This window comes from Arachis hypogaea, chromosome 12, assembly GCF_003086295.3.
Source record: "Arachis hypogaea cultivar Tifrunner chromosome 12, arahy.Tifrunner.gnm2.J5K5, whole genome shotgun sequence".
Lineage (NCBI taxonomy): Eukaryota > Viridiplantae > Streptophyta > Magnoliopsida > Fabales > Fabaceae > Arachis > Arachis hypogaea.
The window spans coordinates 41,896,862-41,968,950 of record NC_092047.1 but is presented as its reverse complement, the minus strand read 5'-3'; the positions used below and the strand labels follow the sequence as shown (position 1 = coordinate 41,968,950).

Genomic DNA, 72,089 nt, shown 5'->3' with positions numbered 1-72,089 from the left:
GTATCTTCTCGCATAGAGACTGCTGCTCTAAATCGAAGCATCTGTGAGATGACCAACCTGCTGAAGCAAATGCAGTTGAGTCAACAAGCTCAGCAAACTCAACCGTAGCAAAACCAACAACTAGTTCCACCAAGAATTTGTGGAATTTGTGCTGATTACAGTCATTACACTGATGAATGCCCTTAGCTCCAACAAGAAGACAACATGGTGGCAGCCACTCACAACTTCTATGACCGCCCCAACTAAGGGTACAATCAAAGTGGAAATAATAACCATGGATGGCAGGACAATTCAAACCAGAATTGGAGAGACAACAATAATAGGGGAGGCAGAGATAACCAGGGAAATCAGAGGTGGAATAATAACAACAACAGGCAACAAAATCAACCTTACCAAGTACCTCACCTGAGGCAAAACCAAGGACCACCGAACAATCAGTAGCAAACCTCTCAATTTACTCATTCTTCTGTATCTTCTAATGAAGATTTATTACAAGCTTTTGAGAAAAGACAACTGGCCATGGAAAATACCATCGTGAACAGTATTAACGCCAGTCTGAATGGTTTCACCTCTACTCTGCAAGCTCTTATGACACAACTTAGTTCAGCATAAAATTTCAGTAACCAACCTTCAAGCACCACTGGAATCCCCTCTCAACCATTACCCAATCCAAAGGGAGGCATTAATGCCATCACCCTGAGGTCCGGAACTACACTGCAGGAGAGGAATCAGGAGGAACCAAGCTCACCAGAATACGCCTCAGCTGAAGAGGTGGTAGAAATCGAAGATGTTGAAGAGGAAGAGGACATACAGGACATAGCTGAAGAAGAGATAGCTCAACCACAGGAAGAAGCACAAAAAGGCACAGGCACCACAGAAAACACTACTCCCATTCCATTTCCACAACTTGCAAGGAAGCCCAGGAAGCAGCTGGAACCTGATCCTAAAATGGTAGAAATATTCAAAAAGGTTGAGGTAACTGTTCCCCTTTTTGATGTTATTCAGCAGGTACCTAAATATGCAAAGTTTCTAAAAGACTTATGTATCCATAAAGACAAAATTAATGAATTAGAAACTATTCCTTTAGGTAGTTCTATATCTGCTTTAATGGGAGGATTACCTGAAAAATGTAGTGATCCAGGTCCTTGCATAGTTAGTTGTACTATTGGTGGTGTAGTAATTTATGATTGCATGTGTGATTTAGGAGCATGTGTCAGTATAATGCCTTTGTCTATATATGATGTTTTAAGGCTCCCTCCCTTAAAAAGGTCGGCAACTCATTTTGTGTTAGCAGATAAAAGCATTATTACAGTGGCTGGAGTTGCTGAAGATGTTTTGGTGAACATTAAAGGGCTCACATTTCCCACTGATTTTTATATCTTGGAGATGCCCCATAATGATTCAGATAAGCCATCATCAATCCTACTTGGAAGACCATTCCTGAAGACATCAAAATTCAAATTGGATGCTTTTTCAGGAACATACTCCTTTGAAATAGATGGCCGCATAGTGATCTTCAATCTGAATGGAGTCATTGACAACCCCCCAGAAGATCGTTCTATCTTCCAGTGTGATGTCATAGACGAGAGTGTGGCTGAAGTTCAAAAAGAAGAGTTTGAAGAGAGGCACACTGGACAAGATCCAAGTGTGGGGACCCTCTTAACTGACAATGAGGACACTTCGCCATTTTCGTAAGCCCTAGATAATCCAGAGCCTGCCCATGATCAAAAGTTAGAATTGAAACCTCTCCCTCCACATCTCAAATATGCTTATCTTGAGGATGAGCAGAAGCTTCCGGTTATTATTGCAAGGGAACTGACTTCTCAACAAGAAGAGCAGTTACTTGATGTACTGAGGAAGCATAAGAAGGCAATTGGGTAAAGTTTGGCAGACATAGTGGGAATTAACCCTCAAGTATGCGAGCACATAATATTTTTAGAAGAAGGAGCAAGACCAGTCCGTCAACCCCAGAGAAGATTGAATCCCACCATCTTAGAAGTTATCAAAAAAGAAGTGACCAGACTATTGGAAGCAGGTATCATATATCCCATTTCAGACAGTGAATGGGTAAGCCCAGTACAAGTGGTGCCCAAGAAGTCCGGAGTCACTACCGTGAAGAATGAGCACGGAGAGCTCATAGCAACTAGAGTTCAGAATGCTTGGAGAGTCTGCATTGATTACAGGCGTCTCAACCAAGCTACCCGTAAGGATCACTACCCACTTCCATTCATTGATCAAATGCTGGATCGCCTGTCAGGTAAATCACATTATTGCTTTCTAGATGGTTACACAGGTTATTTCTAGATTCATATAGCTCCTGAGGATCAGGAAAAGACTACTTTTACTTGTCCTTTTGGGACTTATGCTTATAAGAGAATGCCCTTTGGCTTGTGCAATGCACCAGCCACCTTCCAAAGGTGCATGATGAGTCTTTTCTCTGATCTTATTGAGGACTGTATGGAAGTTTTTATGGACGATTTTAGTGTTTATGGTGATTCTTTCAACCTTTGCTTAGATGGATTATCTAGAGTATTAGATAGATGTGTTAATACAAACCTTGTACTGAATTTCGAAAAATGCCACTTTATGGTAAAGCAAGGAATTGTATTAGGACATGTGGTATCTAATAATGGCATTTCTGTAGACCCAGCAAAGGTGAATGTTATTTCTAGTTTACCTTACCCCTCTTCTGTGAGGGAAGTCCGTTCGTTCCTTGGCCATGCAGGTTTCTACAGGAGATTTATTAAAGACTTTAGTAAGGTGGCACTTCCCTTATCCAGATTACTGCAGAAGGACATTGAGTTCGAGTTCAGTGAAGATTGCAAACAAGCATTTGATAAGCTGAAGACTGCTCTAACTCAAGCCCCAATTGTGAGAGGACCCGACTGGAGCCAGCCGTTTGAGATCTTGTGCGATGCTTCCAACCATGCAGTAGGAGCAGCGCTGGCTCAGCGTGAAGGTAAGGACCCTTTTGTTATTGCCTATGCGTCTAAGACCTTAGACACTGCCCAGTCCAATTATACTACTACTGAGAAAGAGCTACTTGGTATTGTTTTCGCTCTGGATAAATTCCGAGCTTATTTACTTGGTACTAGAGTAGTAGTGTATTCGGACCACGCAGCTCTAAAGTACTTATTAGCTAAAAAGGAATCCAAACCAAGACTTATACGTTGGATACTGCTGTTGCAAGAATTTGATTTAGAAATAAAGGATAGGAGTGGTAATCAAAATTTAGTAGCAAACCACTTGAGTCGCCTTGAACATATTAAGGATGATTCTACTCCTATAGATGATAATTTTCCTTTTGACAACCTGCAAGCAGTATCTGAGGTAGTCCCTTGGTATGCACCTGTTGCTAATTATTTAGTTAGCCGCACATTTCCTCCACATTTTTCTAAACATCAAAGAGACAAGCTGAAAAGCGAGTCTAAATATTATATATGGGATGACCCATATTTATGGAGATGTGGCGCTGACTAGATAATTAGACGTTGTGTACCTCAATCAGAATTCCAGTCTATTTTAGAGGCCTGTCACTCATCTGAGAGTGGAGGATACTTTGGCCCTCAAAGAACAGCTAAAAAGATCTTAGACTGCGGATTCTGGTGGCCTACTCTTTTTAGAGATGCCGCTGAGTTTTGTAAATCTTGTCACCCATGCCAGAAATTTGGTAACATATCCAGGAGGGATGAGATGCCTCAACAATATATGCTTTTCTGTGAAATTTTTTATATATGGGGCATTGACTTCATGGGTCCATTTCCAAATTCTAGTGGATATTTTTATATATTGTTAGCTGTGGATTATGTTTCCAAATGGGTGGAAGCAATTCCTACCCGCACTGATTATGCTAACACTGTCGTTTCCTTTGTGAGAAACCATATTATATGCCGCTTTGGATCACCACGAGCGATCGTGAGCGATCAAGGCACCCATTTTTGTAACAGGAGACTAACAGGCTTGATGAAGAAGCATGGGATAATCCATAAAGTTGCAACAGCTTACCATCCCCAAACTAATGGGCAAGCCGAGGTGTCAAACAGAGAAATTAAGCGTATCTTGCAAAAGATAGTAAAGCCTCATAGAAAAGACTGGAGCACCAGACTACAAGATGCACTGTGGGCATACAGAACAGCATACAAGACACCCATTGGGATGAGTCCCTTCCGCTTGGTTTATGGAAAAGCTTGCCATCTCCCAGTTGAAATAGAACACAAAGCCTTCTGGGTAGTTAAGGAGTGCAACATGGGAATTGAGAATGCTGGAGCTGAAAGAAAGTTGCAACTGCAGGAACTGGAGAACCTTCGCCTGAAAGCTTATGAGAACTCCAGAATATACAAGGAAAAGATGAAAGCTGTGCATGATCAAAACATCAAGAAGAGAGAGTTCCAACCTGGAGATTTTGTTCTCCTTTACAAATCTCGACTGAGGCTCATGCCCGGTAAGTTGAGATCAAAATGGGAAGGTCCATACAGAGTAGAGAAGGCTGAACCGTACGGAGTCTATCACCTAAGCCATCCTTCAAGCTCTGAACTTATTAAGGTTAATGGACAGCGCCTGAAGCTATACCATGGCAAGAAAGTGCAGAAAAATAAGGAGCTTGAGATCTTCCGCCTGGAAGATCCCCACATCGCAGCAAATTGAGCTATTGGAGCATCCAACTTACGGACGTAAAAGCAAAGTGCTTGGTGGGAGACAACCCACCGCGGTATGATCGTTCTTTTCTTCACTTTTAGTTTTTTCTTCTTTAATAACTCTTCTCTTTATTAGTGCATTCGTGCTCTTTCAATTACATATCAATTCCGAAAAAAAAAATATTTTCGCCGCGCGACACATCGCATCAGCGACGCGTCCGCGTGGCAGGGGGAGTAAAGAAAAATAAAAATGAACAAAAAGTTACGTAGGAGGAGCGCTGGAGTCGTGCCAATGGCACAAATTGACCCACGCGACCACGTCCCTGACACGTTCGCGTCGCATGGGAATCATAGCCTCCCATGCGACCGCGTGCCCCACGCGGCCGCGTGCCCTGCATTTTTGACGTAAAAGGGTGCACAATGCTATATTGTGCGAGAGTGGTGCTGGATTGGTGCTGGAAGCACAATCCTTGTCACGCGACCGCGTCGCCGACGCAGCCGCGTCAATTACTTTCTGACGCACACTCATGCGATCGCGTGACCCACGCGATTGCGTCACCCAATTTTGGCAATTAAAATGAATCGAACAGAGAGTTGTGCTGGAGCGAGGCTGCACTCGCGCCAGCAGCGCAACACAGGTCACGCGACTGCGTGACCGACGCGATCGCATCCCCTTCCCTGACGCATCCCCACGCGACCGCGTGCCCCAGGCGGCCGCGTCGCATGCGCCGCACAGCTAAACCCCAATTGCCAAATTATCTTATCTTTCTTTCCTCCAAATCCTAATTTTTCTTTTCCCTCCTTCTTTCTTCTTTTCCCCCTTCCCATTTCTATCTCACTCTCTCTCTCTCTCCTCCATTAACAAGGTTTTACCTACTTCTTACTTCTTCTCTTTTCTATCATTCTTATTCTATTATGTATATATATTATTATTTTCTTTTTCTTTTCTCTTTTCTTTTCAAACTTTTATTTTTCTTCTTCTTCTTTTCCTTTTACATGGTGTTAGAAACCTTTTGAGTCATCATCCCTCATTATATGCTTGTGGATTATTGCAAATTGTTTGACAATTAATTTTTTCTCCTATTTAAGGGATTGCTTGCATGTTTATCTTTATATTTTCTATACCCTATTCACCATGCATGCTATATGTTTGTGAAAAAGCTCATGTGGCATTATGCACTTCTCTATGTTGCTATACTATTCAATGCTTGCTTTTCACAACTTTCCCCTATTATTTTATTAATTAGATTTAATTGTCAATACAAACGTGATAGTTTGTTACAAATGGTAATCTAAACTGGACATTGAATGTTTGATATATGCTACTCATGCCTTTGCCTGCATGCCAATAAACCTCTTGCATTCCATTGTCCTACATGCACTTGCTATATTTCCATTGATGAGCTTTTCACATGTAATCCGGACCATGTGTTAATGCCATTTATCTTTATTGTGCATTGACTATCACTTACAATACCCTCTTCCTTGCTTTATCTCTTTGAATTTAATTTCCTTTCTCTTCCCTTCTTTCAGGATGGCCACCAAGAAAGGAAAAGAGAAAGCTACTTCCAAACCACCAGCAAGAAGAGGAACTAAAAGAGCATTAGTGGCAGAGCCTTCTTCAACCGCAGTCAAGCCCTCAACAAAAAGAGTTAAGAGGATAATAAAGGTGGACGACAAGGAGAAAGCCTTTCCAGCAAAGGACACTGCGCGATTTCCCAATCACTACTGTGAGCAGATGTTCCCTATCCTAGCAGAAAGGAACTATAACAATGAATACCTTCTTATCCTCCCGTCCAATATTGCCGCCTTTGTTGAGCCGCAAATTGAGCGAAGACAATGGGGTTTCTTACGGAGACAGCCGAGGCAGGTCAATCTCTCTTGGGTAGTTGAGTTCTACTCCAACTTCTACATACCGACCCTGCAGTTTGTTTATGTCAGGCAGAAGCAAGTCCCCATCACAGAAGAGGCCATTCAGCAAGCTCTGAGTCTTCCCCCTATTCCAGCAGGAATGGACGCTTTTCAAGAAGCCACCCTTCAGCGCCAGAGATACCAATTTGACTGGGACTCCGTTCTCGGAGTCATCGCTTTACCTGGCAGCCGTTGGATCTACGGATACCACCGTACCCGCCCTAAGGGAATCTTGGCTTCTGCACTTACCTTGGAGGCCCGCGTATGGGCACAGATCATGTCCCACTACGTCTTTCCAAGCACTCATGAGTCCTCCTTCACTGCAGACATGGCTATTCTACTATGGTGCATCCTTACAGACCAACCTCTGAATCTCTCAAGACACATCCGGAATGCTATGGAACACGTACAAATCGCGGGCAACCTACTTTTTCCCGCCCAGGTCTCAGATCTTGTCTCAGTAGCCGGAGTCTCCTACAGAGCTGGGGACACCAAAGCCATGCTTCCACGGGATGATCAATATGTCCCTAACGGGAAATGCCTCAGACTTTTAGCAGCCACTATATGCCAGCCTACTGAGCCAGTTGAAGATATTCCTTCTTCAACACCACAAGCATCCACCACTGAGAAATTTCTCCAGCAGATACTTGAACAGTTGGATCGGCATGAACAGAAAGCTAAGATGAGAGAGCGTCGTAACAAGCGCCGATTCACATACCTCAAGGAGCTGATCATGGGCAAATTCAAGGACTCCGACACTCTGGACTCCACTTCTTTTACCAGCATCGGGAGCCATGATGGTCCCGACTGTGGAGATACTGCTACCAGCCCACCCCTGTTTCTGACAGATGGCACCGAGGACGGTGCAAAGCCTTAAGTGTGGGGAGGTCGGTCAGTACCTGACTTTCGGAGGTAAATTCTCTTCTCTGGCACCAATAATTAGGATATTTTAGTTAGATTTTCTTTTTTTTATAGAATAGAATAAATTGCATAGGTTAGAATAGTTGCATGCATGTTCTACTTGATTGAAAAGACAATAAGTTTCTTTTAAAAATCTATCTTTGGAGTAAAATTTCACTAATTTTTTCAAAATTTTTATGATAAATCTGCTTGAGTTGTATTTGGAACATGATGTTTGAGCTAAAGAACACACAACCTGTGAAAGATTTGAGCCTTTATGTATGGTTACATTATTTAACCATAATTATTTTATTCTTGTGTGTTTACTTCTCTATGATTGTAATCTATATTTTGTTTTATCTTATATGTCCGATATTTATTATATTTACATGCTTGCACATGATTGAGGCCATTATTTGTTTAAACTCACTTATCCAAATCAAGCCTACCCTTTTCAATTACCTTTGTTAACCACTTTGAGCCTTTAAAACCCCATTTGTTCTATATTTTACCACATTACTAACCTTAAGCTGAAAAACAATTGCATATCCCAAATTGAATCTTTGGTTAGCTTAAGATAGAATTGTGTGTGCTAATTAAGCATGGGAAATTGTGGGAACAAAAGTTATTGAGGAAATGTGTCATGAAAATTTAAAGGAAATTTGGATACCTATTCATGTGAAACTATAAGAATCAAAAATCTATGTGCATTGATAAGCTTTGTTTATTTTAAATTCAAAAATAAATAAATAAATAAATAAGGGGACAAAATTACCCCAATGTTAAATTCAGAATTCAAAGATCAATGCACATATGATAGAATTAAAATACAAAGTTGAAACATGAGTATGGGTTGAAAAAGGGAATTATGGGTAGCTAAGCATGAATTTAAAAGTATATAGAATATATGTATATTAAGTGAGAGCTTAGGTCAATTAAAGATTCAATTTATAAAGCTCACTTAGCCATATGTATATCCTTACCTGCACCTTGGCCCCATTACAACCCTGAAAAGACCTCATGATGTTTGCATTGGTATATTAACTGTTGTTGATTGGTTAGGAGAAAAACAAAAGTTAGAAAACATGACTAGAGAAGAATAGAGTGATTACCCTATACACTAGAGATTAGAGCGTACATACATTATCAGTGAGGGTTCAATGCTTGAATTTTCATGTTTCCTGCTTTCATAAGCTATCTTCTTGCACTTTTATCGGTTTTATTGTATAACGATAGAATTAGTGGAATTTGATTTGTAACTGTTTTGAAGAGCTTATTTACTTTTGATCAAGGGGACAATAATCATATAGTTGCATTTATTTATATATGTAGGGTTGCATTGCATTTCATGAGTTTCTGCATGTTCATACTTATTTCCTTGTCTCCTTCAATTTAGCATGAGGACATGCTAATGTTTAAGTGTGGGGAGGTTGATAAACCACTATTTTATAGTTTATATTGTGTTTAATTGTGTGGTTTTGTCATGATCCTTACCCACTTATTCATCAATTTAGCATGCATTTAAATTCCCTTCCTAAATTCAGTACATGTTTGAAAATTGCTTCCTAGAGACTTTAATTATTTATTTTTAATTCTCCTTTATTCCATTCGATGCCGTGATCTGTGTGTTAAGTGTTTCAGACCTTATAGGGCATGAATGAGATGGAGATTGGAAAGGAAGCTAGCAAAAAATGGAAGGAACACAAGAATTTGAGGAGATAACCAGCAAGAAGTGACGCGGTCGCCTGGCTCACGCGACCGCGCGAAGGAGCGCAATTCGCAGTGATGTGGCCGCATGGCTTGCGCGGCCGCGCGGATTGGAAAGCGCAAGCGACGCGGTAGCATGGACGACGCGAACGCGTGGAGAGGAAAAAGCGCAAGCGACGTGTCCGCATGGACGACGCGATCGCATGACATGCGCGATCTGCATAATCTGCAGAATTCGATGAGGGCGATTTTGGACCTTATTTCGGCCCAGTTTTCGGCCCGGAACAGCAGACTAGAGTCAGAGAATATGCAGAAACAAGGGACACATTCATTCAGTAGTTTTTAGATCTAGTTTTTCACTCTCTTAGGTTTCTCTCTCTAGTTTTTAGAATTTTAATTTTCAATTGGTCTTAGCATTGGAACAGTGAGAAGAGTTATTTCCTCATCAAGACTTCATCATTCTAGTTTGTTCTCTTAACTTGGTTCTATTCTTCCATGTTCTTTGTTATGTTCAATTTTGTCATTCAGATACTTTTATGATTATTTAATGCAAGGATTATTTTTTTCTTAATTCAATTTCAATTCCAATAATCATGTCTTCTTTTAATTTCCTTTCATGCGCTATGGATTCTTTATTTACAATGCGTGAGTAGTTCCCTTATTTGATGGGGAGTTGATTAAAAGGAACTCTTGAGTTGGAAGGATTGAAAGAAAATTTGTAATTGGGTTGAATGTTGGATTGCTATCCTGTCACCGACACCAATCCCTTTGAACTAAGTGGGTTGCAACTTGTGAACAGATCTGGCATTCCCACTTGTTTGACTTTTCCTTACCTAGTAAAGGATAACCAAACTAAACAACCATTAATTATAAATTAATCTTACAATCACACCATCAATGATAGAGATTCTAACCAATCAATTCCCAGTCAAGGCTTTTATTTATATTATTTAAAAATCCTCAATTTAAATTCCAATTTACTTAGCTCAACTTCTTGGAACATCTGATTAATAAAACAGCACACTTTTTTGCAACTCGTTGGGAGACGACCTGGGACTTAAAACTCCCAGTAATTTTAATTTAAACTCTCTGTGACATATTTCTAAATTGATAAGCAGATTCTCGGTGAGTTAAGAACTATACTTGCAACGTAACCATTTTAATAAATTTTTAATTCACCAGCTTCTGCTTCCAATAATTGGATCCTAAGTACTAGCTTGAATTCTCTCGTGAGTTTGATGCAACCTAATTGGGGCCCCCGAGATCAAATCAATAGCAAACTTGGTTGGAGATTCAAGAAGGAGTGGAAGCATAAGCCTCCCTAGCAAGGATCTCCTCACCAAGTCCAACTTAGGACTATAAACCAAAGTGCTAGGTGGGAGACATCCCACCACGGTAATATCCTTCCAACCTTCTCTCTCTTAGCTTTTGTTTCATGAATAATTGGTTAGTTTGCTTGGTTGGTTGTTTTATATTTTATGTTTGTTAGGTAGTTTTAGTAGAATAACGTGTTTTTGGGAGTTCTGTGATGTTTTGGAACTCGAAAACCTGCTTGGGATGTCAATTTTGGTGCCTTAGAGCCAAAATTTTTGTTGCAGGAACAGAGACCTGTGCGTCCGCACAGACTTGTGCGTGCACACAAATCCCCTGTTTTTCCATCCCTGTGCATCCGCACAGCAATGTGCGCACGCACACCCCAAAAGCCCCCTCTGTTCGCAGCACGCGCACGGCTTGTGCACATGCACACCTCCTTCTTTTCCCTCCTATGCGTCCGCACACCATGCGTGCGGCTGCACACGTCCCTTCTTTCAAAAAAAAATTCTTGTGCGAGCGCACACCCTCTGTGCGCCCGCACAGCCTGACCAACACCCCCTGGTCGCAGCGCACGCACAAGCTGTGCGTATGCACCCAACCCTTTTCCTTCTTCTGTGCGTCTGCACACCAGGTGTGTGCCCGCACAGGTTGCGTTTCACCTCCTGTTCGCAGTGCACGCATGACTTTGTGCGCGTACACACCCCTTCTTTCTCCCTGTGTGCGTCCGCACAGGTCCCTTTTTGAACGTTAATTCGAAAAGTTCAGGGGCTCGCGCTTCATTTCTTTACTTTTCTCCAACCCCTTCTTCTCCTCCTCTGAGCACACACACCCCACTCCCTTTCTCCCTCCACGACCAACCACCACCGGCGACAACCACATTGCCGCCGCCGACCCACTCTTTCTCTCTCTTTCCTTCTCTCCTTCTTCTTCTCTCTCTCCTCTACATTTCCCTCTCTCTTTTTCTTCCCTGTCTCTGCCACCGTGTCGTGACTCAGCCCTAGACCGTGCCTCTTCGGTTCCAACGAGTAGCCACCAGCAGCGGCGGACCCCTGTGCCGCTGCGCCTGTCTTTCTCGCCCAACCTTCCTTCATCCTCCCTTCTCCATTTGCTTCCAGGTTTCATTTCGGTTCTGTTCCATTTCTTTGCTGCTTTATCTTACTGCTTCTTTTTACTTCTGTCTTTAATTTTGCCTTAGTGGATTAGGAGGCATTAGGATAGATGACTTGTGATTTCTGGATTGAATCTGTGACGTTGGCTGACTGTTTGGATTGATTGCTGAGACTAAATGCTGCTGCTTTTGCCTGCACTGTAATTGCTACAATGTATATTGAAATGTAACTGCTACTCATTATTATTGCACATGTCATGCTTGTCAGAATGCCTGAATGGAGTTTTTGATTCAATTTTTATGTCTGATCATCATAACTTTTGAATTTCCTTCCATTCTGCATTACTACTTCATAAATGTGCACTTTTCTGCTGATTTGAAATGCTGCCTGCGATGACTTCTGCACTTTGTTTTCATGCTGGAATATCAAACTAAACTTCTTTTCTTTTTGCTTGGTGATTCTCTGGTTTGATACCAATCTTGCTGTGCTTATCATCCCATTTAGTTAACCTGTACCTATGCACTTGTTTTGGTTTTTGACACCAAATTGGATCGAAGGTTGTTGCTATCATTCTTGTGTTTGGTGCTTGTAAGTGCATACCATGTTAAATCACCGCACTATGTGCTGACTGCTGTACTTTTCTGTTTTGACACCAAACATGCATTAAACTTGAATTTTTGAAACATGTTTGGTACCCTTTACAGCAGTACGCATAATGTGGTTTTGCGAATTGATTAAGTGCATGTTCATGTATTTTTAACATCAATGACAATCTATATAGCAACTTGTGCTTTTATCTTTTTGAGCAATGCACCTTGTTTTCCAAGCAAGCACTGCTTTGGCCAAAAGGCTATGTACATGCGGTCATTTTCTGTGTCTCAATATGAATGTGCAATTCTTTCACTATGAATTTCATTTTTTGCCTTTTGTGCTAATTTTTTTTTTTTGCAAACTCTTCTCATTTTACAAGCACAATTGCAATAATCAAATTCTTTAAAACTCAATTCACAGACACAATACACCTAAGTCCTATAGATACTTTCATTGTTTGTTCGTTCATTCTTTATTACTTAGGTTGCTTGATCATGGGAAATCATTTTCTTTTGGACCTTTGAGCTGCTTATTACATGTTTCCCATTGCTTGATGTTTGTTTATCTGACTGGCCCTTAATTGAATTGTTTGATATATCCTTTTTCTTCCTGTGATTTTATCTATTCCTGAGTTGTATTCTATTTTTGTCTTTTTCAGGATGGGCCGCCTCAGAAGAAGAGGAAGACTATTGAGCCTCCATCAGCCATAGAGAGCCATCAGCACCTACCATAGCTCCTGCACCCATACCCCGACCTCAGACACCATATGAGTTATGTCGAGATATCCTCTAGGCCGTGCACCGTTACGAGCACTGCAACGCTCGCCGCTTCCAGTGGATAGTAGTGAAGTTTGAAGGCAGAGACCCTGGTCCACCTCCTCCTGATACACCAGAGCCAGAGGCCGAGGAGCATGCATCGGAGGAGCCAGCAGCTGAAGCTGGCCAGGTTGTAGAGAACCCAGACCGGAGACCGGCAGAGACTATAGTTGAGGGGGTAGTAGTTGAGGAGGTAGTAGCTGAGGAGCATGGAGTTAAGGAGCAGACAGTTGAGGAGCTTACAGAGTATATGGTTGAGGAGCCCACAGTCGAGCAGTCCAGAGTCGTCGAGCAGGCAGCTAGACCTGAGCAGAGAGTAGAGATGGTAGTTGAGACACCTGACCCAACACTTGAGCAGCCGAGAGCCGAGGCCGCGCCAGTGACATCCTGAGAGCTGATTGTGTATCACCATCATCATCATCACCCATCACCTTCTCATAGTTGACCTCTCCCGATTGGCTCCTTTAGCACTGAGGACAGTGCATGACTTAAGTATAGGGGAGGATCTTCTATTTTTTTGTGTAAATATTCTCTCCTAAACACTTTTATTTAGTTTATTTTGAGTTTTTATTATGCTTTTTGTTGATATTTATAGTACTTTGACTTATGCACTGTTGTTTAGTACTTTTAGTATATATATCAGTCGCCTTTAGTTATCTTTAGTATTGCATTTCTAGTTTTGGTATATATATTGCATTTTTATATTGCTTGGTATATAGTATAGATATGGATTGTGATTGGATGATGTGAATAGCTTATGCCTGGTTATCTTGATCCTAATTGTTCATGTTACTTTTTGCTTGTTGAAAATTAGGAGAGAACTAGGAAATTTTGAAAAATTTTGCATCAATCACATCATACATACATATAGGAAATAATTTCGGTGAAAAATAACAAATTTTTCAAGAATTTTGTCAAGGGCATTCTATTGAGTTGATTGAGAAAACCGTTTTTCAAACTTGCTTGAATGATTTCTTTGTAGAACATAGAAGAGTAAAGAACAAATACCTTGTGAGTTTTTGGGCTATATTGAGTGGTTACTGGTGCACGAAATCATGATTGTTCATTCCTTAGTAACAGCACCAAAAAAACTTAATACGCACGTTCATAATCTTAGTTCTTCTTCACGACTTTGCACAACTAACCAGCAAGTGCACTAGGTCATCCAAGCAATAAACCTTACGTAAGTAAAGGTCGATCCCACGGAGATTGTTGGCTTGAAGCAAGCTATGGTCATCTTGCAAATCTCAGTCAGGAGGATTCAAATGGTTATGGTGAGTTGATAATTAAAATATAATTAAAGTATAAAATAGGATAGAGATACTTATGTAATGGTAAGAATTTCAGATAAGCATATGGAGATGCTTTTGTTCCTTCTGAACTTCTGCTTTCCTACTGTCTTCATCCAATCATTCATACTCCTTTCCATGGCAAGCTGTATGTTGGGCATCACCGTTGTCAATGGCTATATCCCGTCCTCTCAGTGAAAATGGTCCAAATGTGCTGTCACTGCATGGCTAATCATCTGTCGGTTCTCGATCATGTTGGAATAGGATTCAGTTATCCTTTTGCGTCTGTCACTACGCCCAACACTCGCGAGTTTGAAGCTCGTCACAGCCATCCCTTCCCAGATCCTACTCGGAATACTACAGATAAGGTTTAGACTTTCCGGATCTCAAGAATGGCCACCAATAATTCTAGCCTATACCACGAAGACTCTGATCGTAAATCAGGAGGCTAAGAGATATGCATTCAAGCTTGTTTTCATGTAGAACGGAAGTGTTTGTCAGGCACGCGTTCATAATTGAGAATGGTGATGAGCGTCACATAATCATCACATTCATCATGTTCTTGTGTGCGAATGAATATCTTAGAGAAGAAATAGGCTTGAGTTGAATAGAAAAACAATAGTACTTTGCATTAATTCATGAGAAACAGCAGAGCTCCACACCTTAATCTATGGTGTATAGAAACTCCACCGTTGAAAATACATAAGTGATGAAGGTCTCGGCATGGCCAAATGGCTAGCCTTCTAAACGTGATCAATGATCCTAAAAGATTATTTGGTTCAAAAACCTTTTTGAATACAATAGTAAAAATTTCTATTTATACTAAACTAATTACTAGGGTTTACAAAGATAAGTAAATGATGCAGAAATCCACTTCCGGGGCCCACTTGGTGTGTGCTTGGGCTGAGCATTGAAGCTTTCATGTGTAAAGACTTCTTTTGGAGTTAAACGCCAGGTTGTAACCAGTTTCTGGCGTTTAACTCTGATTTGCAACTTGTTTCTGGCCTTTAATGCCAGAATAAGGCAGAAATATGGCGTTGAACGCCAGTTTGCATCGTCTAAACTCGGGCAAAGTATGGACTATTATATATTACTGGAAAGCCCAGGATGTCTACTTTCTAACACAATTGAGAGCGCGCCATTTGGGTTTCTGTAGCTCCTGAAAATTCACTTCGAGTGCAGAGAGATCAGAATCCAACAGCATCTGCAGTCCTTCTTCAGCCTCTGAATCAGATTTTTGCTCAAGTCCTTCAATTTCAGCCAGAAAATACCTGAAATCACAGAAAAACACACAAAATCATAGTAAAGTATAGAAATGTGATTTTTATTTAAAAACTAATAAAGATATACTAAAAATTAATTAAAATAGACTAAAAACATACTAAAAATAATGCCAAAAAGCGTATAAAATATCCGCTCATCACAACACCAAACTTAAATTGTTGCTTGTCCCCAAGCAACTGAAAATCAATTAGGATAAAAAGAAGAGAATATACTATAAACTCCCAACTATCAATGAAGCTTAGCTCCAATCAGATGAGCGGGACTAGTAGCTTTTTGCCTCTGAATAGTTTTGGCATCTCACTTTATCCCTTGAAGTTCAGAATGATTGGCATCTATAGGAACTTAGAATTTAGATAGTGTTATTGATTCTCCTAGTTCAGTATGTTGATTCTTGAACACAGCTACTTTATGAGTCTTGGTCGTGGCCCTAAGCACTTTGTTTTCCAATATTACCACCGGATACATAAATGCCACAGACACATAACTGGGTGAACCTTTTCAGATTGTGACTCAGCTTTGCTAAAGTCCCCAATTAGAGGTGTCCAGGGTTCTTAAGCACACTCTTTTTTTTTTTCTTTGGATCTCGACTTTAACCGCTCATTCTCAAGCTTTTGGCTTGACACCTTCACGCCATAAGCACATGGTTAGGGACAGCTTGGTTTAGCCGCTTAGGCCAGGATTTTATTCCTTTGGGCCCTCCTATCCACTGATGCTCAAAGCCTTGGATCCTTTTTACCCTTGCCTTTTGGTTTAAAGGGTTACTGGCTTTTTCTGCTTGCTTTTTCTTTCTCTTTCTCTTTTTTTTCGCATTTTTCTTTCCTTTTATATATTTTTTTTCTGCAAGCTTTTGTATTCACTGCTTTTTCTTGCTTCAAGAATCAATTTTATGATTTTTTAGATTATCAATGACATTTCTCCTTTTTCATTATTCTTTTAAGAGCCAACGAATTTGACATTTATGAACAACAAATTCAAAAGACATATGCACTGTTCAAGCATTCATTCAGAAAACAAAAAGTATTGCCACCACATCAAAATAATTAAGCTAATTTCAAAGATGAATTCGAAATCCATGTACTTCTTATTCTTTTGTTTTTAGAACATTTTTCATTTAAGAAAGGTGTTGGATTCATAGGACATTCATAGCTTTAAAGCATAGACGCTAGACACTAATGATCATGTAATAAGACACAAACATAAACATAAAGCATAGAGAATGAAAACAGAAAAATAAATAGACAATGAGATTAAGGAACGGGTCCACCTTAGTGGGGGTGGTGCCTTCTTCCTCTTGAAGAACCAATGGTGTTCTTGAGCTCCTCTATGTCTCTTCCTTGCCTTTGTTGCTCCTTCCTCATAGCTCTTTGATCTTCTCTGATCTCATGGAGAATGATGAAGTGCTCTTGGTGCTCTACCCTTAGTTGTCCCATGTTGGAACTTAATTCTCCTAGGGAGGTGTTAATTTGCTCCCAATAGTTTTGTGGAGAAAGTGCATCCCCTGAGGCATCTCAGGGATTTCTTGTTCTTGGCCACAACTTCATAGAAGTGGTCTCGATGGACCTTTGAGATGAATCTCTCCATCTCCCATGACTCAGAAGTGGCAGAAATTGCCTCCCCTTTCCTCTTTATAGATGTTTCTCCGGCCTTAGGTGCCATTAATGGTTATGGAAAAAAAAAAGCAATGCTTTTTCCACACCAAACTTAAAATGTTTGCTCGTCCTCGAGCAAAAGAAGAAAGAAGAGAGGAGAAGAAGAAGATAATGGAGGAGATGGAGGGAGGTGAGTGGTTTGGCCATGTGTGGGTGGGTTCGGGAGGGAAGTAGTGGTGGAAGTGTTTGGTGAAGTGGTGATGGGGAAGAGAAGTGGAGGTGATTGGTGAGGGGTATTTAGGGAAGAGTGTTGTGAAAAGGTGAGAGAGAGAGAGAGAGGTGGGGTAGGTGGGGATCCTGTGGGGTCCACAGATCCTGAAGGGTCAAGGATTTATCATCCCTTCTCTATTTAGGCGTGTAAACACCCTTAGAGTGCAATCCTGGCGTTAAACGCCAGATTGCTGCTTGTTTCTGGCGTTTAACGCCAGCTTTTCTCCTTGTTTTGGCGTTAAACGCCAATTCCATGCTCTGTTCTGGCGTTAAACGCCAATCTGGTGCTTGTTTCTGGCGTTTAACGCCAGCTTGATGCTTCTTTCTGGCGTTAAACGCCAGTTTGATGCTTCTTACTGGCGTTTAAATGTCAGTAAGCTCTTCCTCCAGGGTGAGCTGTTTTTAATGCTATTTTTCATTCTGTTTTTGATTTTTTAGTTGTTTTTGTGACTTCACATGATCATCAACCTAAAGAAAACATAAAATAGCAATGGAAAATAAATAGATATAATTAAATAGCATTGGGTTACCTCCTAATAAGCGCTTCTTTAATGTCAATAGCTTGACAATGAGCTCTCATGGAGCCTTACAGATAATTAGAGCAATGTTGGGGCCTCTTAACACCAAACTTAGAGTTTGAATGTGGGGGATTTTGTTTGACTCTGTCTTGAGAGAAGCTTCTCATGCTTCCTCTCCATGGTTACAGAAGGAGAACCTTGAGTCTTAAATACAAGGTAGTCTTCATTCCACTGAAGGACCAACTCTCCTCTGTCAACATCAATCACAGCTTTTGCTGTGGCTAGGAAGGGTCTGCCAAGGATGATGGATTCATCCTCATCCTTCCCAGTATCTAGGATTATGAAATCAGCAGGGATGTAAAGGTATTTGACCTTTACTAGTACGTCCTCTACTAGTCCATAAGCCTGTTTCATTGATTTGTCTACCATCTCCAGTGAGATTCTTGCAGCTTGTACCTCAAAGATTCTCAGTTTCTCTATTACAGAGAGTGGCATGAGGTTTATCCCTGACCCAATGTCACACAGAGCCTTCTCAAAGGTCATGGTGCCTATCGTACAAGGTATGAAGAACTTTTCGGGATCCGGTTTCTTCTAAGGTAATGTTTGCCTCATTAATGTACTCAGTTCATTGGTGAACAAGGGGGGTTCATCCTCCCAAGTCTCATAACCAAATAAACTGGCATTCAAATTCATGATTGCTCCTAGATACTTAGCAACTTGCTCTTCAATGATGTCTTCATCCTCTTCAGAGGAAGAATATTCATCAGAGCTCATGAATGGCAGAAGGAAGTTTAATAGAATCTCTATGGTCTCTGTATGAGCCTCAGATTTCTTTGGTTCCTCAAATGAGAACTCCCTTCTGTTCAGAGGACGTCCCAAGAGGTCTTCCTTACTGGGATTCACGTCCTCCTCCTCCTCTGGGCATTCGGCCACACCAAGTAAGGTTATGGCCTTGGACTCTTTCTTGGGATTTTCTTCTGTATTGCTTGGGAGAGTACTGGGAGGAGTTTCAATAATCTTCTTACTCAGCTGACCCACCTGTGCCTCCAAATTTCTAATGGAGGACCTTGTTTCATTCATGAAACTTAGTATGGTCTTGGATAGATCAGAGACTATGGTTGCCAGGCCAGAATGGCTCTGTTCAGAATTCTCTGTCTGTTGCTGAGAAGATGATGGAAAAGGCTTGCTATAGCTAAACCTATTTCTTCCACCATTATTATTATTATTGAAGCCTTGATTAGGCTTCTGTTGATCCTTCCATAAGAAATTTGGATGATTTCTCCATGAAGGATTATAGGTGTTTCCATAGGGTTCTCCCATGTAATTCACCTCTGCCATTGCAGGGTTCTCAGGATCATAAGCTTCTTCTTCAGAAGATGCCTCTTTAGTACTGTTGGATGTAGCTTGCAATCCATTCAAACTCTAAGAAATCATATTGACTTGCTGAGTCAATATTTTGTTCTGAGCCAATATGGCATTCAGAGTATCAATTTCAAGAACTCCCTTCTTCTGAGGCGTCCCATTGTTCACAGGATTCCTCTCAGAGGTGTACATGAACTAGTTATTTGCAATAATTTCAATGAGTTCTTGAGCTTCTGCAGGGGTTTTCAAGTGAAGGGATTCTCCTGCAAAATGGTCCAATGATATTTTTGACAACTCAGACAGACCATCATAGAATATACTTATGATGCTCCATTCTGGAAGCATGTCAGTAGGACACCTTTTGATCAGTTGCTTATATCTTTCCCAAGCTTCATAGAGGGATTCTCCTTCCTTCTGTCTGAAGATTTTTATTTCCACTCTAAGCTTGCTCATCTTTTAAGGAGGAAAGAATTTGGCCAGAAAAGCACTGACCAGCTTATCCCAAGTGTTCAGGCTATCCTTAGGTTGTGAATCCAACCATGTTCTAGCTTTGTCTCTTACAGCAAAAGGGAAAAGCATGAGCCTGTAGACCTCGGGATCAACTCTATTGGTCTTGACAATGTCACAGATTTGCAAGAATTCAGCTAAAAACTGATGAGGATCTTCCATTGGAAGTCCATGAAACTTGCAGTTCTGCTGCATTAGAGAAACCAATTGAGGCTTAAGCTCAAAATTGTTTGCTCCAATTGCAGGGAGTGAGATGCTTCTTCCATAGAAGTTAGAAGAGGGTGCAATATAGTCACCAAGCATCTTCCTTGCATCTCCACCATTGTTGTTGGGTTTGGCCATATCTCCTTCTTTTTCGAAAATTCCTGTCAGGTTTTCTCCAGAGAGTTGTGCTTTAGCTTCCCTTAGCTTCCTCTTCAGAGTCCTTTCAGGTTCAGGATCAGGTTCAACAAGAATGTTCTTATCCTTGTTCCTGCTCATATGAAAAAGAAGAGAACAGAAAAGAAAATATAGAATCCTCTATGTCATAGTATAGAGATTCTTATGTAAGTAGAATAAGAGAAGAATAGAAGAAGGGGAAGAGAAAAACTCGAACACAGAGAAGAAGATGGGGTTCGAATTTTGAGTGGGAGAGGAGTGTTAGTAGATGAATAAATAAATAGAAGGACATGAGAGAAAGAAGAATTCAAATTTTAATTTAAAATAAAAGGAAAATATTTTTGTTTTTATTTCAAATATTAGTTCAAATTCAAAATTTAAAGAGAGAAATAAATTTAAAATTAAAATTTAAAATAATTAGTTAATTAAAAAGAATTTTGAAAAGAAGGGGGAGGAGTTTTCGAAAATTAGAGAGAGAATTAGTTAGGTAGTTTTAAAAAATATAAGAATCAAACAAAAAGATGAGATTAATTGAAAAAGATTTGAAAATCAATTTTGAAAAGATAAGAAGTTAGAAAAGATTTTGAAATTTATTTTGAAAAAGATTTGAAAAAGAAATTTAAAAAGATTTGATTTTGAAAATTGAAGTTGATTACTTGACTAACAAGAAACTAAAAGATATGATTCTAAAATTTAAAGATTGAACCTTTCTTAATAGGCAAGTAAAAAACTTTAAAATTTTTGAATCAATCACATTAATTGTTAGCAAAGATTTTGAAATTATGAAATGAAATTAAGAAAAATATTTTGAAAATCATTTTTAAAAGTTTTCGAAAATATGAAGAGAAAAATTGAAAAAGATTTTATTTTTGAAAAAGGTTTTGAAAAGATAGGATTTTTAAATTCAAAATTTGACTTGACAAATAGGAAACAACTAAATTTTGAAAAAAAAAATTTTTTTTTTAAAAATGTCAACTCAAATATTCAAAATTTATGAGTAGAATAAAGGAAAGATATTTTTTATTTTTGAATTTTTAATGAAGAAAGAGAAAAACACAAGAAAGACTCAAAACATGAAAATTATGAATCAAAACACATAATGCATGCAAGAACACTATGAATCTTAAGATGAACACCAAGAACACTTTGAATGTCAAGATGAACATCAAAAACTTATTTTTGAAAATTTTTAAGAAAAGACACACATGCAAGACACCAAACTTAAAAATTTTTAATGTTGAGACACTAAGAAATTGAAAATGCATATGAAAAATATGAAAAGACACTGACGAACATGATTTTTGTCAGTAAAGAATGTCATAAAAATAGTCGCGTTGTAGATATAGTTTCTAAACCAACAAAAATCCCTTTCGTGCAAACGTTTTGGTTGTCACAAGTAACAAACCCCTTTAAAATTGATAACCGAGTATTTAAACCTCGGGTCGTCTTCTCAAGGAACTGCAAGAAAGTATGTTCTTATTATTGGTTATAGAGATTGTAAATTTGGGGTTTCAAGAATGAGGAACAAATATGACAAATAATTTAAATGGCAATTAAAAATAAATAAATACTGTAAAGCAAACTTTTGGCAAGGTATGAGAAATTATAGGTCCTATCCTGGCTATCCTTATCAATGATGATAATAATTGAAACTTAATTCCACTTCGTTAGCCTTTACTAATATAGAGGAAGGTCAAGGGATTAATTGGTTTGATCTTCGGATCCTATTTATTTCCTAAGAAAAGATTAGGATTATTGAAGTTCAATTCAATTAACAAGATAACAATTATCAATCGTGTTTGAGTTTGACAACTCCTGAGTTACTGATTTGTTAACCAAAATCAAAAGGGGAAGTAAATCTACTGGAATAAAAATGTCTTCAGAGTAAAAGCAACAATAGCATAAATAAAAGAAATCAATATTAAACTGAAATACCTCAAATAACATTAATAAAAGAGTGATCTGTAACATGAAGGGATTCATAAAGTAACTTGCAAAAGTAAATAAAAGGAATATTGAACCTGATCAAAAGAGATAATCCTGAAAGCGAATAAAAATCCTAAATCTAAATCCTAATCCTAAAAGAGAGAGGAGAGAGCCTCTCTCCAAAACTAATTCTAATTCATGGAAAGTAAAAATTGGCGAGCTCTCCCTGAATGGGTGCATTCCCTCACTTCATAACCTCTAGTCTATGCCTTCTGGACTTGGATTTGGGCCAAAAAGGGCTTCAGAAATCGCTGGGAGCGTTTTCTGCAATTTCTGGTGCGTGGCCTCTGTTACGCGTCCGCGTGGGTCACGCGGTCGCGTCGTTCGGAGCTTTTCTTTACCACGCGGTCGCGTCAGTCATGCGACCGCGTCATATGCATTCTGCTTAAGGCGCGCGGTCGCGTTAGTCATGCGGCCGCGTCGCTGTTGATTTGCGCTTGGCACGCGATCGCGTCGTCCATGCGATCGCGTGGATGCCAGTTTCTTCAGAAACTCTGTTTTGCGCTTTCCTTGCATTTTTATATGTTTCCTTTCCATCCTTTAAGTCATTCCTGCCTTAGAGGATCTAAAACTACTCAACACACTAATCACGGCATCGAATGGAAATAAAGGTAATTAAAATAATTAATTTAAAAGCATGGGAAACATGTTTTTCACATACATCACATAATAAGGAAGGGAAAGTAAAACCATGCAATTGATATGAATAAGTGGGTAAAGGGTTGAATAAATCACTCAAACTAAGCACAAAATATATCATAAAATATGGGTTTATCAACCTCCCCACACTTAAACAATAGCATGTCCTCATGCTGAATCTAAGGTAAAGAGTAAGGTAAGATTAAAGTGGTGGAATATTATGCAATGCAACCTATTCTAAATGCAACTACCTAAATGAGTCATGCAATTCTAATTTATTCACTCATATATAAAACTTACATGTAGTTAAATTAATTCACATTCTCAAGGAATCATATATATACATAGCCAACCCTTAAATAATAAAGCACTTTTGCAAATGAGATGGGAAAGAAAAATATTTTACAAACTTGCAAAACAATTAGTAAATTAAGCACAGATATATGTTGATGAGTTATTGAACCCTCACTGGATTTTGTGTTTACTCTCTAGTTACTCAGTGTTTATTGGGTTAATCACTATATTCTTCTTTTTATTCTTACTTTCTATAACTTTGTTCTTCATCTAACCAATCAACAATTATAGAATATAGTCATACCAAAAATCATGAGGTCTTAAGTAAGGTTGTAATGGGGCTAAGGTAAAGGTAAGGGTATATGTATAAGGCTAAGTGAGCTAATTAAGTGAATCCTTGATTAGTCTAAGATTTCATCTAACATACATACTTTCTAAATTAGAGCTTCTTCACCTCTTTTCCCATTTTTTTTCACTTTTGATGTTACATGCTCATGTCTTGATCTTTATTTTTATCCCATGTGCATTGTTTTTATTTTGCATTTTGGGGAATTCTTTTGTATCTCCTTTTTTCAAATGCTGAAAATTAAAAAAAAAAAATATATATATATATATATATATATATATTTAATGCACATGGTAAATTAATTATTTTAATCTCACATGAGCATGTTTTCCAAAAATTTTATTTTGATTAATTTTATTTCTTTCAACTTCCTACCCTTTCTTTCTATGTTCCCAATAGGTTTCCCCACACTTAAACAATAAACAATTTCTATCTTAAGCTAACCAAGGATTCAACTTGGGATTTTTATTTTGTTTTTCTACTTAAGGCTAGTAATGTGGTTATTAAAAAAAGGGGGATTTAAAGGCTCAAGGGGGCTAACAAAGGTGATGTAAAAGGTAGGCTATTTTTGGGACAAGTGGGTTAAAATCAAATAATGGCCTCAATCACTTTCTTGGTATGTATCTATATTCTACAACTGGACATATAGATTAAAACAAAGTAAAGAACATCAGAATAAAAAGAAGCGAAACACACAGGGATGAAATTATGGTTTGAATGCAACCATACAATTAAGCTCAAGACTCACAGGCTGTGTGTTCTCTGACTCAAACATCATATATCATTCATATATGTTATGCAGGTTTAGTTAAAAATTCCCATTATTCTCAAAAAAAAATTATTTAGGGTGGCCTTTAAGGTTTCAATGTTTCTCCTTGATGAAATGTTGTTAGTTTAACTACATGATGTAATGCTACATATACAAGGTTTATGGATTTGATTCTGTTATGTTCAAGTTCCTAGTTGACTTCCTTTTTATATTTTTCAATTTAAACTAAGCTACCTTATGCTAAAAAGGGTAAACTATACTAATTAATTCACTAATAAGTTAGAATTGTAAACTAAACTAAAGAACTAAAATATGAGCTAAAGATGCAAAATTCAGAAATAGAGTATAAATACATAAAAGTAGCAATGTATAAATACTCAGAAAATAAAAATAAAAATAGAGAGAAAAATACAAAAAAATATCCAAAATAAAAGAAAAAGGGTCTGTAGTGGTTCACCAAAATAATACCCCAGAGATGGCGACCTCCCCACACTTAAAATGAAGCATCGTCTCTGATGCTCAATCAAGCAGGGTGTGAAGGGGTGTCATCACTGGAAGGGATGGTAGCTGGAGTCTCTGTGGTGGTGGGCTGAGGATCTGGCTGCTGTAGAGGAGGTGCTGACTGGATAGGAAGCTCAGGATCTGCAGCCTGGATCTGATGTGGGATCTCTGCTTGTGGTGCAACCTACGCTGTGCCTGCCTGCTCTGTCTCTCCCTGGGGATGGGTCTCTGCCTCGGGCGCATCCACCTCTTCCTCAGATGCCTCAGATGGTGTGTCAGGCTCGGAGGGGATGTCGCCGGATCGTATCAGCAGTTTCAGGTGCTCATAGCGTCGCTTGTTGTGACGCTCTATCTGGTCAAGTCGTCGAAACAAGCGGTGCACTAGATGATAGATGGGCTCTGGGGCAGGTGGAGGTGCAGTGGTGGTGGCAGGTATGGCTGTGGAGGAAGAGGGGCTGGCAGAAGGTGTGGTTGTCTCAGCAGTGGCAGTCAGGAATGGAGGTCTGTAGCCCAAGGCCAGAAAGTTCCTGCTGTGCGAGATAATCTTCTTGCATTCTGCAGCAGGTGGCCTCTCATCAGCATCCTCCCATGGCACGTCAGCTCGACGGCCTAGCTGTGTAACCAGATAGGGAAAGGGAAGAGTGCCTCGGACGTAGACTCTGGCCATATAGTGCCGGATAAAGCGTGGCAGGTACAGGTCCTTACCCTCTATCACACACCAAAGGAGGGTGATCATAGCGACTGGTATCTCAGTCTCGTGAGTACTCGGCATAATGTAGTTGCTGAATATCTGATGCCATAGCCGAGCCTCATTGTTCAGGTAAATCCGCTTGATCCCCTTGGGCATGGTGGTGTTCTGACCCATGATCCAAGGAACTGTCGGGTCAAAGGCGATCCTCGCCTTTACTGCATCCCAGTCAAATCGCATAAAGCGCATATCCTCCTCAGCTTTCTGATAACCATCTGTCTGATCAGTCTTAGGCAGAAGTTTCAGAACATCTTCTATCGCCTCCTCAGTAACCAAAATCTGTTTTCCTCTGAGGTTCACTGCATCTAAGGAAGTTTTGAAGTAGTTGCAGTAGAATTCCCTAACCCAAGATGCATTGACCTCGGTCAGAGGTCTCTCCAAGAAGAACCAGCCTCTTTGTTTGATTTGGTCAGAGGTGTACTGCTGGAGTTCTTCTGGGATCTTCGGAGTTCTCTCCAGGTATAGGTTCCTGGATGTTGCAAACACCGGATACTTCAGCTCACAGTATCGGTTTGCAAATTTTATTGGATCAGTGGCAGGAAGCAGTTGGTCAGCCTTCTCTTGCGGGGTAAAGTGTTTCTCCTGCCAGGAGGCATCATGCATTAGATCTATGATAGACATAGATGAATCTCCTCTTTTACGTTTGCCAGTGGTAGCCTTTCCTTTTCCCTTTCTCTGGGAGTCAGACATCCTGAAAAATAGAAAACCAGGATATAATAAAAATAGGAAAACAAATAGGCAAATAGTCAAAAGAAATACAAAGAGGCAAAGGAGAATTAGAATGAGGTAAATGAGTTAAGTGAATGTGCATTAAATATTGTATAGGAGTGAAAAGTTTGAAAGGAAGAATTCACAATCCAAAATGTAATAGAAGGCATGTTAAGTAGGAAAAATTATCAGTATACCATGGTTAGAAAGTTAAAAGAAAGTGAAAAACCAGAAAAGAGATTTTAAAAGGTGAGTTTGGTTAGAATTGAAAAAGAGTGTCAGAAAATTAGAATTAGTGAGTTAGTGAAAATGGGTTAAGGTAAGTGGCATAAGGATAAGTTTTCTTAAGTAACAAGCATTCACAATTAGAAGCGATAAGTAACTCAAAACCAAACAAGGAAAACAAGTGGATGATGATTCATATAGATATAGAAATAACAAAAAATAGAATCAAACATCAAAATTGCAATTTAGAACCAGGAGATCAAAGAAAATAAGAATGCGTGCCTAAGCATTCATGAATTGGTTTGGTGAAATATAAGGAAAGCACAGTTGAAAATGCCAAAACCAAGACATGAAGGGAAATATTTTACAAAAATTTGGGTAGCATTCCGGCTAAAATTGGACTGTCCCGGAAAATAAACAGCACAGAATAGTTCATATGAATCGAAAATAAAGCTGCAATTACATATAAAGAGTATGATCATGAAAAGTCAGAGTAAAGAGCAGCATGAAATAAGAAATTACAGCATATGAACTAACATCATAGCAGCAGCAGGATTGCGAAAACATAAAGCAATAAACATGAACGGCGCAATTAAACAGACCTAAATCCACTAACCACATCCTAGGCTACCTAACAACCTAAAATCCACTACAGCATGCATATCTAACTAGCCTAAAATAGAAAAATATGAGCTAACGACGGATAGATAAAAGGGTGACATTTTGCGAAACCTGGAAGGCTATGAGAGTGGTAGAAAGGTGGCTGGCGGTGGTGATGACGGCGTTTGGCGCGGTGGCTGGCGGTGGTGGTGACGGCAGCGCGGCTGTTCGGGGCAGGGGGAAAAAGGGGTAATGGGGGATGGGGGGATAGGGGAAGGGGTGGTGGTGCTGGTGGATGGGGGGATGCGGCTGGGACGAGCGGCGGCGGTGGTTGGTGGTGCGCGGAGGAGCAGTGGCGGAGAGGGGGGGAAAGAGGAAGAAAGAAGGAGAAAGAAGGGGAGGAAGGAAGGGGGGAAAGGTGGCGGCGGCGTCTGGGAGGTCGGCGGCGTCTGGCGGTGGCGGTGGTGGTGACTGGGTGGTGGTGGTTGGATTGGAGAAGAGAGAAGGGAGGGGAGGAGGTTCAGGGGGCGCGATAATAGGGTTTCGCGTGACCTGGGGGGGTTATAATTTGAATCCACGCGGCCACGTGGGGTACGCGGTCGCGTGGCTGGAGCGAAAAAGGTGGTTGACGCGATCGCGTGGGTCGCGCGATCGCATGGAAGGGGTTAAAGGGGATATGACGCGATCGTCTGGGGCATGCGATCGCGTCGCTGGAATTTGTGCTAAACGCACAAATCCAGCGTCGTTCCAGCGCAACTCTCTGTCTCCTTTTGGGATTTGTGCAATCCATGCGACGCGATCGCGTCACTCACGCGGTCGCGTGGGATTGGTTGTGTGCATGTGACGCGATCGCATGGGGCATGCGATCGCGTGGGCCATTTTGTGCTAGACGCACAATGGCCGCACGATTCCAGCCCAACTTTCTGGACGTTAGATCCTTACGCCGATTTCCATATCACGCGGCCGCGTGGGTGAAGCGATCGCGTGGGTAGTGTTTTTTCGCAATATGACGCGATCACATGAGTGATGCGGTCGCGTCGCGCACCTTTTTTTTTTATATGCATGAAAAATGCATAATTCAATGCTTAATATGAGTGAGATGCAAAATTCCAGGTTCAATATAATATAATAAAATGAAACTTGAAAACAAATAAAATTAAATAAAAATTAAAAGGAAATGATCATACCATGGTGGGTTGTCTCCCACCTAGCACTTTTAGTTAAAGTCCTTAAGTTGGACATTGGAAGAGCTTCCTGCTATGGCGGCTTATGCTTAAATTCATCCAGAAATCTCCACCAATGCTTGGAATGCCAATAGCCTCTGGGGTCCCAAACTAGGCATGTAAAGCTTCTGAGCAGCTTCAAACAGATTTTCAAGCTCCCGGGGTGACTCGTATGCGAAATTGTTACTCTGAGGTTGTAAAATTTGTTGTTCATTCTCTCCCTGGCAATGGCGCCAAAACGGGTGCACAGAACCATGGTCCAAACATAACTTCACAACTTCGCACAACTAACCAGCAAGTGCACTGGGTCGTCCAAGTAATAAAACCTTACGTGAGTAAGGGTCGATCCCACGAAAATTGTTGGTATGAATCAAGCCATGGTCACCTTGTAAATCTCAGTCAGGCGGATATCAAATAGTTATGGAGTTTTCGAAAATAAATAATAGATAGACAAAAAATAAAGATAGAAACACTTATGTAATTCATTGGTGAGAATTTCAGATAAGCGTATAGAGATGCTTTCGTTCCTCTGAACTTCTGCTTTCCTGCTGTCTTCATCCAATCAGTCCTACTCCTTTCCATGGCTGGCTTTATGTAAGGACATCACCATTGTCAATGGCTACTTTTCATCCTCTCTATGAAAATGGTCCGATGCGCTGTCACTGCATGGCTAATCATCTGGAGGCATCACCGTGGTCAATGGCTGCATCCCATCCTCTTGTGAAAATGGTCCAAATGCTCTGTCACAGCACGGCTAATCATCTGAGGTTCTCGATCATACTGGAATAGGATTCACCCTCCTTTTGCGTCTGTCACTACGCCCAGCACTCGCGAGTTTGAAGTTCGTCACAGTCATTCAATCCCAGAATCCTACTCGGAATACCACAGACAAGGTTTAGACTTTTCGGATTCTCATGAATGCCGCCATCAATCTAGCTTATACCACGAAGATTCTGATTAAGAGATCCAAGAGATAATCATCCAATCTAAGGTGGAACGGAAGTGGTTGTCAGGCACGCGTTCGTAGGGGAATGATGATGATTGTCACGTTCATCACATTCATATTGAAGTGCGAATGAATATCTTAGAAGCGGAATAAGTTGAATTGAATAGAAAAATAGTAGTACTTTGCATTAAATCATGAGGAACAGCAGAGCTCCACACCTTAATCTATGGAGTGCAGAAACTCTACTGTTGAAAAATACATAAGTGAATACAGGGTAAGCATGGCTGAGTGGCCAGCCTCCCATGGAGGTCTAGAGATCTAAAAATGATCAAAAGATGAACTAAAAATCATAAGATGTCTAATACAATAGTAAAAAGTTCTATTTATACTAGACTAGCTAATAGGGTTTATAGAACTAAGTAATTGATGCATAAATCCACTTTCAGGGCCCACTTGGTGTGTGCTTGGGCTGAGCTTGAATGTTTCACGTGTAGAGGCTTCTTCTGGAGTTAAACGCCAAGTTGTAACGTGTTTTTGGCGTTCAACTCTGGTTCGTGACGTGTTTCTAGCGTTTAACTCCAGACTGCAGCGTAGAACTGGTGTTCAATGCTCTTTTGCGTCATCTAAACTCGGCCAAAGTATGGACTATTATATATTGCTGGAAAGCCCTGAATGTCTACTTTCCAATGCAATTAAAAGCGCGCCATTTTGAGTTCTGTAGCTCCAGAAAATCCACTTTGAGTGTAGGGAGGTCAGAATCCAATAGCATCAGCAGTCCTTCTTCAACCTCTAAATCTGATTTTTGCTCAAGTCCCTCAATTTCAGCCAGAAAATACCTGAAATCACAGAAAAACATACAAACTCATAGTAAAGTCCAGAAATGTGAATTTAACATAAAAAACTAATAAAAACATCCCTAAAAGTAACTAGATCCTACTAAAAACATACTAAAAATAATGCCAAAAAGCATATAAATTATCCGCTCATCACAACACCAAACTTAAATTGTTGCTTGTCCCCAAGCAACTAAAAAATCAAATAGGATAAAAAGAAAAGAATATACTATAAATTCCAAACTATCAATAAAACATAGCTCCAATCAGATGAGCGGGACTTGTAGCTTTTTGCCTCTTGAATAGTTTTGACATCTCACTTTATCCATTGAAGTTCAGAATGATTGGCATCTATAGGAACTCAGAGTTCAGATAGTGTTATTTATTCTCCTAGTTCAGTATGTTGATTCTTGAACACAACTACTTTATCAGTCTTGGTCGTGGCCCTAAGCACTACCATCGGATACATAAATGCCACAGACACATAATTGGGTGAACCTTTTCAGATTGTGACTCAGCTTTGCTAAAGTCCCCAATTAGAGGTGTCCAGGATTCTTAAGCACACTCTTCTTTTGCTTTGGACCTTGACTTTAACCGCTCAGTCTCAAGTTTTCACTTGACACCTTCACGCCACAAGCACATGGTTAGGGACAGCTTGGTTTAGCCGCTTAGGCCGGGATTTTATTCCTTTAGGCCCTCCTATCCACTGATGCTCAAAGCCTTGGGATCCTTTTTATTTACCCTTGCCTTTTGGTTTTAAGGGTTATTGGCTTTTTGCTCTTGCCTTTTGGTTTTAAGAGCTTTTGGCTTTTTCTGCTTGCTTTTTCTTTTTCTTTCTATTTTTTTCGCTATTTTTTTTCTTCTGCAAGCTTTGTATTCACTGCTTTTTCTTGCTTCAAGAATCATTTTTATGATTTTTCAGATTATCAAATGACATGTCTCCTTGTCATCATTCTTTCAAGAGCCAACATATTTAACATTCATAAACAACAGCTTCAAAAGACATATGCACTGTTCAAGCATTCATTCAGAAAACAAAAAGTATTGTCACCACATCAATATAATTAAACTAAGTTCAAGGATAAATTTGAAACTCATGTACTTCTTGTTCTTTTGAATTAAAACATTTTTCATTTAAGAGAGGTGATGGATTCATAGGACATTCATAACTTTAAGACAAAGTTACTAAATACTAATGATCATGTAATAAGACACTAACATGGATAAGCACTTAACATAAAGAAAACGAAAAACAGAAAATTTAAGAACAAGGAATGAGTCCACCTTAGTGATGGTGGCGTTTCCTTCTTGAGGAACCAATGATGTCCTTGAGCTCTTCTATGTCTCTTCCTTGTCTTTGTTGCTCCTCCCTCATTGCTTTTTGATCTTCTCTAATTTCATGAAGGATGATGGAGTGCTCTTGATGTTCCACCCTTAATTGTCCCATGTTGGAACTTAATTCTCCTAGGGAGGTGTTGATTTGCTCCCAATAGTTTTGTGGAGGAAGATGCATTTGAGGCATCTCCGGGATCTCATGGTGATGAGCTTCATGTGTCTCTTGAGATCCATGAATGGGCTCTCTTGTTTGCTCCATCCTTTTCTTAGTGATGGGCTTCTCTTCCTCAATGGGAATGTCTCCTCCTAAGAAAGCTTCAGCTGAGTAACATAGATGGAAAATAAGATGAGGGAAAGCTAGCCTTGCCAAGGGGGAGGACTTTTCGGCTATTTTGTAGAGTTCAAGGGAGATGACTTCATGAACTTCTACTTCCTCTCCAATCATGATGCTATGAATCATGATGGCCCGATCCACAGTAACTTCAGATCAGTTGCTAGTGGGGATGATGGAGCGTTGGATGAACTCCAACCATCCTCTAGCCACAGGCTTAAGGTCCAGTCTTCTCAGTTGAACCGGTTTGCCTTTTGAGTCAATCTTCCATTGAGCTCCTTCCACACATATGTCCATGAGGACTTGGTCCAACCTTTGATCAAAGTTGACCCTTCTAGTGTAGGGGCGTGCATCTCCTTGCATCATAGGCAAGTTAAACGCCAACCTCACATTCTCCGGACTAAAATCTAAGTATTTCCCCCGAGCCATGGTGATATAATTCTTTGGGTTCGGGTTCTTACTTTGATCATGGTTCCTAGTGATCCATGCATTGGCATAGAACTCTTGAACCATTAGGATGCCGACTTGTTGGATGGGGTTTGTTAGAACTTCCCAACCTCTTCTTTGGATTTCATGTCAGATCTCCGGATACCCATTTCTCTTGAGCTTGAAAGGGACCTCGGGGATCACCTTCTTCTTGGCCACAACATCATAGAAGTGGTCTTGATGAGCTTTGGAGATGAATCTTTCCATCTCCCATGACTCGGAGGTGGAAGCTTTTGTCTTCCCTTTCCCTTTTCTAGAGGATTCTCCGGTCTTAGGTGCCATCAATAGTAATGGAAAAACAAAAAGCTTATGCTTTTACCACACCAAACTTAGAATATTGCTCGCCCTCGAGCAAGAGGAGAAAGAATAGATGAAGAAGAAGAAGAAATGGAGGAGAGGGAGAGAGAGATGTGTTTCGGCCAAGAAGGGGAAGAGAGGGTTTTTTGTGTGTGAAAATGAAGAAGAATGGAGAGCTTTATATAGGGAAGGGAGGGGGGTAAGGTTCGGCCATAAGAGTGGGTTTTGGGTGGGAAATTGATTTTGAATTTTGAAGGTAGGTGGGGTTTATGAGGTAGGTTTATGGGGAAGAGTGGATGGATGTGAGTGGTGAAGTGGTGATAGGGAAGAGAGATTGAGGTGATTGGTGAAGGGTTTTGGAGAAGAGTGTTTATTGGGAAGAGAGGATGAACATTGAGAAGAGGGAAGAGAGTGAGTGGTGGTAGGTGGGGATCCTGTGGGGTCCATAGATGCTGAGTTGATCCTGTAGGGTCCACAAATCCTGAGGTGTCAAGGATTTGCATTCCTGCACCCATTAGGCATGTAAAATGCCTTTGCATGCAATTCTGGCGTTGAACGCCAGCCAGATGCTTGTTTCTGGTGTTCAGCGCCAGCTTTTCTTCACTGTGCATTTCTGGCGTCTGAACGCCAGGATGCTACTTGTTTCTGGCGTTCAACGCCAGAAACATGCTCTGTTCTGGCGTTGAACGCCAGACAGATGCTCCTTACTGGCGTTTGAACGCCAGTGAACTCCTCCTCCGGGGTGTGCTGTTTTTTAATGCTGTTTTTTATTTTTCTTCAGTTTTTTCAGTTGTTTTTGTGACTCCACATGATCATGAACCTATGAAGACATATAACTAATAAAAATATAATTAAATAAAAATTAGGTTGCCTCCCAACAAGCGCTTCTTTAATGTCAATAGCTTGACAGTGGGCTCTCATGGAGCCTCACAGATGTTCAGAGCATTGTTGAGACTCCCCAACACCAAACATAGAGTTTGACTGTGGGGGCTCTGGTTGACTCTGTTTTGAGAGAAGCTTACTGTGCCTCTTTTCCATGTTTAGAGAAGGATGTCCTTGAGTTTTAAACTCAAGGGAGTCCTCATTCAATTGAAGGACTAGTTCACCTCTGTTAACATCAATCACAGCTCTTGCTGTGGCTAGGAAGGGTCTTCCAAGAATGATGGATTCATCCTCATCCTTCCCAATATCCAGGATTATGAAATCAGCAGGGATGTAAAGGCCTTCAACCTTTACTAACACGTCCTCTACTTGTCCATAAGCCTCTTTTCTTGAGTTGTCTGCCATCTCTAATGAGATTCTAGCAGCTTGCACCTCAAAGATTCCCAGTTTCTCCATTACAGAGAGGGGCATGAGGTTTATTCCTGACCCAAGGTCACATAGAGCCTTCTCAAAGGTCATGGTGCCTATGGTACAAGGTATTAGGAACTTTCCAGGATCCTGTTTCTTCTGAGGCAATCTCAGTTGATCCAATTCATTTAGTTCATTGGTGAACAGGGGAGGTTCATCTCCCCAAGTCTTATTACCAAATAAATTGGCATTCAGCTTCATGATTGCACCAAGGAACTTGGCAACTTGCTCTTCAGTAACATCCTCATTCTCTTCAGAAGAAGAATACTCATCAGAGCTCATGAAGGGCGTAAGGAGGTTCGATGGAATCTCTATGGTCTCTAGATGAGCCCCAGAGTCCTTTGGTTCCTTAGAAGGAAACTCCTTATTGATCACTGGACGTCCCAAGAGGTCTTTCTCCTTGGGATTCACGTCCTTCTCCTCTCTTCTGGTTTTGGCCATGATGGTCAATTCAATGGCATTGTACTCTCCTTTTGGATTTTCTTCTGTATTGCTTGGGAGAGTACTAGGAGGGATTTCAGTGATCCTTTTACTCAGCTGGCCCACTTGTGCTTCCAAATTTCTAATGGAGGACCTTGTTTCATTCATGAAACTTACAGTGGCCTTAGATAGATCAGAGACTAAGTTTGCTAAATTAGAGGTATTTTGTTCAGAGTTCTCTGTCTGTTGCTGAGTGGATGATGGAAAAGGCTTGCTATTGCTAAACCTGTTTCTTCCACCATTATTAAAGCCTTATTGAGGCTTTTGTTGATCCTTCCATGAGAGATTTGGGTGATTTCTTCATGAGGGATTATAGGTGTTTCCATATGGTTCACCCATGTAATTCACCTCTGCTATTGCAGGGTTTTCAGGATCATAAGCTTCTTCTTCAACAGATGCCTCTTGAGTACTGTTGGATGCAGCTTGCATTCCATTCAGACTCTGAGAAATCATATTGACTTGCTGAGTCAATATTTTATTCTGAGCCAATATGGCATTCAGAGTATCAATTTCAAGAACTCCCTTCTTTTGAGGCGTCCCATTACTCACAGGATTCCTCTCAGAAGTGTACATGAACTGGTTATTAGCAACCATGGCAATGAGTTCTTGAGCTTCTGCAGGCATTTTCTTTAGGTGAATGGATCCACCTGCAGAAGTATCCAATGACATCTTAGCTAATTCAGACAGACCATCATAGAATATATCCAGGATGGTCCATTCTGAAAGCATATCAGAAGGACACTTTTTGGTCAGTTGCTTGTATCTCTCCCAAGCTTCATAGAGGAATTCACCTTCTTTCTATCTGAAGGTTTGAACATCCACTCTAAGCTTGCTCAGCTTTTGAGGAGGAAAGAACTTGGCTAAGAAAGCCGTGACCAGCTTATCCCAAGAGTTCAGGCTATCTTTGGGTTGAGAGTCCAACCACACTCTAGCTCTGTCTCTTACAGCAAAAGGGAAAAGCATGAGCCTGTAGACTTCAAGATCTACTCCATTAGTCTTAACAGTATCACAGATCTGCAAAAATTCAGTTAAGAACTGAAAAGGATCTTCAGATGGAAGTCCATGGAACTTGGAGTTCTGCTGCATCAGAGAAACTAATTGAGGTTTCAGCTCAAAATTGTTTGCTCCAATGGTGGGGATGGAGATGCTTCTTCCATGTAAATTGGAATTAGGTGCAGTAAAGTCACCAAGCATCCTCCTTGTATTATTATTATTTTCGGCTGCCATCTCCTCTTCCTGTTCGAAAATTTCTGTAAGGTTATCTCTGGATTGTTGTATTTTAGCTTCTCTTAGTTTCCTCTTCAGAGTCCTTTCAGGTTCTGGATCTGCTTCAACAAGAATATTCTTGTCCTTGCTCCTGCTCATATGAAAAAAAAGAGGGACAGAAAAATAATAATAATAGGGATCCTTTTTGCCCAAGTATAGAGGTTCCCTTATGTGAGTAGAAGAAAAGAAGAAGAGGAAAAACTCGAACACAGAGAGGGGGGAAGTGTTCGAATTTTTGGATGGGAGAGAAGTGTTAGTAGATGAATAAATAAATAGAAGGATATGAGAGAGAAGGATTTTCGAAAATTATTTTTGAAAAATGGTTAGTGATTTTCGAAAATTAAAAGAAGAAATAAATTAAAATTAAAATTTGAAATAATTAGTTAATTAAAAAGAAATTTTGAAAAAGAGGGAGGGATTTTCGAAAATTAGAGAGGGATAGTTAGTTAGGTAGTTTTGAAATAGATGAGAAACAAACAAAAAGTTAGTTAGTTAGTTGAAACAAATTTTGAAAATCAAATTTGAAAAGATAACAAGATAACAGGTTAGAAAAGATATTTTAAAATCAAATTTTTGAAAAAGATATGATTGAAATTAGTTTTGAAAAATATTTGATTTTTAAAATCACAATTAATGACTTGATTCACAAGAAATCACAAGATATGATTCTAGAACTTAAAGTTTGAATCTTTCTTAACAAGCAAGTAACAAACTTGAAATTTTTGAATCAAAACATTAATTAATGAGAATATTTTCGAAAATTATAAGATAAAATTAAGAAAAGATTTTTGAAAAATATTTTTAAAATTTTCCAAAATAAATAAGAAAAATGAAAAAGATTTGATTTTTGAAAAAGATTTTGAAAAAGATAAGATTTTTAAATTGAAAATTTGATTTGACTCATAAGAACAACTAGATTTTAAAAATGTTTGAAAAAGTCAATCCAAATTTTCGAAATTTATGAGTGAAAAAGGGAAAGATATTTTTTTTATTTTTGAATTTTCAATGTTGAAAGAGAAAAATATGAAAAAGACTCAATGCATGAAAGTTATGGATCAAAACAATGAATGCATGCAAGAATGCTATGAATGTCAAGATGAACACCAAGAACACTTTGAAGATCATGATGAACATCAAGAACATATTTTTTGAAAAAATTTTTATGAAAAGAAAACATGCAAAACACCAAAATTAGAAATTTTTCATGTATAGACACTACGAATGCAAGAATGCATATGAAAAACAAGAAAAGACACAAAACAAGAAAATATGAAGATCAAACAAGAAGACTGGCCAAAAACAACTTGAAGATCATGAAGAATACTATGAATGCATGAATTTTCGAAAAAATGCAAAGAATTTTTAGAAAAAATGCAATTGACACCAAACTTGAAATTGACCCAAGACTCAAACAAGAAACACAAAATATTTTTTGATTTTTATGATTTTATGATTTTTTTTATTTTTCGAAAATTAATGTGAAAAAGAAAAATAAGGATTCCAAAATTTTTAATATGAATTCCAAGAATCTTGCACTCTTAGTCTAAAGCTCCAATCTGAGGGTTAGACATGGCTTAATAGCCAGTCAAGCTTTAGCATGTAATTCAGGTGGATCAGGAACAGCAGCAGGTGGATTAGCAACAACTAGCTTGCTCTTGATAATGTTGGGTTGGAAGCCCCAGTCTAAATGAATTTAGACACGGCTTTACAGCCAGTCAGGCTTCAACATGCTTCATGAAACACTAGAATTCATTCTTAAAAATTCTAAAATAATTTTCGAAAACTGATGAGAAATTTTTGAAAGATTTTTTTATTTTGAAAAATTTTTTGAAAATAAAACAAAAAGAAAATTACCTAATCTGATCAACACGATGAACCGTCAGTTGTCCAAACTCAAACAATCCCCAGCAACGGCACCAAAAACTTGATACATGCAAAATTGTTACTCAGATTAGGTTGTAAAATTTGTTGTTCATTCTCTCCCTGGCAATGGCGCCAAAAACGGGTGCACAGAACCATGGTCCAAACATAACTTCACAACTTCGCACAACTAACCAGCAAGTGCACTGGGTCGTCCAAGTAATAAAACCTTACGTGAGTAAGGGTCGATCCCACGGAGATTGTTGGTATGAAGCAAGCTATGGTCACCTTGTAAATCTCAGTCAGGCGGATATCAAATAGTTATGGAGTTTTCGAAAATAAATAATAGATAGACAGAAAATAAAGATAGAAACACTTATGTAATTCATTGGTGAAAATTTCAGATAAGCGTATAGAGATGCTTTCGTTCCTCTGAACTTCTGCTTTCTTGTTGTCTTCATCCAATCAGTCCTACTCCTTTCCATGGCTGGCTTTATGTAAGGACATCACCATTGTCAATGGCTACTTTTCATCCTCTCTGTGAAAATGGTCCGATGCGCTGTCACTGCATGGCTAATCATCTGGAGGCATCACCGTGGTCAATGGCTGCATCCCATCCTCTTGTGAAAATGGTCCAAATGCTCTGTCACAACACGGCTAATCATCTGAGGTTCTCGATCATACTGGAATAGGATTCACCCTCCTTTTGCGTCTGTCACTACGCCCAGCACTCGCGAGTTTGAAGTTCATCACAGTCATTCAATCCCAGAGTCCTACTCGGAATACCACAGACAAGGTTTAGACTTTCCGGATTCTCATGAATGCCGCTATCAATCTAGCTTATACCACGAAGATTCTGATTAAGAGATCCAAGAGATATTCATCCAATCTAAGGTGGAACGGAAGTGGTTGTCAGGCACGCGTTCGTGGGAGGATGATGATGATTGTCACGTTCATCACATTCATATTGAAGTGCGAATGAATATCTTAGAAGTGGAATAAGTTGAATTGAATAGAAAAACAGTAGTACTTTGCATTAAATCATGAGGAACAGCAGAGCTCCACACCTTAATCTATGGAGTGCAGAAACTCTACCGTTGAAAAATACATAAGTGAATACAAGGTAAGCATGGCCGAGTGGCCAGCCTCCCATGGAGGTCTAGAGATCTAAAAATGATCAAAAGATGAACTAAAAATCATAAGATGTCTAATACAATAGTAAAAAGTTCTATTTATACTAGACTAGCTACTAGGGTTTACAGAAGTAAGTAATTGATGCATAAATCCACTTCCGGGGCCCACTTGGTGTGTGCTTGGGCTGAGCTTGAATGTTGCACGTGTAGAGGCTTCTTTTGGAGTTGAACGCCAAGTTGTAACGTGTTTTTGGCGTTCAACTCTGGTTTGTGACGTGTTTCTGGCGTTTAACTCCAGACTGCAGCGTAGAACTGGCGTTCAATGCCCTTTTGCGTTGTCTAAACTCGGCGAAAGCCCTGGATGTCTACTTTCCAACGCAATTGGAAGCGCGCCATTTTGAGTTCTGTAGCTCCAGAAAATCTACTTTGAGTGCAGGGAGATCAGAATCCAACAACATCAGCAGTCCTTCTTCAACCTCTAAATCTGATTTTTGCTCAAGTCCCTCAATTTTAGCCAGAAAATACCTGAAATCACAGAAAAACACACAAACTCATAGTAAAGTCCAAAAATGTGAATTTAACATAAAAAACTAATAAAAACATCCCTAAAAGTAACTAGATCCTACTAAAAACATACTAAAAATAATGCCAAAAAGCGTATAAATTATCCGCTCATCAGTGACGAATGTCAGAATAGAATCCATGATCCCAAGCCTTGCGTTTAAATCCGCCTCTGTCTTGATCTATATTTTTCCATCCGGGCAGTTTAGAAAGTAGATTCTCACCCTAGTGACCAAACGTTTTCCGAGATCCATTCAATTGAACATGATACCAATCCGTGCACTTCAAGTTGAAGCGTGGAACCTTATTGAACCTTGTACACCAGCTCTGAGCACGAGCCATTTCCCTCTTATTCTTAAATCCACAGAGAGCTCTAAGCTGGCCATCTGTTTCAAGCAAACCATATTCAAGTGAAAAAGTAAAGTTAAAGGTTAAGGATTATACCGACTTGAAGCTTGTATTAGGCGGTAATGGCCTTGGGGTAGGTGTTTCTGGTGGTTCTGTAAGTTCTTCTCCCTTGTGCTCTTCTGTGAATTCCTCCACTTCCTTGTAAGGTTCTTCAAATGCATCTGAGTCCTAGTCAAAGTCTTCTATGTCTTCCTCATCACTTGAGTCATAGATTGGAGGTTGAGAGAAATCTACCTCCACGTCATCTTCGTATTCACTTGGGGAAGATTCTTTGATCTCAGAGAATTCACTTGCAGATGCAAGTTCATTACTAAGAGAGCTAGACTTGTGACTATCATCATCAAGGGAATTTATGTCCTGGGTTATTCCGTCTAGTTCTTCATAAACAACTTGCCTTGGGAATTGTGCAATATCCTCCTTAGCATCAACTGTAACATCCTTGACGGAGTTCTCCTCAACTCTGGATTCCCATGGAGGTTCAGCGTCTCCTAGATCTTCAACCAACTCTTCTTCTTGTACAATGACAGCTTCTTCTACTTGTTCTAGTACGAATTCATGCTCTGTCTTGTCCACTGGAGTTTCTAGTGTCTCCTTCATGCTACGCTCTTCATTAGATTGTCCACATGGGGCTGTGGTTGATCCTTGAATGTTCGCGCATCTAGAAGCTAATTGAATTACTGCTTGCTCCAGTTGTCGAATGGTTGTTTGAAGTTTATTTACTGTTGCCTTGAGGCGAACCTCTGATTCTCGGGGTGATGGATTTGGACATGAAACATAGGGAAGTGGTGGTGTTTGGGGGTGATTGGATTGGAACTAGGGTAGGAAAGGATCATATGGTGGCGAATGGTGAAGAGAAGCTTGTGAGTGTGGTGGTTCGAGGTTATGTTGAAAGGATGGTCTATAGGCACGGGGTGGGGCTTGTTGGTAGTTACAAGGTTGTCCACCATATCTATCAGCTGGGTATGCATTGTAGAATGGTCGTTGTCCATGATATCTTGGAGGGTGTTATTGCCTGAAGGATTGATTAGATCCTCTTGGCTCCATCCATCCTTGATTGGTCTGACCTTGATGCATATTCTTGCTGTAACTTCTATTTTCTTCAACAAAGTTAGAACCAAACTCAAAGCGAGAGGGGTGAGAATTCATGGTAGCAAATAAAAATAAAAAGGAGAAACAAAAATAAATAAACAAGCAAAAGAAAAATATTTACAATAACCAATAATAAGGCACACGTTAGCAGTTTCCCGACAACAGTGCCATTTTGACGAACAGGATTTTTGCCAGTAAAGAATGTCATAAAAACAGTCGCGTTGTAGATATAGTTTTTAAACCAACAAAAATCCCTTTCGTGCAAACGTTTTGGTTGTCACAAGTAACAAACCCCTTTAAAATTGATAACTGAGTATTTAAACCTCGGGTTGTCTTCTCAAGGAACTGCAGGGAAGTATGTTCTTATTATTGATTATGGAGATTTTAAATTTGGGATTTCAAGAATGAGGAACAAATATGACAAATAATTTAAATGGCAATTAAAAATAAATAAATACTGTAAAGCAAACTTTTGGCAAGGTATGAGAAATTAAAGGTCCTATCCTGGCTATCCTTATCAATGATGATAATAATTGAAACTTAATTCTACTTCGTTAGCCTTTACTAATATAGAGGAAGGTCAAGGGATTAATTGGTTTGATCTTCGGATCCTATTTATTTCCTAAGAAAAGATTGGGATTATTGAAGTTCAATTCAATTAACAAGATAACAATTATCAATCGTGTTTGAGTTTGACAACTCCTGAGTTACTGATTTCTTAACCAAAACCAAAAGGGGAAGTAAATCTACTGGAATAAAAATGTCTTCAGAGTAAAAGCAACAATAGCATAAATAAAAGAAATCAATATTAAACTGAAATACCTCAAATAACATTAATAAAAGAGTGATCTGTAACATGAAGGGATTCATAAAGTAACTTGCAAAAGTAAATAAAAGGAATATTGAACCTGGTCAAAAGAGATAATCCTGAAAGCGAATAAAAATCCTAAATCTAAATCCTAATCCTAAAAGAGAGAGGAGAGAGCCTCTCTCCAAAACTAATTCTAATTCATGGAAAGTAAAAATTGGCGAGCTCTCCCTGAATGGGTGCATTCCCTCACTTCATAACCTCTGGTCTATGCCTTCTGGACTTGGATTTGGGCCAAAAAGGGCTTCAGAAATCGCTGGGAGCGTTTTCTGCAATTTCTGGTGCGTGGCCTCTGTCACGCGTCCGCGTGGGTCACGCGGTCGCGTCGTTCGGAGCTTTTCCTTACCACGCGGTCGCGTCAGTCATGCGACTGCATCATATGCATTCTGCTTAAGGCGCGCGGTCGCGTTAGTCATGCGGCCGCGTCGCTGTTGATTTGCGCTTGGCACGCGATCGCGTCGTCCATGCGATCGCGTGGATGCCAGTTTCTTCAGAAACTCCGTTTTGCACTTTCCTTCCATTTTTGTATGTTTTCTTTCCATCCTTTAAGTCATTCTTGCCTTAGAGGATCTAAAACTACTCAACACACTAATCACGGCATCGAATGGAAATAAAGGTAATTAAAATAATTAATTTAAAAGCATGGAAAACATGTTTTTCACATACATCACATAATAAGGAAGGGAAAGTAAAACCATGCAATTGATATGAATAAGTGGGTAAAGGGTTGAATAAATCACTCAAACTAAGCACAAAATATATCATAAAATATAGGTTTATCAGACACAAAATAAGAAAATGCAAAGATCAAACAAAGAAGATCATCAAGAACACTTTGAAGATCATGAAGAACATATGCATGAATTTTTGAAAATTTTTAGGACATTAAAAAGATGCAATTGACACCAAACATAAAATTTGACACTAGACTCAAACAAGAAACACAAAATTATTTTTGGTTTTATGATTTTATTAAAAAAAAAATTTCGAAAATTACTTTGGTAAAAAATGAAAAAGAAGAAATTTTTTTTGTACTTTTTCAAAAATAAGAAATAAAAAGCTTAAAAATAAAATAAAATTACCTAATCTGAGCAACAAGATGAACCGTCAGTTGTCCAAACTCGAACAATCCCCGGTAACGGCACCAAAAACTTGGTGCACGAAATCGTGATTGTTCATTCCTTGGTAACGGCACCAAAAAAACTTAATATGCACGTTCATAATCTTAGTTCTTCTTCACGACTTCGCACAACTAACCAGCAAGTGCACTAGGTCGTCCAAGTAATAAACCTTACGTGAGTAAAGGTCGATCCCACGGAGATTGTTGGCTTGAAGCAAGCTATGGTCATCTTGCAAATCTCAGTCAGGCATATTCAAATGGTTATGGTGGGTTGATAATTAAAATATAATTAAAATATAAAAATAGGATAGAGATACTTATGCAATTCATTGGTAAGAATTTCATATAAGCATATGGAGATGCTTTTGTTCCTTCTAAACCTCTGCTTTCCTACTGTCTTCATCCAATCATTCATACTCCTTTCCATGGCAAGCTGTATGTTGGGCATCACCGTTGTCAATGGCTACATCCCGTCCTCTCAGTGAAAATGGTCCAAATGCGCTGTCACTGCATGGCTAATCATCTGTCGGTTCTCGATCATCTTGGAATAGGATCCAATGATCCTTTTGCGTCTGTCACTACGCCCAACACTCGCGAGTTTGAAGCTCGTCACAGCCATCCCTTCCCAGATCCTACTCGGAATACCACAGACAAGGTTTAGACTTTCCGGATCTCAAGAATGGCCGCCAATAATTCTAGCCTATACCACGAAGACTCTGATCGTAAATCAGGAGGCTAAGAGATATGCATTCAAGCTTGTTTTCATGTAGAACGGAAGTGTTTGTCAAGCACGCGTTCATAAGTGAGAATGGTGATGAGAGTCACATAATCATCACATTCATCATGTTCTTGTGTGCGAATGAATATCTTAGAGAAGAAATAGGCTTGAGTTGAATAGAAAAACAATAGTACTTTGCATTAATTCATGAGGAACAGCAGAGCTCCACACCTTAATCTATGTTGTGTAGAAACTCCACCGTTGAAAATACATAAGTGATGAAGGTCTCGGCATGGCCAAATGGCCAGCCTCCTAAACGTGATCAATGATCCCAAAAGATTATTCGGTTCAAAGACCTTTTTGAATACAATAGTAAAAAGTTCTATTTATACTAAACTAGTTACTAGGATTTACAGAGATAAGTAAATGATGCAGAAATCCACTTCCGGGGCCCATTTGGTGTGTGCTTGGGCTGAGCATTGAAGCTTTCATATGTAGAGACTTCTTTTGGAGTTAAACGCCCGGTTGTAACCTGTTTCTGGCGTTTAACTCTGATTTGCAACTTGTTTTTGGCATTTAACGCCAGAATAAGGCAGAAAGCTGGTGTTGAACGCCAGTTTGCGTCATCTAAACTCGGTCAAAGTATGGACTATTATATATTATTGGAAAGCCCTGGATGTCTACTTTCCAACGCAATTAAGAGCGTGCCATTTGGGTTTCTGTAGCTCTAGAAAATCCACTTCGAGTGTAGGGAGGTCAGAATCCAACAGCATCTGCAGTCCTTCTTCAGCCTCTGAATCAGATTTTTGCTCAAGTCCCTCAATTTCAGCCAGAAAATACCTGAAATCATAGAAAAACACACAAACTCATAGTAAAGTCCAAAAATGTGATTTTTATTTAAAAACTAATAAAAATATACTAAAAATTAATTAAACCAGACTAAAACATACTAAAAACAATGCCAAAAAGCGTATAAATTATCCGCTCATCAGTTACGCATTTTAACCACTAACTTTGTTCATTGTGTGATATATTTCTTCTATGATTGTAATCTTAGTTTTGCTTGATTCTTTATTTCCATTGATTGATGTATTGAATTGCATTGAGCATGATTGAGGCCATCTTTGATAAAAGCTTACTTTACCCATATAGCCTTACCCTTGCATCTACCATTGTTAACCCCTTTTGAGCCTTATTTACCCCATTGTTCTTGATATTAGCACATCACAACCTTAAGTAAAAAACTATGATTTACCTTGGATTGCATCCTTAATTAGCTTAGGTTAAAGAAGTGTGTTTCATGTAAGTGGGGGAATCTTTTGGGAAACATTGGTAGGGAAAGAAAATGTTCAACTTGGGTATTTCATTGAAAACTTTGGAAAATGGGTACACTCATGTATGAGCTACTAGAACCGTATGCATTTCACTTGAAAAAAAAATCATCATCATCACGAAAAAGGGGATGAAAGTTACCCCTAAGTGAAGAAAATCAATAAGAAATGCATATGTGATACGAACGATAAGCCATACGTGAGTGTTTGTGGGAAAAAAATAATGGAAAGTTAGAATTGCATTTGATTTTGATTCGGTTGATATAAGTTGAGTTGGATACCTAAACTAATCAAGGACTCAACCATTTTAGTCCACTCAGCCATATCTACCCCCACATTGACCTTAACCTCATTACAACCATATGAAGTCCTCATGATAATTGCATCCATGCATCACTTGTGTTGATTGTTTGATGAAAGGCAAATCCTTGAAAACATGATTAGAGGAGACTTGAGTGATTGAAACCCTAAACACCGAGTGATTAGAGTGTATGCATACCTAGTGAGGGTTCAATTACTCAACTCTATGTTTCCATGCTTCTTATCATGTATTCTTGCAAGTTTCTTCGCTTCGATGACTTGAATCAATTCTCTATATTCTTGATTTAATTGGATCATTTTCTTGCTTGGCCCTACTTGTCTATACTTGCTTGGAAACTTGATTATTTGTTTTCACCGATTTTATATAGATAATATAGATAAATAGATAGATATATGGTATTTGCATACTTGCATGCATATAGGTAGTTGCATTGAATAAGTTGATTACCCCCTTTTGATCACTCTCCTTATTGGTTTAGCATGAGGACATGATGTTGTTTAAGTGTGGGGGAGTTGATGAGTCCATACTTGATGGTATATTTCAACTCACTTTGAATGAATTTTAGCATATGAACTCACACTTAAGCACCAAAATAGCATACTTTTGTGCTTGATCCCTAATTTGATCTTAAATGTAAAAACATGCAATTTTGTGCATTAATAGAGCAATTTAATCCCACCTTTGTGCCATTCGATGCCGTGATATGGTTTGTGAATGGTTTCAGGCCTTGAAAGCAAGAATGGAAGGATAAAAGTGGAAGAAAACATGTACAAGGGAGAAAACATGAAGAAAACAAGGAAAAGCACACACAGTGAAGTGTGCGTGCGCACAGCCTTGCGTGCGCGCGCACAGACAAGAATTTCCATGTACATGTGCGTACGCACAGGTCAATTTTCGGCCGCGTGTGCGGACGCACGCATCTGTGCGTTCGCACAGGTCCCTGCACGTGGATTCATTAATGAAGCACGTGCTGCGCGAATTTGGAGGCCCTTGGCTTATTTTTAGAAGGCTGAAATGCTATTTTGGAGTGCTATATAAAGGAGACTTCAACACTTATCAAGGGGGAGGATTGGAGCAATTTTTACATAGTTTTCATAGTAATTAGGAGTAGGACTAGTGTAGAGTAGATAGCTCTCCTAGGGTTCATCCATTTTCATTGTAGCATTTTATAGCAAGCTTTGATCTTTCATTTTACTTCTTCAATTGTAAGTACTCTAAATTTCCTCTTTAATTCAAGCACTTTTACTTCCAATTCCTTTTGGTTCAAGTTACTTTGTTTATATTGCAATTTTGTGTTTCTCGAAGTTTTAATTAATGAATTTTACATTTCATGCTTCCTTTCTGTTTGATGGCTTGTTTATGTTTGGTTTTTTTGATAGTTGGTTATAGTTTTACAATTTACTTTGCAAATTTCTATGGTTCACTTTTATGCACACAAGGTGTTTGTGAAAATGCCAACTCTAGATTTTGAGTAGATTTCTCAACCTTGGCTTGTGGTTTGTGTTCCTAGGATACTAGAGTCATAATGTCCGACATTTGGTGGTAATTCTTGGGTAGTTAGTTGACTCTTGTTTCCATTGTCGCTAGCCTTTTATCAACTAGTTTGGTAAGTTGGTTAGGATTTATGGATTAAGATCAATTATGCTTGCTTGACTTACTCCTCGATGGTTGGGGTTGACTAGGCGAGATTGACTCATGACAATTACCATAGTTGTGGTTATGGCAATGATAGGATTCCTTGGATCCTCACTCCCAAGTCAAGGCTCTTTAACTGCATTTTCACTAGTTTTGATCCTATTTACCTTTGCTTGCATCAATTTCCAATTTTGATCATTGTTTAGTTATTTTATCGCTTAGTTCTTTTAATCTTTTGTTCTTTGGTTACCAAACTCCCTTTTTTCCCTATTCACAACCGAAAGAAGTAACATTTCATTTGCATTCCTAGAGAGAATGACCCGAGGTTGAATTACTCTCGGTATATTTTGTATTAAATTTATTATTTGATGGTGAGAATTCATTGTTGGTTTGGACTTTGCTACAAACGAATCGATTCTTAATTCTGAGCCGTACAAGAAATCTCATTCTACCAAGAATTCTGTGAATGGCCAGAGGTTGAAGCACTATCTTGGAGGCGAGATCGATCGCCAGAGGTTCCCTCATCTGCTAAATTAGCAGAACCGACCGTCAAGCTAGTGACGTTAAAGAAGCGCTTGTCGGGAGGCAACCCGATAATTTTGTATCCTTAATTACTTTTCGTAGTAGTAGTTTTCTTATTTATTTGATTTTATTGAGTTTTTACTGTTTTTCTGATCATGCAACTATTTTAGAACAGCAACTGGACACTTCCCTAAAAAAAAAAAAAAAAGAGCACACGACGCGCAAGCATCGCTGACGCGTACGCGTCATATGTGTGTGAGTGAAAAATAAAAGTGAACAGAGAGTTGAGCAGGAGTGGCGCTGGAACTATGCTTTGCGCACAAACAAGACCGCGCGTACGCGTGCGCGTCGTTTGCACTTTTTGCCATCCACGCATGCGCGTCACTGACGCGTATGCGTAACCCTGAAAATCGGCGTAAATGGGTGTTTGGGCAGAGAGTTGTGCTGGCTTGGGGCTGGAAGTGTGCTAGAAGCATCAACTTGATCACGCGTATGCGTCCCTTGCACAAATGGCCATCCACGCGTGCCCGTGCATGACACGCATGCGTCATATGAAAATTTTGGTTCCCAGGCCACGCGAACAGAGAGTTGTGCATGCGTGCAGCCGCCTTCGCGCGATTTGCACAAATCAAGGGCACGCGTACGCGTGCCTGACGCTCACGCGTCACTATGAAAATTGCGCGACCCACGCGTACGCGTGCTGTACGCGTACACGTCGCCAGTGCCGCACACCTCCACTAGTGCGTTGTCTAGTTTTTAATTTTCATTATTTCTCTCTCCCAACTCCTAATTCTCTTTTGATCTTTTATCCCTTTCTTCTTCTTTCATCATAATATTTATTTCTTTTTGTTTTCAGTTCTTCTTTGCTTGAGGACAAGCAAACCTTTAAGTTTGGTGTTGACGCTTCGCTTATGGGTTTTATGTTTATTTTTATGGTACCAAAGGGAAGCGAATTATCTTCACGGAGGAGCACAACCTGAAGAATAAAACGACCACTAAAATAACTGAGGTGGTTGAGTTCCTTTCACTCTTTATTCCTTCCCGCTTTTACTATGTTATGTTCTGGTTTTCTGCTATTTTGCTCTGTTTACTACATGATCATTTATTAGTTAAATTCCTAGATTCTAGTTTAGTTTTCTGTTAATTTGCTTTAATTCTAAAAGATGCCTCATGTATTACTCACTGAGCTTGAAATCAAAAAGAAAGAAAAAAAGGGGGTGTAATGCATGAGAAATCGAGTTTATATTGAAGAGTAGTCTTATTCACTTAAATGTGGTGGTATTTTCTATGACTCTGAATGCATGACATGAACAGTTCATATTTAAATTTGAATCAAAGAATGTTGATGTACAAGGAACAAGGATTTAGAGAATTATTATGACTTCTCTGAAATAAATAAAAATTTAATCCTTGAAGCAAAACAAACAAAAAAAAAGGATATAAAAGCAAGGTCCAAGGTTCTAAGCATCAATGACTAGGGAGGTTAGACATGATTAAAAGCTCAAAGAGTTGTTTCCCTAGTCACATGCTTGTGGTGTTCTTGTGTCAAGTAATCCTTGAGACAAAACATTTAGAGTCAAGATCAATTGCAATTAATAGAGTATGCCAAAGGCTTTGGGCACCACTGTCCAGGAGTAACTGAAAGGAAATCAGAACTTAAAGAGAGTTCCCCAGTTAAGTGCTTGTGGTGTTTCTGTGTCAAGTGAAGCTTGAGACCAAACATTTAAAGTCACGGCTAGGCTCAAGGTGCAAAGCACCAAAGAAAAAAAAAGAATCAAAGAAAAATTGCTGAGTTCAAGGGTTAAATTGAGTTACAAAAGATCAGAGAATTCATAATATTATCTGGATTCTAATTCCGAATGACACTGACATCCTTCTGATTCAAAGGAGAGTGAAATGCCAAAATTATTCAAGATTGCAGTTGTAAACCCCACTATAAGAAAAGACATGAGCTTAATCGAACTCTCATTCTCATGCAAATTCACATCCTAAGCCTATATTAGTTTTGGTTGCTTGAGGACAAGCAACAATTCAAGTTTGGTGTTGTGATGCGTGAGCATCTTTCCTATCTTTTCCTAGTGAATTTGTATTTAATTTGTTGAGTTTAATCAAGAATTAATTATCTTTTAGCTACTATGGATGCTACGTTGAGTCTTGTGCAATTCTATTTATTTTAGGTAGCATTTAGCTGGATTTGATGGAGTTTCTACAGCACAAGAATTAAAGAAGATGACAGCGAGGAGCGACGCGCACGCGTATCTGACGCGTGCGCATGATTTGGAGCTTTCCATGGCGACGTGTGCGCGTACCTGACGCGTACGCGTGAAAAATGAAGTTGCTCAGTGACACGTGCGCGTACTTGACGCGTACGCGTGACACACGAAGAAGACAATCGACGCGTACGCGTGACTGACGTGTACGCGTGACATGCGCCACGTGCAGAAAATGTTGGGGGCGATTTCTGGGCTGTTTTTGACCCAGTTTTCAGCCCAAAAAACACATATTAGAGGCTGCAGAATTGAGGACTCAGGGGAACACTTCCCGTTACTTTCCAAGTTAAGCGTGGACCCTACGAAGCAAGTGGTCCCCATCCATCAATTGAAGATTTGCTGATTATTTAATTAATTCTGATTTAAACTTAATGTTTATTTTAAAAATAGGAAAATATATTATTTTAGTTTTAGAAATTAGATTTTAAATTTAATTAGGATTAGATATAAAAGGGAAAAGGAACTTCCCTTCTGGGAATCCCATTCCATCTCTACCAAAATGCATTTTATCAGAATCCTTGTTTTCTATTGTAAGGTTAGGAGCTATGTCTATTGTATAGATTGATACTATTATTTTTCTATTTTAATTCATGTATTGATTTATATTTCAAGAATTATTTTCGTTCTTTGTTTTATGAATTTGGGTGGAACGCAAGTATGACCCTCTTTCTAATTGAGTTCTTGTATAACTTGGAAAAGCTCTTTACTTAAACAACAGCTTGAAAATACATTCTCCTAAATTTCTAGTTTATCTGAATTTAACGGGATACGTGACATATAATCCTCTTATATTTGGATAATTAGGATTTCTGTGGCATATAACTAGAATTGAACTTCACCCTCTAATTAGAATTAATTGACCAAGGAATTGGCAGTTAATGAGAATTAAAGGAGACTAGGAAGGTCTAAGAAATTAGGGTCTAGTCACATATAGTTTGCCATGAATTGAATCTTGCATGATTAAAATAGTTAATAAGAAAATTCAATTCGGAAAATAGATAACTCTGAAACATAACTGCCTTCTCCATATTTTATTCCCAACCTATTCACCTGTCTGTCTTCAAACTCTGAATTTATTATTTAATGCTTTTTGAACTCTCAAACACTATTTTTTGCTTATCTGACTAAGCCTATCACTCAATTATTGTTGTTTGATCTATCAATCCTCGTGGGATCAACCCTCACTCACCTGAGGTATTATTTGATACGACCCGGTGCACTTGTCAGTTAGTTTGTGGTTAGAAATTCCGCACCAATTAGGATTCGAGAGAGAGGAATTGGGTACTAAATAGAAAGAATAAATTTCTTTTATATGATGGATTTTTGTGTATGTATAAATATAACCGAAAGCAATCTTAATTTGTTTTAAATTTTAAATTAAAAATTATTTAAAATTAATTAATTGACTATAATTTAATTTTAATTTCAATTTAATCCTTATTGTACACATTGTACACTATATACATTCACTCCTCATATTTTCTCTATTAATTTAGATATTTCTAAATACTTATCTTAAATATTTTTAAATACTTAATTTATTTACTTAACTTTTAAAATTTTTTATTTAATATCTAAATATTTATTTTTATAAAACAAGATCATACAAAATTTAGAAAATTGTAAAAATATGTAACATAATCAGTATGTATATATGTTTTCTATTTTGATGGTTCTTTATCCTTGACACAAATACATAATTAATTAGAAAAAAATAATGGCGGCGTCATATAATGACGTGATATTATATTTCTACATTATTAACCCCCGAGTTCTTTTAACTAACTGTCACATTTTGTAAGACTAATTACTAAAAGAAAAATATTAGATATTAATACTTTTTATTAATTAACCAATATTTTAGGTCAATATTTTACTTTTATATCATTAGAATTTTTTTTATAATTTAAAATTTAAATTTATTATTTAAGACTTAACTTTATTATTTAAGATTTAACCAACCCTACTAGAAAATTAGTTATTACAGACGGATATTTTCGACGAATTTTATCCCATTGAATACAGACAAAATTTCAGAGAAATTTTTTATCGGAAAACAAAAAAAAGAATTAGCATAAATTACGGACGGAAAAGAGAATCTGTCGATAATTCTGTCGGAAAATTAAATAATAAATTTTTAATAATTCTAATATTTATTTTAATCACAAAAATTGATATTATTGAAAGATAAAATTAAATTAAAATTTATTTCTATATATCGTTTTTGTCCTCAACATTTTCGTCCTATTTAAATTCCTAACGTTTCAAAATCGTCTCAATTTTGTCCTGCCATCAATTTTGTTAACGGATTCCTAATGGTAGGATAAAATTGAACCAATTTTAAAACATTAAGGACTTAAATAGGACGATTAAAACGTTAGGAACAACTTTAAAACTTACCCTAAACGTTAGAGACAAAAACCATACTTTATTCTTTAAAACAATTTTCCCATTGCTACTATGGACCGTGGTGGCATTTTTGTCGCCTAGGAGGCGCACCTTCTAGATGAAAGTTCCTTGCCATTTGACGCTTCTTTTTCAATTTTCCAACAGTTTTGGTGTTTTCACGTTGGAGGTTTCAGGGTATGGAGTTTTCATGTTAACGTGTGTAGATAGCAATCATTACTTCTTTTATTGAATTACTTAATATATCAACTTCGCGTAGTAACAAATATTTTTTTAGGAAATTAAAGTCTTTTTTTTTTTATGTGTTTTGTGATTTCATTCGTATATATAAAATATATATAATTATATATTAACTTTTATATATTTGATGTATATATAATAGTTTTACTATTATTTGAATAAAAAATTATATAATTTTTTAAAAATAAAATGAATAAAGTATATTATATATTTATCATCAGTTCAAGCCTTAACAAGAATAAAACTATAATATATATCATCCTTTTTATTTAGACAATATATATAAAACCTAAATGAATATGAGTTATTAGAACATAATTTTTATGTTCAACTTTTACAGAATCTTATAGAAATAATCTTATATGATTAGTTGATTATTATTCAATGGTTAAATCCATAAAAGATATTTTTTTAATGAATATATAAATAGTATAACTTTAGTGAAATTAACTCTTATATATTTATATATAAATATATATAATTTAATTTATTTTTAATATATATTTTTATATTTTAATTTATATTTTATGTTAATAATAAATTTTGGTAATTGATTTCAGTACCTAATTAAGCATAAGTATATCCTAACTTTTATATAAATAACCGTATGGGCCCCGGTAGAGAGCAACAAAAGCATCTAGAATGCAAGATCCTTTATATATATAAATTAGGAAAATTTTCACATGTTCCATTTACTTTATTGGTATAGCGTTGTAACAGGTACGATACGGTATCCGGTCAGGATTTTGTCTTCACGTGTGACGCGTAATTCCAAAATCATCCTTGTAATTTTAATAGAATGACGCGAGGGGTAGTGAATGAGCAGTGACTATGTGGCTAAATGATGAAGAGAGATCATGGGCTACGTTAAAGTTGGCTTTGATTGGCTTGCACCTCATGGACTTGCTTGGTGCAGGTAGTATAATTGAGAGTGAACAAAAACCGTTATTTCAACTATGGTTGAGCTTTTTTCATGCTGGAACAAAGAAAATTTTTTTAAATAAATATTTTATTTTATTTATTAATATATATATATATATATATATATGACACAATTTACATTTTTTATATCCTATTACTTATCTAGTAAAAAAAATATCTTATTACTTATTTCATTTACATACACAAATTTTAAATAAATAAAATGAATATATCGTGATATATGAAAATTGACATATTCATAATTAATTTGTTTACACAGTAAATAAGATATTCAAGAAATATAGTGACAAATCTAAAAAATTTTAAGAGTAAGAGCAAAAATATATACATTAAAATAAATTTTGTTGAACATTGTTAATTATACTAAAAATATAATGGAGATATGAAAATTAAAAAGTGTTAGTGAATACTTTCAATCTTAAAATACTATTCATTATATATAATTTATAAAAAAATATTTTTGTTATTTCTAAAACTTAAACTTAGAACCTCTTAATTAAATTATAAATAACTTATCATTCTTACTAATTTTACTTTTATTTACTTTTATGCATATTTAATAATAAAAAAATAAATTAATTAGCATATTAACATCTATTGATACACTAATATTTATAATTTAAAACTAGAATTATATATAAATATCAAAAAAGCTAAACCTGTATATAAAAAATATGTTTATATAAAATAATAGAAATTTAATTTACAAATATTTTTCTTTTTTTAAATAATTAAATTTTTATATATTTTTTAATTTAATTTTGATATACTGTCAGATTAAAGATTTTATGCATCTATTTAATTATGTATTATAATTAAAAAAATTATTTTTTACATTCATCACATAAATAGTTATTTAAAAGAATAAATGTGATTAAATGATTATGTCAAATATACATATTTACGTGTACACTAAAATCAGCCACCAGTATAAAATACATGTTAAAATATAAATACACATTGAAAATAAATTAAACCACACGTATATTTATACACAAATACATTAATAAATGATTTTAATAACTAATTTTAGTGTACAAATAATATTTTTATATTTTAATATATCGAAATTAACTTCTATATTTTTAAACAATTGTTCTACTACATATTATAATTTACAAATATTAATTACCTCCCATTCAATTGGGAAGTTTTTATCTATATACATATGATAAAGACTATTTTGGAAATAAAATAAACAAATATTAAAAATTACTAAAATTTATTTATTTATTTATTATTATTTAGTTATTAATTCAATTCTTTAATCTAATAGTCTAACAATATACTTTATCCTATACTTTTAAATATTAATGGCCAAAAATAATAAACTCTGATAGTCCTCTAGTATTTTTTATAAAAAGAAATACATTAAATTTATCTTTTTCTAATTTCTTTTATTATATCAAATAATAATTTTTATATTGTTAAAAATATTATTTGGTTAAATCTCACTTTTTCAATTATACCGATATGATAAAGGAATACTTATTTTTTTTAATATCAGAACGAACAAAAAATTTTATGTTATAATGTATTATAATACTTGTGTAATACTTGAAATAATAGGACCAAAAATGATAATTTGAATAGTTAATAATATTAGACTAGTCTAATGACAACTATTTTCTTAATTTAAACACTAATATATATTTCATCACAAAATCTAAATTAAACCACTACGTACACTAGTCTAATGACAAAATTCTCCATCTAGTGAGACGCATTTTTTTCAGTAAAAAAAAAAAAAAAAACCATAATAGAGCATTGGTCCTAAGTTCTAACACATAGCTAAGATAGCTGAATTAAAAGTCATTTATAAGCTATCAACGCTACAACAGTACAACCCACCAAGAGGGGATACAAAAGAATTTTTCTACAACCGATAAGACAGGTCCATTACACACCATGTTCTGAATTTTTTAAAAAGCACTTCAGTTATTTCTCTTAACATCTCAACCGTTTTTATTTTTTTATTAGTATCTAGATGGCTATTATTTATGGTATACTAATGTACCAGTCAAGTACACTGGTACATGTGAAAGTCTTCCAATTAGGAAAATTTTGGATTCTAACTTCTAAGTGCTAAAGGGGGAAATACAATACTCGTCTTTGCGTACGAAACAAACACTAGCTTCTGTATATTACTGCTTCCTTCTTTTCTTTCTCTTTTGAAATAATCAAGCAAGTTCATGAGTGTTAATATGGAAGACGGTAGAGTAGTGATGAGTAGTAGTAGTGAGTATACACAAGATGGTAGTGTGGATCTTAAAGGAAACCCTGTTCTCAAATCCAAAAGGGGTCGCTGGAAAGCTTGCTCCTTTGTTGTCGGTAACTCTCTCTCTCTCTCTCTCTCTAATTGTTCCATTATTTTTATATAATATATGGATTTTTTTTTTAAAGTTAAATGTTTCAACAGGAACAGTGTATATAGAGTAAACAGTGAGTATAGGTCTTTTCCTTTTTAAATTATTTTATGTTAAACTTTTTTTTTTTTTGAAAATAACAAGATTAAACTCTAAATATTTAGCTATAAAAATTATAATATTATATGATAAAATTAATTTTCAAAAATTTTAAACTCATCAAAATACATAAATAATTATATTTAAAAATAACAAATCTCTTCGATAATAAAGGTTTTCTTCTCCTTGAGTTCTGTAATCTTGGTCAAATATGTTTGCTTCGCGCCATACATATACATAATTTGTTTATACAAAAGATTCAGCTGGAACATTTTTTAGGAGGAGCCGAAAATTCTTAGTCTACACACATTTACCCATGACATAAACATATGTATTATGTAATTCACTACAATCATTTGAAGCCTAGTATTAACACATAAAGAGGTGCGTGGTATACTTCTTGTTCTTTTAGTGTCAAAACTAAAAGCACTTATAATATGTAAAAAGAAAGGAAAAGTATAGGTAAAAAGTTTTTAACTAATCAATTTTAAACAATTGTAATTAATAATTAATAATTTTATATTTTTAAAAAATAAAATTTAAATATCACTAATTAATAATAATTAATTAATATAGAATATAATTTAAAAATATTTATTAATTTATTGTTAGTTAGATTTTTGTTAGTTATCTAATGAGATCGTATAAAAAAAGAAACTTGAATTGTCTCTTAGCTTAGTTTATACAAAAGAAATACATTGCATCCACTAAAATATTGATATCAATAAGATATATGATGTAACTAATTTTTTTTTATGAGGATAAATTGTGATTTTGTCCTTAAAATTTTTTAAATATTTTTTAAAATATTTCTGAAATTTTATTATTTTATTTTTTTAATATTTTAAATATATTTTAATTATACTTTTAGAATTAATTATCGATTAGCATATATACTGATATAGTAACTTAAATTTATATAATTATTCTATTAAATATATAATTATTGATATGATAAATAGTTTTGAAATAAATAATTTTATGATAATTTTTTATAATCTTTTACCTTAAAATAACCTAATTTATTATCTTTAATTATAAACAATTAAAAACATGTGAGAAGTAAGACAAAGAAACTTGTCAGTTGTCACTTACCATATTTTTACTCACATTACCTAATCAAATCTATACATCCGGCTGAACAGTTTCGATCCACACCCAAAATTATCCACAGAAAGAGGCCAAATTAAAGATATTATTACTATTCTTGTACTACGAGTCTATGACTGCTTTTCTAGGCCCTTCTTTATAAAATGTGGAATTCAGAATGATTTGGTTTAAAAATTTTATTTTTCTTAAAATGTTTATTACATATATTCATAAATATAATTTTTTTACGATTTAAATCCAAAACTTCTTAATTAAAATGTAAGATATACTTCTTATTTTGATTAAGCTTACCATTATTATTATTATTATTATTTATCAAAAGAGATTCGAATCTGTAATTTCTTAGATGAGTATGAAGAAACTATGTCATTTGAGTTATAATTCATTAGATATTATTATTATTATTATTATTATTATTATTAGGTTGCGCCCCAAACTTGTTGTACCAATAAATATATTCTCATAATTTAATTTGTTCGTTGTAGCGATTTTATTCCAACTGCATGACATCGGACTATTGGTATGTTATAGGTTGTTAGGTAGAACTATTTATTTCTAGTACCGTTACCTAATTATACAGCACTCATCAACGTAAAAAAGAGCAATTATTATTGCATATACTTTAATGTTGTGATCGATCGCCACAAAAGAAGAATCTAAAACAGTTGAGCTGTTCTTAAATGTAACGTAAAAATTAGTACTATATACAGATTTTTTATTTTTCAGTACATTATATAATAATCACTCTCATTTGCCTTTATAAGAGAGTGTAAATCACTCTCTTAATTTAATTGATACAATTAATTTATTTCTATAATTAATTATTTTTTCTCATTTAATTATACTAAAAGTTAATGTTAAATTTAATGTGAATCAAATTCCAAAAATTTCTCTCTCATTATTACTATATGCATTTATAATTTTATAACTTTTTTCTTTCAAATAAAAATCTCAAATTCTTATATTTTTAATTTTTTAAAAATTTCAAATTACCTCAACACATTTTAAAAAAATATAAATATTATACGTATAAAATATGAATATTAAATTAGAGAATTTAACAACTTTTGTTATACAATTCATATTTTACATATAAATTATTATAAAATAAAAAATAGAAAATAAAATATAAACAAAAATTAAGAAATAACATTTTAAAAATAATTATTAACGCGTCATATTAAAATCAATAAATAAGAATACGTATAAATAGTAAATAAAAAATATTAAAATTATGACTCTTTAGTGTACATATAAGATAATTTGAAATATATAACAAGACACATAGTTTAAAATTTAGTAATATTAATTATAAAAATTTATTAATTATGAATATTATATATATGAAATTATGGATGTTATTAATATAAAATTTTGGATGTTATTAATATGAAATTTTGGATGTTATGTGTACCTTATCTAACTATGAATGTTATGTGTATGAACTTATGGATGTTATGAGTAAATTTGCTAATGGAATAAATTAATTTAAGTATTTGATATTCCTTTTTCAAATCTAATTATAGTAAAATTTGAAAATATATGTAAATCAAAATAAATGATTTCACTTTGAAAAATATGAAACAAATTTTTAAATTATCAATGATTTAAAAAATTATACGTTAATTTAAATGTATACTATCTTAAAAAAAATTAAAACATGAATCATAATTATTAGTGTATATATGAAATAATTTGAAATATATAATAAAATATAGTTTAAAATTGCATAATATTAATTTTAAAAATATATTAATTATAAAAATTATGTGTATAAATATATATATATATAGATGTTACATAATAAATGAAAAATGTACTTTTGTTATTATTATAATATAAATTAAAAACCATAAATATAAATTATGTATATTGAAGGGGCCAAAAATTGATAAGAATATAAATTATATATATTGAAGGCCTTTCTATATTTATTTAATAAGAATATAAATTGATAAAGTATGTATTTATAATATACTATTAAATATATATAATTAATGTTTTTATATATAATAAATATTGCAATAAAAACGATAACGCGTGAAAGCATTCTAATTAAATTTAGTTCATCTAATTAAATAAAATTAAAAATAGAAGATTTTGGCTGATTTTGGTTCCTAAGTTTAGTTACTAAACTTTTCTCATATAATAATCATTACACAGTAATTCGTACTTATATAGCTGAGTTTTTTAGACTATATACTGTGATATATAATAGCCGTTTTATGTGGATATAACAATATCATTTCTTTTTTTTAATATTTATCTAGATAAGGGGTGTACTATGCATGGCAACAATTTAATACTTAATCATATAAAGAATATGTATTTAATGTTTTACAATATAAATTAGTTACATCACATCTTATTAATAATATGACAATAAATTAATTACATCATATCTTATATTGCCGGACCTGCTAATTTTAGTTTAATTATACTGAAAAATAATTTAATACTTAATCATATAAAGAATATTTATTTAGCGTTTTACAATCTAATAATTAAGTTATTAATAAGTTGTTGTTAAAAGAAATGTTTCATCGTGTTTAGAAAATATATGTAGAGGAAAAGACTAGTTAAAATAAAATTTTATACATTTGTCAGAATAGCAGTAGTATAATAAGTCAATAGTAATATTTTCAGTCAAACTAAAATTAGCAGGTTGGATAATATAAGCGGCTATATGTATAATATGCAAAAAACTCTAGAATCGATTTTACATTTTCAATATTTTGTATTTTTAAAATAATATAAATAAATATTTTTATTTTTTTATTTTTTATAAAAATAAAATAATAAAAAATACTAAGAAATAAAATATTACTAAAATATTATAAAATTATTTATTTCAAAAAATTAAACTGATAGAAAGAGATACATAAATAATTATATTTCTATTATATTTTTTTTTACACAAATTTTTTTGTTAGCTTTTTTATGTTTTTAGCATAGATTTTTTTTTATTTGTTTTATCCTAAAAAACTGATAGAAATAAATACATAAATAATTATATTTCTATTATATTTTTTTTACACAATTTTTTTTGTTGGTTTTTTTAAATTTTTAGCATAGATTTCTTTTTTCATTTGTTTTATCCTAATATTTATTTTAGGTTATTAAAAATCAAACTCTAAATTTTTAAATTATAAAAATTTTAATATCATACATAAAATTAAATTTTTTTAAATTTGAGTGAAGAAAAACAAATACATATATTATTATATCTCCAATAATATATATACCCTTATCTTATTGCTAAAATTGGATTGATTGATTTTTGGTTGAATATTAAAGAATAAGATATATATTAATGAATAATGGTAAATGCATATGCAGTATACGAGATATTCGAAAGGATGGCATATTATGGAATATCATCAAATCTGATATTGTATCTGACAAAGAAGCTTCATCAAGGAACTGTTACAGCTTCGAATAATGTAACAAACTGGGTTGGCACCATTTGGATTACTCCCATATTTGGTGCCTACATTGCCGATGCTCATCTTGGTCGCTATTGGACCTTTCTCGTTGCCTCTATCATCTATCTCTTGGTATGCGTTATTTTCAACAATATTCATGCTTTTCTTTCTCTCGCATTTCTATTTATTTCTTTAAATTAAAATATCATATTATGATAGTAAACTATTCATCAGTCACATGGCAATGACAAAGTTGCTATTTGAAAGAAAAAGGAAAAGGAAAAGTATTTTCTACATCTAAATATATTAATTCGTTTGATAAATCTACTAAAATTTGGATTTGGTTGTCATTTCAACATATTTTTTTAATATACTTTAAAATCTTTATCATTTATGGATAACTTTGTAGATATAGTTTTTTGAATAATGAATACGCTTTTTTTTAACTCATATATATATATTCTGTCGATATAACCATTTATTTTTTCATTATTTTTAATTTAAATTTTTATAATCAAAAGATATAGAATTTAATTTTTTAATTCAACAAAAAAGATTTTATAGTAAGATAAACACAATAAAAGAAACGTCTTAGAAAAAATTAAGTTTTAAGATAACAAAGTCTTGCACAAATAATCATATTAAATATATCACTATTCATATATCTCTAATTAATATTTTAAATTTTAGAATAATTAGTTTCATTACCAAAAGATATACATATGTTTTATTGAGTATTATTTTTCCTAATAATATAATTTTATGGTATTTTTTAGGTTCATAATAAGAAAAAAAATTATAAGAAAAATAATAGTGATTAGGGAATGCATTATTTTATTTTATTCAACAGATATATATATCTCTTTATATCTTTTTCTTTGTTGCATTTTTGCGAAATAATTTTTTAAATATTTTTTGAAAAAGGCATCTGTTAAAAAGTATAATATGAAAAATTTTCATCGATGGTTGGACTTGGACTATAATTAAGTTTAAAATTTTCAATATATTTATTAAATAAAATACTTCATCAACACTTTTTCCATTTAAAAACCTTAACCTTTAATATATCCTTATTTCTGTGTGTCTCTATCTAACTTTATGTACTATATATACACTTCAATTGTTTCTGTAATAAATGTTCATTGGACTTTCCAGCCGCCAAATAAGAACAGGCAGTAGTATATAACTACATATTAATCTCTAGTCCATGACATGTTCGAGGTTTTCAACTCCCAACCCCTAAACTAATTTATGGTGGACTTTTATTTCTGTCTGTCTAAGATATAGTACTTACCCTCATTGATATATATGGTATTGACTTAAAGCAGCACGAACTGAAAATACAAGTCTTAAATGTGAAATATATATAATTAATTTTCATCAAGACTTTTCTAAACATCTTTTATTTTAAGTACTGGAGGAAGTACCTTTTTCGTTCTAAAGTAATTTATAATAAATTTTGAAAGAGGCCAGTGTAATATGAAAAAGAGAAAATATAAACAACTTTATTTAACAAATCTTGTAAAAAAAATTTAATAAAATAATTTTCCTAATTAAGTAAACTCTAAATTTGTGATAACCATGCATTATATTATATATATAGCACCAAAAGAAGAAAATTAACGAAACCTCCTGGCTTAATAAATTGACTTTTAGGGTTTGCATAATTAAAGACTATATACATTTTTCTCTTTTCTTGAAAACACTCTTATAGATATATTTAATAACTTCTTGTCGTTCTATTCATAAATGAAAAATAAGGACACAAATTTGAGTTTGACTTTCATATACCATATGTTTGCTAGTGGACTAATAATGTTGACATTTCAGCCATGCTCTGATGATTTTCAAAGCATTTGGTGAAGAAAATTAATAAATTACAGAGACTAAATAACTTAATAGTATATATATCATTATTTTTTAAGAAAAATCTTCTTTTCATACCAAAAATTAAATTAAACTTGTAGGTCAGTTGTCATGGAAACATATTATTGGTTACTTAAATTAAAAAAAAAAAGAAACATTCCGATGAGCCAGCAAGTTAATTAATTTAATACCAATTAATTTTAGTTTTATATTATTTCATTTTAAAACGACGTGTAACTGTGTCAGTTAATTTTAGATCAAAACATACAAATGTTTTTAGCTCTTTAAATAATATCTTAAAAAAACATTTTTTTAAAAATTTTACTTAGACAAACCATATATAATAAGAGGGACAAGTATTGACTAATAGGATTAATTATCTAGAATATAGATTTATTTGATATTTTGATCCCTCAATTTCGTTCATTAAGAAACATCCATCCCCATCTTTATAACTTGCATAGCTAACTCAGGTCACTAAATAAAGAAGAAGGGAAAAAAAAAAATAAGCATGTTGAGTTACTTCATAGTAATTAGTAGACACAACATAAATTTTGAATGTTTTGAACAAGAAAATGCAAAGCTCCAGTAGCAACCAAATAATTTTAATTAGGTGATTTCTCCGATCCTGTAATAACTTAATTATATTAAGGGTAAAAGTTATTCCTTTTATTAGTTGGTACTGTTTAATAAAAATATTATGTGTATACTAAAAATTAGTCATTATAATTATAATTATATATATATTGTTTAATTTATTTAATAAGTATTTTATATAGGTAGTTAATTTAATAGCATCTTTTTTATATATACTTTGCATGATTGATTATTTAAAGTTAAACATTGTCAATTTAATGTAAAATAAATTCAATTAGTCCTTTTAAATTCAAATTAAATTTAAGTGTCTAATATCTCAAAGAATAATAATTAATCATATAAGGGTATTTTAATATTTTAAAATTATTCCTCAAAGGTTTTTTTGTTCATTTTAAAAATTAATTATAGGAACATTTTATTCTTTTTAAATATTTAAATATATAAATTTATAATACAATTCAACATGCTGAATTCTAAGGGAGTATTTTAGATATTTGAAAATTAATTATAAGTAGAGTATTTTAGTTTTTTTTTTAACATTAACACTAAAACGTTATTTTACTATTTTTAGTCTTTTAAAATGAACTATAAGAGTATTTTAGTACTTTTAAAATTAATATTAAAAGAATATTTTAGCCTCTTAAATATAATCCGTAGATATTTTAGTCTTTTTAAAATCAAATTCAAATTTTGATTTAAATAGATATTTTAGTTTTTTTTATTTAATCCTAAACGTTTATTTTTTTGTCAAAGTATAAAAAAAATACTTTACTCCTTTTTCAATATTACTGAAAAAGATATTTTAATATTTTTATAGTTAATTAAAAAATATTTTAATATAAGAAAATATAAGACATATTTTAATTTTAAGTTCTTATTAATATTTGGGTGAAAGTATAAGAAAATATATATATAAATGCAAATGCTGGTATTTAAAATATAATTTAATTATTTGTTGATGATCAAGGTTGCGAGAATGATAAAGTGATTGATTCACTAATTTAATGGTACGATTAGAGTTCAATCGGAGTTCAATCAGTTTAATTAAATATTAAATAAAATTATTAAAAATTTAACATATAATTTTAAATATTTAAATTCAATCATTTTTACTTAATAAAATTTAAAATTTTACAATTTTATCTAATAAATTATTAATAATTTATTAATAAAAATTCATAAACAACTGCAAATATTAAAATTTATAACTAAAGCAGATCAAATCGCACAGTAAATAACAAACATAATGTTTAATATACATGCAAAAAAATTCAACCATAAAAAATCATTAACATAATTTATTTTCTATAATTAGCAAAAACATTTCAAAAAATCAACAACCCAAAATAAGCAGACATTAATAAAATTATTATTATTAATTTAGCAACTCAAACTTAAATCCGACAACTCATAATTAAACCTAACTCAGTAACTCAAAATTAAATAGGACCAACAGAAAATCAGCAACAACATTATTCGTTCTCATAATCAGCAACAACATTTCAAAAAATCAGCAACTCAGAATAAATTAAACAAACATTAACAAAATGAATATTATTAACTTAGCAACTCAAACATAAATCCAACAACTCACAATTAAACCTAACTCAACAACTTAGAATTAAACAAGACCATCAGAAAATTAGCAACAACATTATTTACTTTCCATAATCAGCAATATTTCAAAAAAGCAGCAACTCACTAAGCAAACATTAACAAAATCATTATTATTAACTTAACAACTCAAATTTAAACCCAACAACTCACAATTAAACCTAATTCAGTAACTCAAAATTAAACAAGACCATCAGAAAATCAGCAACAACATCAGCAACATTTCAAAAAATCAGCAACATTTCAAAAAATCAGCAACTTACAATTAAACTTAACTCAACAACTCATAATTAAATCAGGCCATCTGAAAATTAGCAACAACATCATTCATTTCTCATAATTAGCAACAACATTTTAGAAAATCAATAATCAACAATAATTAAACTAGAAGTCAGAACAAAATAACAACAATGAACAATGAATAAAATTAACTCAAAAAACAACAATTACCTAGAAAAATAATAATCAACAATCAACATAACTAAATTCAGAAAAACAACAATTAACTCCCAAAAATGAAATTGAAGAAGCAGTGTAGGATGGAGGCTTACGAACTCATAAATTCACAATAGCTAAGCAGAAATTAACAAACTCAGAATCAGAAAGTAGAAAACTAAATAAAAGTACAAACACAAGCAAAATTAAATTGAAGACCGGCAGTGAAGGAGGAAGCCGAGTGATGGCGACAGAAGAAGGAAAGTGAGCTCAGACAGAGAGCAACTGACAACTCGAAGAGGGACATTAGCCTCGAACACACACACAGAGAGCTCGAAAAGATGACGACTGACCGAACAACCTTCGCGATGGCGACGCCACCAATTCAACGCGTCCTTCGTGCGATGGTGACGAGAAGAGGAGCGATGAGAAATGAGAAGAATGTGACGACACCCACGCTTTATCCCCGCCAGTGGCGAGAACACCCTCTATTGGAAGAGAAGAGTTCGGCGATGAGGATGGTGATGGAGCTAGCTGGGCTTAGGGTTAGGTTTCAATCACGATTTCAGAGAGTAAAAAAAAGGGGTGCTTTTTCCTTCTTATTTTTTGTTTTAAACAAGAGCAAAACGGCGTCGTTTTTAAGGGATGCACTGAATAAAAAATCATGAATAAATCCGATCAATTCTAATGTTTCATCGATTAACTATCAGTTCGACCAATTCTCTGACTGATTTTTTATAGAATAGTTGTATACTTCAATCGAACTGATTAAGTGATCGGTTTTTAGTTAATCTAATTGAACCAACTAATTTGATTCGGTTTTCATAACTATGTTTATAATATAACATTAAATTGACACATATTTAATCTTAAATAATGTCAACTAAAAGAGTTAATCTTTACCCTTAGTTAAAGGAGGTATGAAAAAAGAACCATCTTTTAATCATCATTACGTATGTTAATTAGTCTTAGAATTTGTAAGCCATGAACTTCTCAAAAAAAAATATTTTTTAATTGATTTTTTTTTAAAACAAATTTTTTGAAATAGTAAAAAATGATTTGATAGTTGGATATTTTATATTAAAATATTTTTTTAATAAAAAAATATTTTAAAAATAAAAAATATAAATTATAACTTTTAAAAAATATATAATTTTATTTTTTTAATATTTTTATTTTTTTTATAAAAAATTTATTAAATATACTAAAAAATAAAAAAAAAATTTTAATAATTTAATAATACTCAAACAAACTCTTATATTTTTTCATATATACACTGAATATGACAGGGATATATATATATACAAAAACACTAAATTTTTCAAAATGAGACATCCGTAATATGATAATAATACAACATATGTATACTTTCAAGTTGTATAGTATTTAAACATACATAAAATTCATAGTACTAATATTTTGTTCTTTAAATTATGAAGAAAAAACATAACTAATCAAATACATTATCATACATATAACACGCATATACACAAATGAGTAATGCTATACATTTAAATCTTTTTATGAACCAAATTTAATTAAGTTAAATAATAAAACTTGAAATAATGTAATGAGCGAAAATTAAAGTTCACAGATATCGATAAGTATACCGAATCGTTCAAATAATATCATAATAAGTAAATATCGTTTCCACGAGCATTAAAGGGCTGAACAAACAAATATCAGATTAAATACCTAATTAGATTAAAATAACCTAGATTGATGAGGAATCCTAAAATCTTGAGTGCTTGAACGCTTATGGATAGAGACTTGAATGTTGATTTGAGAAGGCAGCGATGGTGAGAGTCAAGGGGTTCAGAGATATTTATACTTTTGGAGAAATCAGACCTTATTTACTTATTTTAAAGTTTGTAAAGATCTTTCACGATAAATCTTTAGTAACTGATTTCCAATTTCTTGGTTCCTCAGTTTATCAAACATTAATTAGTCCTCAATTAATTAATCAAAAGATTAAGCACAAAAAGCTGATTTTAGATTTAAATAAGATTTAAAAGTAGTCCTTAGTTCGAAGTATATGTCACGTATTCAAACTAGTCATATTCAGTTAAATCTTAGAAGAAAACACAATTTTCAAAAGTTGTTATAATCTGAATTATATGTCACTTATTCAAAATTAGAGTGATTGAAAATCATGTATATGTCGCACACTAATTAAACCACTATTCTTAGCCGAATTTAAAGAGTCATGTGAAAGAGTTTTCAAGTTTTAATTTAAATATCAAATTTCTTAATTATAATAAAAGAATTCAAAAGATATTACCATACCTTTCGATACCACTAATCCGAATGAAGAACGAATAACTCAATCATGAAATAGACCAATGCACAACTTCAAAATAAAATAAACATAGATTAATAACCCATAGAAAACATAAACGGAGCTCCTAACTGTTTGACAAAGGATTAGTTACCCATGAAAAAGGAAAGAAAATAATAAAAAGAGATTATGGAGGAGCATGAATCTCCTTTTCTGTATGTCAACAAAGTTCATTTATTTATATCCTAAATTCTAGAATTTAAATTCAAACTAAACTAATCTTATCTTTCGGAGAAGAAGATAAGATAAGTATCCTAATCTTATCTTTCGGATAAAAAGATAAGCTAACTAATTACTGATTTGTAGATTCAAAATTTAAAACACTAATTCAAATCAAATCTAACAACCGAATCTCTTATGTTTGTAGAAAGGAAAAGTATAGGTAACTGATATTCTAGAATTTTCAACATTTTAAATGTGATTAAGACTTTTAATGATGTGAATAATTAAGCTTGGATCTTAGTGGTTGAATCCTAAGTGTTGTAATTGCTTTTAGACTGGTTTGGATTAGAGGAATTTTGAAAAAAAGGCCAAAATTACACTTCTAGGGGGTGCAAGACCGTCGGACATGGAGACAGGCTACGGGGCATGCTAGAGTCGTGCATGGGGTCCGCCAAGCGTGGATGAAAGGCTGCCGAATGTGAGGCCCATCTGCCGGGCGTGGGGAAGGTCCGCTAGGCGTGCGTGTTGTTTTGGCTCTACTTTTTCTTAGGACACGCTTTTCTTAGGTTACGCTTTTGCTGTTTTTGTGTTTTTTATTGTGAAAAAGCTTTATTTTTTGCTTGTTTTTTAATGGAAAATTCCTGTAAATATAAAAACACTATCTCAACTCTAAATATTTGATTATTTATTAAATACTATTAGAAAACATAATAATTTTTATTGAAACCTTAGAAAATAAATGAAAAAAATCTTAAAAATTATTTAAGATAATGTGTCATCATAATACTAGTCATAACTAATTTTTATTAAATTATACTAATTTAATTGGACTTGATTAACAAAAAAAACCTTAAATATGTAGCATTATTTTATAAAAATATCTTTGAGTGTCGAATACAGAACACGTAAGACCCAGAGATATATTACACATTAACACATAGTGTGCCCATTATGTTTTTAGGTGGTGAGTAGCCTATTAAATATTCAGATCTTCTTAAATAATTGATAATGTTGTTTGATTAACAATTAATTTATTAATCAACTAATTTATGTGTATTGACACATTTGCAAGCAGGGTATGTCTCTACTGACATTGTCAGTTTCCCTTCCAAGCCTAAAACCACCTCAATGCCATGAAGCTGATGTAACAAAGTGCGAAAAGGCCTCAACACTTCACCTAGCTGTATTCTATGGTGCACTTTACACTCTAGCATTGGGAACAGGTGGGACCAAACCCAACATTTCCACCATAGGTGCTGACCAATTTGATGACTTTGACCCAAAAGAAAAGAGCCACAAACTCTCCTTCTTCAATTGGTGGATGTTCAGCATCTTCATTGGGACCCTCTTTGCAAACACTGTCCTTGTGTATATACAAGATAACGTAGGGTGGACTTTAGGGTATGGTCTTCCAACTCTTGGCCTTGCATTATCAATTATGATATTTTTTGCAGGGACACCCTTCTATAGACACAAATTGCCTTCAGGGAGTCCCTTCACTAGAATGGCCAAGGTCATTGTGGCTTCTATAAGGAAATGGAATGTCATTGTTCCTAGTGACCCTAAAGACCTATATGAGCTTGATTTAGAAGAGTATGCAAAGAATGCGAAAGTCAGAATTGACTCAACTCCAACATTGAGGTATATATACACTATTGTCCTCCATCGTTTTATCAATAATTGTCTTTTGATAAGGTTAAATTTTTTGTTTAAGAATACGTTTTTATTTTAGGTTATGTTGGATTGGGAGAGTAAAAGTAAGAGTAAGTTTTATATATTTCATATAAAACTCAAATAAGTAAAATTTACTTTCACTTTTACCACAACCAAAATACTCTTAATGAGTTTCAATGTAGTATTAATAGTGTAGTTTTAATTCTTTCTTAATATATGTGCTAAAAGAGAGATAAAAAATGTGCAATTTAACTTTGGGCAATTTTTTTCGTATATCGGGACATTTTTTGTAAAATAAAAAAAATAGTTTTTTTTTTTTAGAATTTTATAAGAATATGAGAAGAAATGCAAACAAAAAAATTGCTGTGGCGATTTAGAAAAATCGTTGGCTACGATTTTTGAAATTTAAAAAAAAAAAAATAGAAATGGCACTTATCAGAACTGAGGAGTTCAAATAAATCGGTGCCATTGATTTCTCCTTTCCATATTGCAGTATTTCACATCATTAGATCACGCCGCAGTAATATACATATTGACATCGTATAAAAAAACAATTGAAGAATGCTAGAGGGCAATAAATTTTGTGATTTGTAATCATTAATTAATCATTAATATTTTTAATGGTGTGAGATTTTATTAAATGATATGAAATTACTTACTTTTTTTTTTTGGTTAAATGCTGGCCAAATTTTAATAAAAGTGTTGACCCTAAACTTTCTCAAAACGATTTGCGTTAACTTCTTAAAGTTATTGAGCAATAAGTCAAAAAGAAAATGGAAGTTATTGATCAATAAAAACACTGAACTTTCTCGGTACATATTCTCAAGATTAGTATATACTGGCAGTCCCTTTTTGCATCTTTAATTTTAACTAACTTGAGTGGCGAATTGCACGTTTAAAACTTCATATATAAAATACACTTGACAAATGGATTATGCAGGTTTCTGAACAAAGCATGTGTGAATACTGGTTCAAGTCATAATGCATGGATGCTATGCCCTGTTACACAAGTGGAGGAGACAAAACAAATGCTTAGAATGATCCCAATCTTAGTTTCCACATTTGTCCCTAGCACAATGGTTGCTCAAATCAACACCCTTTTTGTGAAACAAGGAACAACACTTGATAGAGCCATTGGAAGAAGCTTCAGTATCCCCCCAGCAAGTTTAGGTGCATTTGTGACACTCTCAATGCTCATATGTGTTGTGATCTATGACCGTTTCTTTGTGAAGATTATGCAAAAGTTAACCCACAATCCAAGAGGAATTACCCTTCTTCAAAGAATGGGAATTGGACTGGTAATTCACATTGTGATTATGGTAATTGCATTTTTAACTGAAAGGTATAGGCTTAGTGTTGCAAAAGAACATGGATTGGTCCAAAACGGAGGACAAGTTCCACTAAGCATATTCATATTGCTACCTCAATTTGTGCTTATGGGAACTGCTGATGCATTTTTAGAGGTTGCAAAGATTGAGTTTTTTTATGACCAAGCACCAGAGAGCATGAAGAGTTTAGGCACTTCTTATTCCATGACATCATTAGGAATTGGGAATTTCCTTAGCACTTTTGTTCTCTCAACAGTTTCACACATCACCAAGGAACATAGCAGTGAACACAAAGGCTGGATTTTGAACAACTTGAATGCTTCCCATCTTGATTATTATTATGCACTTCTTGCAGTGCTCAACTTCTTGAACTTGATCTTTTTCTTGGTTGTTGTGAAGTTCTATGTCTACAGAGCTGAAGTTTCTGATTCCATAAAACATCTTGCCGAAGAATTGAAGGAAAAGAAAGCTGTTGTGTCAAACCAAGTCATACCAAGAGATTAATTTCGTGATATGGATGTTTGAAATGTGGAAGAGAAAACAACTAGCTAAAATGGATTAGTTCAGAATATACATAATGTATTTGAGTTTGATATATTCAGTCTAATTTATAACATAATCACCTTGTTTGGGTGAGCTTTTATGAAAAATCTTTTTTGAAGTAATTTTTTTTAAAGATATTTTAAAATAATAAAAATAATTTTATATTTAAATATTTTATATAAAAATATTTTTTTATTTAACAATTATGTTTGGATATAACAATATAAAAATAATTTTTTATTTATTTACAATATTAAAAATATCTTTTTTTTCAAGTAAAACAAATCTTTTAAAAAAATAAATTGTAAATTTAAAAAAAAAACATATTTTTTTATTTCTCTAGTACTTTTGTTTTTATTATTAAAATTTTGTCAAACACAGTAAAAATAAAAAATAGTTTTTTAACAACTTAATAACACCCAAACAAACTTTATATGTTTAAAAAAAATATTTAATGGTCCTAAATCCATTACATTTTTTTCTCCTTTCTTCTCCCATCAAATGATTATGATTTTCTGATCAAGTTTAATATATATTTTAAAATTTAACTATATTATGTGTGCATTAAACTTAGTCATTACAATCGGTTACTAATATAATCACTACAAGAATTTTGGCAAATAGCGGCAAAAATTTGCGAAGGTTATCAAAAACTGCTGCAAAATAATAGTATTGGTCAACGCAACGAAAGATGTAGTCGCTGCTAAAAACTATGTTTAACAGTGGGTAATGCAATAACAAAATTGTGCTGCCAAGCCGGTTGTATTTAGTGGCGGTTAAAACCAAACCATCGCTATATTATTAATTTAGCGACAGTTTTTTTAACCACCACGAAATTACATAATCTTTATACATCATTTATATGTTATTTTTTTTTAAAAAAATCAATCGAATGTCATTTGAATAAGTTCACATGCAAATTTTTTAATACTGTGCTAATCCAATATCTTTTTTTGGTTTTAAAACAAAAACGTAAGCAAACTAGAACGAACGTAAAAGAAAGAAGGGTTCAAAAAGACACACAAACAATAACTCATATGGAGAAGATAAAAGAAATAAAATATAGTAAGAAATTTCACAGGAAAATAACCAAGCACACAATGACCAATATAAGAGACAAACAAATTTGGAAGGAAGAAGGGAATAACAAGACTAAGCCGCAGTGCGGTGTTCTTATATATATATATATATATTTTAGACTAGGACATAAGAAAAATACGGAATTTTGATACCGAATTTGATATAAGATGAAAAATCAAAGAAATTAACTCTTTTATCTCAATTTGATTCCCTAATGCAACAGTTAAGAAAATTACTCTACCTTTTTTGTTCACATCGAAATTTCTCAAAAAAATTCAAAAAAAATTTCATTTATCAAAATTAAGGAAAAAAAGTGGCTATAAAGTTTTAGAGATTTTTATACCTCTTGAATTTTTTTTTGGTTTATCAAACGGTATCCCCCAACCCGACAGGTTAAGAACTAATCCGTCGCGGATCTGAGCTCCATTTAAGGGTCTGCCGCTGGCCAATGAGTTGCTGCATGTACAAGGCGGAGTTCGAACTCCC

At 34.9% G+C, this 72,089-nt stretch overlaps 1 protein-coding gene and 2 non-coding genes across 3 annotated transcripts; all 3 read left to right on the top strand.

The window, feature by feature from the left end:
* Positions 1–19,632: 19,632 nt before the first annotated feature.
* LOC112731430 (small nucleolar RNA R71) lies at positions 19,633–19,740 on the top strand. The gene has a single exon (XR_003167208.1). It is a non-coding gene; the product is annotated as a small nucleolar RNA R71 (small nucleolar RNA).
* Positions 19,741–34,998: 15,258 nt separating this feature from the next.
* On the top strand, positions 34,999–35,106 carry LOC112730843 (small nucleolar RNA R71). The gene has a single exon (XR_003166649.1). It is a non-coding gene; the product is annotated as a small nucleolar RNA R71 (small nucleolar RNA).
* Positions 35,107–54,992: 19,886 nt separating this feature from the next.
* LOC112727350 (protein NRT1/ PTR FAMILY 5.2) lies at positions 54,993–70,630 on the top strand. Its single transcript, XM_025777064.3, has 4 exons — positions 54,993–55,297; positions 59,881–60,098; positions 68,054–68,619; positions 69,593–70,630. The coding sequence occupies exons 1-4, from the start codon at positions 55,159–55,161 to the stop codon at positions 70,482–70,484; spliced, it is 1,815 nt and encodes a 604-aa protein (XP_025632849.1). The 5' UTR covers positions 54,993–55,158; the 3' UTR covers positions 70,485–70,630.
* The last annotated feature ends 1,459 nt before the right edge of the window (positions 70,631–72,089 follow it).

Excerpts from the sequence above, each read along its gene's own strand:
- LOC112727350 (XM_025777064.3), top strand. The coding sequence starts at position 55,159 with ATGAGTGTTAATATGGAAGACGGTAGAGTAGTGATGAGTAGTAGTAGT. Across the intron at positions 55,298-59,880 it reads AGCTTGCTCCTTTGTTGTCG|TATACGAGATATTCGAAAGG; the intron begins GTAACTCTCTCT and ends ATGCATATGCAG. Across the intron at positions 60,099-68,053 it reads CCTCTATCATCTATCTCTTG|GGTATGTCTCTACTGACATT; the intron begins GTATGCGTTATT and ends ATTTGCAAGCAG.